Source organism: Zingiber officinale, chromosome 9B, assembly GCF_018446385.1.
Source record: "Zingiber officinale cultivar Zhangliang chromosome 9B, Zo_v1.1, whole genome shotgun sequence".
NCBI lineage: Eukaryota > Viridiplantae > Streptophyta > Magnoliopsida > Zingiberales > Zingiberaceae > Zingiber > Zingiber officinale.
This window is the reverse complement of record NC_056003.1, coordinates 22,575,100-22,647,188: the sequence shown is the minus strand read 5'-3', so window position 1 is coordinate 22,647,188 and position 72,089 is coordinate 22,575,100. Positions and strand designations below refer to the sequence as shown.

Below are 72,089 nucleotides of genomic sequence, written 5' to 3'. Positions count from 1 at the left end.
AGAAGAAGCAAACGTGCTAATGAGTTAAGGTAGAGAGATGACGGGAACTTACGAGGAGAAATGAAAGAAGAATTGGAAATCTTCGACGTTGAAGACACGAAAGAATCGAGAAATAGAATGAGAGGTGAAAGGGTTTTTCCAATATTCGAAACCTTAAAAACCTAGGAACCTCAAGCCCCAACCGTCTAATTTGAAGGAGAGAGAGGAATCAAATCGTCATCATTGAAGCCAAACAATTTTCTGTCATGTCAAATCACGATAGTGGTTTATCATTTCAAATATTTGCTTTTTGCAGACATGCATCACGTGGCAAAAAGTATGGGCAACATTATTAGGGATGTGATAGGATAATCATTGCCCCCAGGGCGTAGCGCAGACGGTGGGTGCATGGTATCTCTGGCGTAATGGCCAGGGGTCGATTCTCAGGAACTGACGACCTGGGGTTTACCCCGCCATGCGCCTATGGCCTGTGTACCTGCATGAACCTCCCTCCATATCCGTGGGGCCGACACTAGGGGGGCCGCTAAGGTAGCGGATCTACCTTTTGTGATAGGATAATCATCATCAAAGTTAAAAATTGTGCATACATCACCACCCATTTGTGCATAGTTACAGCATATGACATGCTTACTCCCGAGACACCAATGGACGATTAAGGGCCAAAATAATAAGAAGATGTTGGTCAGGCAGAACAGTCGATCGGAGTTAAAAGAAAGGCATTAATACATCACAGTTTATTCAGAAGGACTTGCGACCTCCTTCGACTAGACTTGAAGGTGAGACATGTGATACAACAGATAGGATGAGACTCTTAACATAGGTATCAAAGTCCCAAGGGATGTGGTGGTTAGACTCCAAGAGGCATAGCGGTCAAAGTCTAAAGGTGGTTAACTTGAACTACCGGGTGTGATTTTTAGGCACCTAGTTGAGCACTTGTAAGAAGTCACTCGGAGACCCCCAGGTTAGTTCTCCTAAGAGACTCCGAATGAACGTTTCCCATGCATGGTTCCGAGTGAACTAACTCCATTGGCTAGCTTAGAGGTTTGATATACTTGGTATCCCTCTACAGGGTCCAACCAAACTTTATAGCAAGAAAGATGGATTGAAGCAACAAAGGTTAACTCAACCGTTCAAATACTCAGCACCCTTTTGTATATTCGATCGGACCCGCTCGAGACCAATGACCGGTTGGATATCATTAAGATCGTCGTAGAGACATCATTAGGGCCCATCAAGGCATGTAAACCCCGAAAGGCCCATCATTATGGAATAATAATAATCAACAATTCATTGTTAATTATTTTAACGCTATCTATAACCGTTGTTAGAGAATCACTAGGAAAGACTGTGCAACCCGTATAGTGGAGGTTTCCATCCTTCGAGCACAGAATTGGTTGGCACAATTAGGGAAAGATGGCAGATTGTCAATATGGTCAACCTTATTTTAGTAATGTGTCTCATTATTCATGCTAAGGAAACACAATGTCATATCTATTTGGGGTCCCTTCTTCCCACGCAGGTAAGCTCTCCTATTGCTCCTCATTGTTTTCTATCATTGTTTTCATATCATTGTTGAGTCTCCCCATTTGACTTGAGCATTAGAGTGATTATATTGGGGACCCCTCCCCTGCCTATCTGCTGGTGTTTTCCTCCTCCCTTGTTCCTTCTTCCCACTCAAGCTTGCTTGCGTCTTCAAACTCTCTCCTGAGATCTCGTTGCAGTCAACAAACAAGCTACCTCTATTGGGATCTTATACATAAAATAATACATAAACGCGACAGAAAAATTGATCCCTCCAGATATCCATGCGAATATAGTATACATGTTTGAGCAAGTTGTTACCTTTGTTGCATAAACGGTACAATCTCAACTATAACTTGGATTCATCGGATCTAAGCGTAATCAGAGTGGTTAGCCTCTTTGGTATCCACATGAACATGTTCCACATTAGTCACATGAACTCAGATTCGGAGAAGAACGACCTTTGTTGTGATAGCAACAAAGAGGTGCTCGACCAAGAGAAGATGAAGAAGAAAATCAAGAGTCTGTTATGAAAATTTCACTCAAAACGCTTTTTATTTTCCTTCAAAGAATACCAAGGGTTTACCTTTTGGTCTTCTTTCATTAATGATGAATTAAGCTCCATTAATTTTCTTAATGGGTTAGATTTAATCTATTGGATTGACCATTAACCCAATAAGCCAATGAGTCTAACGCATTAATCCAATGAGGTTAATCTGAATTCATTTAAGTCTAACTCAATGAGTCAAATTTGGATTAGACTTAACACTATAATCTTAGGGTCCATCTTATTTTAGTCAAACTAAAATAAACTCATCTCTAAATCAACATGTCCTTTGTGTATGACATAATATGTTCTCATAACGTTGGCAATGTCTCTAAAATAACATTTTAGATACATGAGTAATAAGTGGCATTTAGCAATGTATCATTGATACTCAAGTGATGAGAATGTTGAGATCCGACCTAACCTTTTTATGTCTATTATCATTTATTCTCAATATCTAGATTGATCCATGAGACATATATCATGTCATCCTCTCATCAATTTTTGTGTTTCTTGATCTCCAAGCAGACTCACTTAACTAAATGAGCTCATTATCTCATATTAACTTATTTGAGCATGACCATGTATTTTAATAGACCTACTTAATCAAGGGGCCTACAGATATCACTTCTGTCATATATAAGGGATAATTTCCATCTGCATCACTCACAGCACTCTACGTAACTTATTGCATATCCAGTGATCGACCATATAGTCACATTATTATAGGTGATGTTTGTCGATATCAAAATACACAACTACTTATGTAGAGAACCGTAGTGACTTTAGGTCAAAGGACTATTCATACCAATAGTCACTATGAGAATATTTATGATATTCATATAACGATCTATGCAACATTCTCATAGTGGGTCAATTCAGTACATATTCTCTAATATATACTCATGTGTCAACTTGATATCTTATATCCATGATTTATGAGATTAAGTCTTCAATTGACTATATGATAGTCTCAACGTATTAATATTGCTCTTGTATATTAATGCTTGATTAGGAATAATTAAGACTAGTATTCTATATATATATATATATATATATATATATATATATATATATATATCTGCAGTCTCCCACTATTAACAACCAATTGATATGTTGTAGACTAGAATCTATTACCCTGAAATATTATTATACTTATTCATCTGACACGGATCTGAAGTAAATATAATAACCATAAACTTTACCTTTTATTAATGAAATATAATACAGAAGTTCTCTTATCAATCATCTGATAATTGACTCTAAGGGATAATACTAACAACCTCATCAACAGTCCATCTTCACTAACTACAGACACGAACATACACTAAAGAAAAAGATAGTGATATACTTTCTAAAATCAATTCATTGATCATAGAAAGGGAGTAGGAGGCCTCCACGAGAGTAGCGCAATTAGTACTCGAGTGATAGACTTTTTGAATTGGGCACAGATCCATTCTTGAGGACTTCATCTCCTAGGTTATGCCCTACCACCTAAGGGGTCATTGCATACTGTAATTTATCTGCTTGTATTTTACTATGGGATTGACGATACTGAATCACTTGAAATGAACAATTTTTTTATTTTTGCCAGATTGATAGGGAGTAGGAGTTTGGGGTATTTAACCATGTTAAATAAAATTATTCTATATCGTAAGTGTGATTTCTTATTTATGTTTTATTTCACCCGTTAATTATTTTTGTACCTTTGCTATTGAGAGTAAGAGTACACTTCAGCTACATGTATAGGTTGACTATCTAATTTGACTATCCAATTCTAACATCATATATATTCATTATTCGATCAGTTATAAACTGACTCCATGATCTATCTTCTTTCATATGACTTGGGATGAACTAAGAAAGATGTTTGAGATAAACATAATCACCTTTATTATAATATACCTTCATTATTCAGTATCTTGTTAGCTGTATAAAGGTGAATGGATAATCAACATAGAATTTATCATTGTTAGTAAAAAGAGTATACGTCATTGATTATTTTGATGGATGACCAACTTGAAAAATCTATACAAAGTAGTAAACAAAAAATCAATTGAATTTTTTTTCAAGTTGATGCGCCTTTAAATTAGTCAGTTATATCGAGTAATAGATATTTTTACGAAAAGATTTTCATGGAGCCATCAATTTTAAAATAATGGATAGATAGTGTTGATGAATTACTATAAGTCAATCAAAACTTGCGTAGCTAAAATAGATGAAAAAGGAGATTTCATGGAATCAAAGAATTTGATCAATTTCACATAGAGGGCATAAATAACTTTATCTTTTTCTCTTTTTTTTTTTAACAAATTTTCTTCAACTTCTCCTAATTTCCAAGTGTATATAAAAACATATGGCAAAGATTACATGTGTCCTCCTGATCACAAGGATTGCTTGGATTGCTCATCACAGACATATTTGCCCTTGTCAATTCTTTGGACACAAGTTTCTTGATTGGTCTCCAAATGATGAAAAGCAAGAGTGAAGCAGGGTACGGCTACAATGGCACATTTTCCATAGATTTAAAATTTTGGTTTATAGAGCTTTTGGAATCTGCTATAGATTATGTTCATTTTGCTGGAAAGATCTGATGCCAATATTTTTTTTTTTTTGACTGGGGTAATTGAGAATATTTAAACTCAGGATCCTTCACTTGGTTTGAATATAAATAATGACCAATCTTAGTTGTTATACTGCTTAATTTTGTGGCTATTCATAATTACCACTGGTAGGAGACAACTTCCTAACGATGGCTCCTCTCCTACCGAATAGTTTGTGATAAGATTACAAAACACTTATCAAGTATAGCAATCTAGTTATATGATAGAAGTAAAATAGATTGTTCTCTTCTTATATTAAGTAATGCAAATGGATGCTACCATGGCAATTGCTTTCTAATTGATTCTTGAAAGAGTTCATGGTGTCATTTTCTAATTTGAATGAGCTTCTAAATAAATTGCTACATATTTAGAAGCTCATTATATAAGAACTTACAAACCTGCATGCCCATTCTTTTGTTAAAATGTAGGAAGTTAGTTTTCTTGTTGAACGTTGCATTTTATCTCTTCTATTGATTGATGATCAAATGCAGAAATTTAAGCATATAATGAGGGATTGCAAGGGGCTATAGTCGTTGGTTAAATTTTTCAGGCTGATTTGGGTTATAGTGGCCTCGTGCCACTTCTTGTTAAGGTATTTTAATTTTTTTTTATTTCATGCATATTGATGCGATGATAAAGGGGGCCTAATAAATGCGGGTAAAATGACGGAAGTAGCAACCCACGTGGACGTCAAAGTCAAGGAGGTCAACGGTAAAGAGCCAACACTGAGGGGCCAAGCGGATCTCTCCAGCAGTGACCGATCATGCATGTATTTGCTCGATCGGCAAATGGTTGGTCCAAGTGAAACATCCGTTTAGCTGATATGATCAAACGATTGTCACAAAGCAGAGAAGAGTGAGTATGACCAGAGCGTTAGTCCAGTCGAGCGGAAACAAACTATCTAGACTAGTTGCCACACGGAGGAGCAGTCGAGTCCTACCGAGCGGAAGAGTACTCAGCCGAGCGGCTATCCTGCTCGGCCGAGCAGACGGATCACTGACATATTCTTCTGGGAGATAGCGCCGCTGACACAAGACATAGTCAACGGACAGATCGTACGACGGAAGCTTCGACTGTCTTGTATGCACGCCCTGTTAAGGTATGGTGTTAGAGACACTTTCCTGACATGTCCTTTCATAGGATAAATTAGAGAACGTGCCCACGATCAATTAGAGAATGTGCCCACATCACGAGAGAAGTATGCACGTCGCACACCAGGACACTATATAAAGGAGGTTCATACACCAAAGGAGGTATGCATTATTCAATATTTACGCCTGTGTCTACTATTACTTCATATTTTTCATCTTTCTAGTGACTGACTTGAGCGTCGGAGGGTCAACGTCGGGGACGCCTTCCCTGGTTCGGCATTGACGTTTCTTGCGTTGCAGAGTGAAGCGAAGTCTACATCCAGTCAATGTGACATCCACATCCCCAACTTGTCATCTCCATGATTTTCGGATAGGATTTATTAGTATTAGAGCTGGGGCAGAGTAAAGCGGAGTCTACATCCAGTCAATGTGATAATCACATCCTCAATTTACCATCTCCATGATTTTCGGATAGGATTTATTAGTATTAGAGCTGGGGCATTCATGACGGGGTTGACTTAAACCCAATGACATACAAAAAAGAGAGAATAATATAATGTTATGTTAAACTGTGAAATATTTTTGAAGGATGACATAATAAAATGCTTTTAAAAAACTACCGTAATGGTAGATGCTTTGGCTCTTTTATCACCAAATATAAATGACGAGTAACAAAAAGAACTATGACAATTGCATACTTCTTGACTTATCGGTCCTACTGTTTCAATAAAATTCTACAGGTTAATAAATCCAGTCGTAGTTGCTCCAATAGTGGCTGTGGTAGGATTGGCATATTTCAGTTTTGAATTTCCTCAAGATGGAAATTGTGTGGAGATCAACATTCCTTTGATTTTATTGATTCTTATTTTGATACTGGTAAGAACTATGAAGATTTCCTGGTAATGTTCCTTTGATTAGCAATTTACCCTCTGCAATGATTAAGCATCATTCTTCATTTATGTTTTTCCTCATCTTTTATTTTAGTTTGCTTAAGTAGGACCTTTATAGCATCTAATAGAAGTCTGGTTTCTTCCTTTATTATTAGGTTCCACTTAGTGTTGTCGTTATATGGACATATGCATCCTTTCTGACAGCAAGAGAAGCTTACAACTACAAGCGATGCAATTCAATACCATTAATTTTTTATTTTTTAGATTAACAATAATTTGAGGGGGTATTTCAAAAAAATCAGCTTTCAAATAATTGACGGGTATATATTGTAACTATGTATTTATGCATCAAGTGATAATTCTTATTATTTATATCGCGACTAATTGTACTATCTTTTCAATTTTATTAGGGTAATTTAAAATAAAATGATGGTGCAGAATATGGATATTATGTAATATGATATATAAAAGATATAGAAAATCTATAGTTGAGAAGAAGAGGAATTTCTTCTTTATAAAATATTAAATCATTTTATATTGAATCTTAAATTTTTATTAATGTTTCAGTTTACATCATCAATTGAGAAAATCAATCTTAGTATGATAAAGTATAAAGTGAATGGAGCGAATTAGTATCCTCCTATGTGGGTGTTTAAGGATTGTATACGTTGTGATATAAATTTTTATGTAGTATTCAGAGATTTGTAGATAAACTTTAGGATGAAATTAGTCAAATATATCTTTTTGTGAATATACTTTTGAATTGTATTTAATAAATATTTGTTGTTCAATTTTTGTAGAGGAAAAGTATTTTATTCAATTAAAATTATGTGGGCGAAAAATATGGTCAATTACTTCTCTACTATAAATAATGGTGATCCTGTCCGAAAGCTGAATCAACGGACGCTGGGCACGTGGCGCTCTCCGAGTAGCTGATGTAGATCGTCGACTGATCGTATGAACCTCCGACGAACCTACACAGAAGTCGGGCCGGGAAGGGGTTCCCGGCGGCGACCCTCCGACGCTCAAGTCAGGCAAAGCTCAACAAGGAAGTGGTTACAAGAATCGTAGGATGCGTACCTCCGGCGAAGGTTAAGAGCCTTTATATAGGGCTATGGAGAAGCGGGTGCACACATACCGAGGTGTACACGTGTCCTCAGCCCATACCCGAGTAAAGGTCTGTCAGTGAGCTTACATGACCCCATACTGCTACAGTCCGAGCAAGTTTTCGATGGGACAGCGGAACTCCTGGTCGTAAGATTTGGAGTATGGCCGAATTATAGAGCATGTCCGCTGTCAGAATATGTCCCTTGTCCTTTTCTCCTTACTCCCTGCTTGGCGTCCGATCGGCCCGCATTCGCCTTACGTCCGGCCGGTCATATATAATGGTCTACTTGGGGGGTTCTTGATAACGTGTTCTGTGGAGACTGTTAGCAGTATGCTACCTTATGTCTTTGGCCGAGCGTGACATCCGCTCGGCCTTTCGAACCTGTTCAATGAGCGTCGGAACCCCAACTCCTGCCGGGGCGCCTTTTGCCATCAGTTAGACACCGGCCGGCCGGCCGGGCGGTTAGTCCACCCTTCTCCGGTCGGACCACCCTTCTCTGGTTGGTCACTTGGCCCTTTGACTTCCACGTGACGTTGACTCCCCAGAATAGGGGTTTCCTGTTCTTACCGCTGGATCAAATGGTAAGTAATACAATATAAAAGACTTTTAATAAATTTAAATAGTGAAGCAATTAAAGATGATTACGCTCATCCCAAATGTCTTTCATAGTCCGTTTTCAGATTATGTGAAGGGAAATAAGTTACAGGGTTAATTTATAGTTGATCGTCAAGTAGTTAGAGGGTGGAAAGATTTTTTTTTTCTCCAGGAACATGAGTCAGTCAAAAATAAACCCTTGTCTTATTATAGAAAAGTTACCATATCTCTAACTAATTCGACATCCTGCGGAGACATGTGAAGTCATATAATCAACTATTTTGATATTTTTATAGAAGAGTTTGTTTTTTATTTTAAAATCGGTCTAATTTATCCGATTAGGTAATTGTTAGGTCGGTAAAAAATTTCGGTACTTTTGTATGAAGTAATAAATTAATTCCTTTATTTAACGTTTATCTATTTTGATAATTATCTATTTATTATTTCATTAAATATCAGAAGTTTATCAACCAAATTTTAGTAGTAATGTCACAGACGATTGAACTAATATAATGATGAATCTGGGTGCGTAAGGAGCTGCATTTCATGTTTGTTTTTTTTTTTTTAAAAAAACATAGAGATAATAAAGTTGATACTTTTAAAAAAAAAAATCCACCAGCACACAATTAAACAATATACTTAGCCTCTTTCTTTTCTTGACGTAAATGATTGCATTCCATGTGCTTCATTTTCATCACGTGTTTTTTTTTCTCTCTTGTTAAAACCCAAGACGGCTCTCAAAGACATCAGAGTTTGTACAAGAACCAAGAGATCGATCACTGTCACCGACCGAAATCTCAGAAAAAATCCAGAAACCAAATCCACCTTCTCCATGGAAAATCTCCTTCTCTTCACTTTTGTTCAGAATTAATGGACCTCCCTAGCTAGCTAGTCATGAACATCGATGGCACCGAAATGTTTGAAATCCCTGGCTAGCTCCATGAATCTTGAATTTTGGAACAAATTAATATAATTATTATAAGCCTGTCCACTTCCGCTCTTCATTGGATCACCTGCTAGCTAGAAAGATCCTTAATCTCTCAGGGTCCTTGAATTGCTCTACTTTTTCTTTTCAATCACTTTCATATATCTGACGATTTCTCAGCAACCTATCTAGTTCTTAAGTGGAAAAGGCAGACTCCCTGAAAGAAGCTCGATCTCAGCACATGCTCGAAAGAGAAGCTGCATGGCAAATGCTTGCTCGATCACTACTACGTCCAAATTATTGGATCAGCTGCTACTAACACGCCCCATCATTTACATCCCAATCATTGAACTCCCTCTTTCTGAAAAAGCTGATGCATGCCGACATCATTCACTGGTTCTCGCCATCAATCAGTGGACAATGCATCGATCCTAGATTTTTTTTTTAAGCAAAAAAAAAAAAAAGGCGACGCCCACTGATTTCTGAGCACATGGGATCAAAAGAGAGAGTTGGGAGCTGAGAGTACTTCCACATTATCCAGGTGAGGTGGGCTCGGTAAAAGAAGAAGCAGGTGGGTTGCATGATTGTGGGAGGGGAGAGCATGCATGAAGAGCACGTCACGCAGCAGCAGCAGCAGCAGCAGCAGCAGCATGGGAAGGTGAAGTGAATGCGTATGGATGAGGAGGTTCTGAGGAGAGACAGGCTTTGTACGCGCATATGTAATATGTTGTTGATGCTCATGGTTTTGGAATAGCTAGAAAATTAATCCTTATCCTCTTCTTCTCCACCTTGTTGGAAACACATACACAATGGGGATGCCATATATTCCACTACATATAATATTAATATATACTTGTATATTGGTCCCCGTCGAGCTGAACCAATAATGCATGCCTTAAACCCCATGCACATGAGGAATTAAATAGCTAAATCAACGAGCAAATAGTTCCTCTGCACCTTCATGCTTCAATCTGAACCATATGCTTGGAAAAAAAAAACTCATATATAAGAGACTAATTCATGGATATCGTTAGGACCACAGCTTCATTGCGCGTTTTCAGCAGTGCGAAGTAAATTCGAAGACTAATTCTGAAGCCTGCAACTTTAGGACGGCGTGTTTTAGGGCTCTCTGATGGGTGCTGGTGGGCTACAGCCAGCTGAGCTGGTCATAGATTCCGGCCGTGAGAGTTTTGATCAGGCGACGTTCAATTAAACAAGATCAAGCTTAGGAACTCTAAACTCTTGCCTCTTTCTTAAGTGTCCACTTAAGAAGTTTGATTTCGTTGATTTCGGTTTTTTTTTTAATAATTCAAGAGCTCTTCGAACTTATTAATTCTGGAGATGACCGCCGACCTTGAGGGTAAGAATTAGAGTTATAAATGAATTGAATTTTCATGAATAAATTTGATGTTTGACTTAAGAAAAATTTATTTATGTTCGTTCAATATCAATAAGATTTATTAAATAAACAAACTTAAATAACTCGTTAAACTAAATAAATAAATTTGAATATATATGTATTCAACTCGTTAGTATTTATAAATAATATTCATGAACTATGTTTATTTATAAAATTTTTATCAATATGACAAATAAATAAAGAAATTAAATAAATAAAGAAGTTTGAATTATCAAATTTAATAATCAATCCAACAAATATAAATTTTAAATAATCAAATAAGTTTAAATTGAGAACTCTATAACATCTAATCGAATAACTAATGTTAAGTTAAGCTTGAATTAAAATATCAAGTGAAGAATTAAGCTTAAAATCATAAAATAAATCAAGTGAAAATTGAACAATAATCATTTTAAAATTTTAATTTATTTGAAACTGAACTTAGTCTAACTCGATTACTTAATAAAATTAGTCTCGACATCCAAATTTCATTAGACTTGACTTATCGACGCCCGCCCTAGCAAGAATTAATCATCTTTTTAGCTAGCCAGTGTATGTCTTTTCGGCACTTTGGCATTTTGATCGATATCTACACACTTTCAGGTTCACAGGCTATAAAATAAATGCTTCGTCATAGTTTGAACAAACTTCTCGACTCTCCGGGCTGTTTGTTCTGTTCTTCTCTCCCTCAACGATGGCACAGCAGCACCTTCAGCCCTGGGACTGGGAGTCGCCTATGAATTTCCACTATCAGTATCAGCGTCTCTGCCGTGGTGAGGAGCTCAGGGAGTTCATGTTCGAAAAGCCTCTGACGCCGAGCGACGTTGGCAAACTCAACAGGCTGGTCATCCCGAAGCAGCACGCGGAGAAGTACTTCCCCCTGGACGAAGCCTCCGGCGAGAAAGGCCTTCTGCTTAGCTTCGAAGACGAGTTGGGGAAGGTGTGGCAGTTCCGGTACTCCTACTGGACCAGTAGCCAGAGCTACGTGCTCACCAAGGGATGGAGCCGCTTCGTTAAGGAAAAGAGGTTGGACGCCGGCGATGTCGTCCTCTTCGAGCGTCCACGGTTCGACGGCGAGCGTCTCTACATCGGATGCAGGCATCGGGGGGCGCCGCCGGCGGCGGCCGCGGCCGCGGTGCCGTGGAACACACCCTACTACGCGTCGAGTAGCTCGGTGCACCAAGACTCTTCCTTTCATGCAGGTAATTCCCACTCGATCGTAGCTTTGAATTCTTAATCGCTCGAGTTTAAGATTGCGTCCGTTTGCAGGAGAGCAAAGGGCTGAAATCGTAGCGGACAAGAGCACTGAGACGACAGCGGCACCGGCGAACTCAAAGAGGTTGAGGCTGTTCGGTGTAAATTTAGATTACACTTGTTAATTAGTTGTTCCTAATTAATTCCGGTGAGTTAAGTTGAAGGAAGTGGATCTAGCTAGGAGGAGAGGGAGGAAATCCACGCCCCTCTCAAAAATGACATTTTGATTGTCAAAAAGGAGAAGGAAGAAGAGATCCCTGGTTTACTTTTACGGGCAATCTCTGCTTTAATTTCATTTCTTTTTGTGTACATGAAGTTTCAAGATCCATCAGATTGGAAGGAAAAAAAAAACAGAGATGGGCGGCACTGACTCTCACGCTCTCGTTAATTTGTATCTTTTGTTTTCCCTTCTTGGATTCCAAGGAGAAAGATCTACAGAATCTGATGAGACTTTCTCCGATGCCCTTCGCTCGTATCTTCTCCTTCTTTATCATCTTCCATCCCTGCGTCCTTGATGGTCCCTATGAGATGTCGTGTCGAGAAGAGAATGAACTACAGTGACATTTCAACCAAACAAAAAAAGCAAAATATTTGTATGGAAATAAAGCTGCTTTCTTCCCCAGTCATTTGCAGCGTGTGCAAGGGCACGAGATAAGACAGCTCCAGATCTCCATGTGTATCGCAAGACTTTAATGGCTTATCTATAAGGATGAAAATTAGCCGAATCGAATCCAACAATATTAGGTTAAAATTCGACTAGTTTAAGTTATATTCGAGTTCAAATTCAACTCGAGTTCGAATCAAACTTTTATCACAAGGTTCGAGTTCGACTTATTTTGAAATTACCAAACTCAAGAATAGTTCAAGTTCGATTCGTTATTAGCTCGTTTATCATAATTAACGAACTTAACTCGTTAAGCGAGCTTGGGCTCATTTTAGAACTCGTTTTTTTGCTCATTTTAGAGCTTATTTTATAGGTTTGTTAAGCGAGTTTGAAAATTCATTTGAATAAATATTCAACAAACTTAGCAACTAAAATAATATAAATTCAACATATCATTGAACATCTCAAACTACTACATTAAACTTCCAAACTCAATACATCATTAAATATGTTTGCGTGCCCTTTAATCGAGCCGAGCTCGAGCTCTAATTCACCAGCTGCCTATAAACGAACATGTTCTCGAGCCCTTTAAAGGAGCCGAGCTCAAGCCCAAGCCCGTGAGCCTATAAACAAACATGTTCGCGAGCTCATGAGCTAAATGTCCTTAAGCTCGAGCTCAACTTGATAAGATAAACGAACGAATTCGAATGAGCATTTTACTGAATTGAGGTCCGAATAGCTCGTGAATCGTTTGATTGATTTACATCCCTACTTATCTATCTTAATGTTATTAAATTTAAATTTATATGTCTTTATTTTATTAAATCTAAAATCTTTGATTTCTGACTTTTTCTCGTCCGTATTCAAATTTAATTTACTCATTGATATATTTGGATCCCTTCTTAAGTCGGAAAAGAATGAGAAATTTTAAGTAGATGGTGCTAAGTGATCCTATGTATCAATAAAGAAAAATAAAGAGAAGAAAACGTTAGCAATCGGGTTAGGAAGGGGTCCCTGATACAGGCACTCCGACGCTCAAGTCAAATAGATGGTGGAGAGAAAAAGAATGCAATGAACATTAGAAAGGAACAGTGGACTCTGAGTATATAATGTTGTGTAACTACGTCTTTAAGAGAAAACCTCTTATATAGTGTCAATTTCCTCTGTGCATGAATATTAATGTATTTTCAAAAAATGACCGACCATTCTGACACTCTGACACCTTTTTAAAAATAGACCCACATCGTCTACGCTTTGTAGGGTAAAAGCTTCTATCATAAAACTGCTTATGGAATATTCTCCTGATTCCAAAAAAGAATATTAGATCATTGGGTTGATGAACCCTTAATATGCTTTGCTGGTAGGTCGATCGAATCCCCTCTGTCGTTCGATCAGACTTCATTTGTGGATGGGGTTGGGTCGGCTAAAGAATGATGACTCTCTTGAGGACTCAGCTTTTGCTTGGTCTTCTCCGCTCGACCAAAGAGTCTGGTCTGGTCAGGCCATATGCATATCATGTCCGATCGGACCGATGGTCTCATCGGCTAGACCACTTGGCCGAGACACATGACTCAGCTTTTGCTTTGAATGGCACTAATATAACTCGACGTTTCCTCAATCTTGAGGGACTCGGGATCCGATCAGACCAGTGGTCCGATCAGCTAGGTCACTCGACCGAGACATGTAATCGTGCTAACCCCAAGTATCGACTCCTCCTTAACTTTGAGCACCACGTCAGTCAACTTTCTTTAACTCCGCCTCCGATATTCGTCATATCACAAACCTCCCTTTCAAATCTAGTCGATGGAGGTTACAAGTCCGACTAACTAGACACTTGTATCTCCTGTTCACTGATCGGACGCCTGGTCCTTATTCCATTGCTCAGCTTGAGATGACATCACATTGATGCCTTGAAAACTGAGCGCGTCACTTACCATGAATATTTAGTATTATGAGCACGCTTTATATCTTAAACATGCTTACTGCCTCCCATCCCTAATAAATACGGCCCGTATCTTTCTACCACATGGTGCACGCCTGTGAGAAGAATATTTGAAATGACAGGTTACTATTGTGATTTGATGTACCCTTTGTTGGTTCAAATTCAATGATCCTGATTAATCTCCTCTCCTTTACTACCATAATCGGACGGCTGTAGGAGGCCTCCTAGGGTTTTTCAAGCTTATGACATTTGATACAACTCTTATCTTTTTGTACTCTCATCTTCTTCTTCTTCGCCTTCTTCCTAACCTTCCTTCACTGTCGCTGGCGACTGTTACCTTGCTGTAAACCTTAAAAACTCTAGGGGGGACTTCTATAGTCGTTCGATCATGGTAGTAAAGAAGAGAGGATTAATCAGGATCGTTGAATTTGAACCAGTAAAGGTCATATCAAATCTCAACAGTAGCCTGTCCTTTCAAGAATTCTTTTCGCATACGTACACTATGTGGTGGAAAAATACATACCGCATTTATTAAGGATGGGAGGCGGTAAACATGCTTATGATAAAATGCGTGTTCATCATATTAAGCATTAATAGTAAGTGACGTGCCGAATTTTCAAGGTGTCGGCGTGACGTTAGCTCAGGCCGAGCGATGGAATAAGGACCGAGCGCCCGATCAGAGAACGAGAGACACAAGAAACATAAGTGTCTAGTCAGTCAGGCTTGCACCCTCCTTTGACTAAACTTGAAGAGGAGACTTGTGATATAGCAAATATTGGGGCCCCCCGGAAGTAGGGTCAAAGTCAAGAAAGTTGACTGATGTGGCGCTCAAAGTCAAGGAGGGGTCGATACTCAAGGTTAACACTATTACATATCTTGACCTAGTGGTCTAGACGATCGGACCACTAGTTTGATCAGATCCCGAGTCCCTCAGGATCAACGAAATCTCAAGTAATATTAGCGACATTTAGAATTGAGCCATGTGTCTCGGCCAAGTGGTCTTATCGATCAGGCCGTCAGTCCGATCGGACATGATAGGCATATGGTCCGATTAGACTGGACTCTTTGGCCGAGTGGAGAAGGTTGAGCGAAAGTCAAGTCCTCGAGAGGTCATCATTCTTTAGTCGGCCCAACCCCATCTACAAGCTAAGTCCGATCGAATGACAAAAGGGACTCAGTCGATCTACCAGCAAAACATATTAAGGGTCCATCAACATAACGTTCTAATATTTTTTTTGACATTTTATGTAACGATTGTCAGAGAATCAGGGGAATATTCGCCGGACAGTTTTACGATGAAAGCTTTTATCCTGCAAAACATAGAAGAGGTGGGTCTATTTTTATAAAGGTGTTAGAGTGTCAGAATGATCGGTTCTTTTTTAGAAATATATTGATATTCGTACACAGAGGAAAATTGACACTATATAAGAGATCTCTTCCTAAAAGAACAGGTACACAATATTACACACTATCAAAACCTACTGTTCCTTTCTACTGTTCACTGTATTTTTTTCCTCTTGGCCACCTATTTAATTTGAGCGTCGGAATGCTTGTGTCAAGACTCCTCCCTGACTCAGTTGCTAATATTTTATTCTCTCTATTTTCCGTTGTTAACACATAAGATTGCTCAGCACCCTCTGCTTCTAGCTCAAAATCTTCTCACAATTAATAACAAAGTCACCTATTTAACACGCAATCTTCCTTGATTTTAGATAGGATCACGAAACTGTATCTTTCATCTGTTAAAATTTTCCTTCAACACTTTGTCCATAGGCTAGGAAGAAGAATATCGCTTGAGGAGAAAGAGAGGTAATTCTACTAGCTACCAATACATATAGTTAAATTTGAAATAATTTTATCCAATCTACTACCAACCCTTATATAAATTGGGTGTCCACGTTCCAAACATCTTGGAGTGCATTCAAAGCTTAACCTAAACCATTCGAAAACATGATTCTACCATGTGCAAAGTACACGATGCCTTCACTAGTTCATGTTACATTTCGGCCTCCCTTTCAATTGTAAAATAAAATTAACTCTACTTGAAAGAAGTTCCAACAAATGGTTGACCCAATCTCCAAGCGTGGCTAGCTATTACTTAACAACAAACATAGCACTTGGAAGGAAGGAAGGAAGAGATTCACAAGGTTAGACAGAAAGAAGCTAGGTTCCCACTAGCTTAACACTATTTGTCTCCCACTTTAATCCTTTAGTTAGATGCACTATGATCCAGGCCAGTCACTAGTGCACAGGAACGCTTTGTTCGATGTGACAATCTTGATGAGAATTGTACGAGCAGCAAGCTGTAAAGAGAAGAAAAAACAAGTAAAGAGTAAGATGAAAGCAGAGATGATAATCTAGATTAAGCCTTCAGGTCTCCATCAAGCTAATATATTAAGAACTCGAGCAATTACACTGGCACGCTTCTCTGCTTCTCCAAAGAAATCATTGAGTCTGTAATTTTTAAAGAGTAGGGATGTTGGAAGGAACCAAGAGACAGAATTGCATCACCAGAAAGTAGTCAAGATTCATCTGAATGAGGCTTTTCTAGTGTTATAGTTGATACAGTCATATCGGCCTAAAGATATCTCTGTCTGACTTAAATAAAGGAGCCATGGGAAGGGTAGATTCTTCTTCCAATAAAATTAATACGATGAATCTGTATATCCATCCACACAGGGCGTGAGTACTAACTACTACACTTGTAGATAAATATGACCATTAGAAAAAGTTACTTGACTATACAAGAATAAGGGTAATACAATACATAGAAATTTCTGATCAACCGTCAACGATCGTGTGAGCAAGCAGTACATAATGCACTCTTCATTCATTAATGATATAAACATACACAATTAGCAACAGGATATCACAAGAACTGGTTTCTGATCTTGACTGGCCGGTGGAAACGAAAGAATTTCCATCCCACATAGTGCATAGCAAAGTTTAGAAACCTTGACTGGCCGATATCAAGTTTTGCTTCAAACCAGAGAAGTTGCTGTGACAAAGACCTTGTTCATGCTGCTTCTCTAGTCGCTTGAATTTGCAATGCCTACCATTTTAAGCATGTTTCGATCTTCCTTGAATCTCTCAAGAACTGTACCTTTCAAGGCCTCAGGTTTTCCATTCTGTGGCACTTTTGCGATCACGCCCCAGCATTCAATAACTTCTGGATGTATCTTGCTCGTCTTTGATAGACAAGGACTGTTAAAAGTTGTGCAAGGAAAGGTGTGGCCCTGATCGAAATTTGCCGATAGAAAAAGGCCAAAGTGATTTGCCCGTCCTCCAAAGCCAATTCCATTAGGGATGCTGTCTGAGCTGAAATTGACAGCACACTGCCACATTAAGAAATCAAGTTTAGTGAATGGATACTTACAATCAAAAGCACCATCCATACAGCAGATAGATTTAGAAAAACGAGCATTAGATTTGAATTAGCTACATTATGATTCCAGGTAGTAGATTACATTATGCAATTCAAAGTACTTCCGAAGGTTGAAATTACATATATACATGCACTTTTATAAATGAATAGCTAATGAAATCCTGAAACAGCAGAACATAATTTAGTCAAAGATGAGAACATAAGATAATTTTTAACCAACTAAAAGTGAGTTTGATGAATCCTTGGGATGACTAACGATAGCCAAGAAGAAGAGTTACACCAATGTGAAATATTTATGAGAACTTTCATTCATAGAACCTTACCCATTGCAAATTGTTGTTTGCTCCGGTAGGACGAAAAATAGATGCTTTTGGATACAATTGGTAGAGAAAGCACTTCATATCACCATAAAAATCACTTTGCCGGTCCCATGGTTGAGAGGCATATCCCCCATACACAAAACCTTCATTATCCTTGATAATTAAAACAGTTGGCCCATCTCCATTTCTGCAGATTCACAAGACCATAAGCAATTAACTAACATAATCAGGTATTAACCATTTTTTAATGAGAAAAGAAAAACAAAGTGAAGAATGATACAAAGGTATGTTGAGAAAGTAAATAATATAATTAATAGAAATCAACCATCCATCAAAAATCATAGAACATATACATTAATATTGCACAATAATCTTGTAATACCAACCCATGGAATTATTGGTCCAACAGACACATTTAGGCATACTTGCAACGGAAGAGACACTCACGATAAATTGCCCAAAAAGGTTGAGAAACTAAGCCCATTAATTCCACTGTGATACAAAAGCTTCCAATCTTCTACCTCATCCTGTGAAAGAGCTCCTCCAATATGCCAAGCATATTCTTTCCTCAAAATTAGGATCTCAGCAGGTATATCTTCTGAATGGTGTAGAGTTGGAACTTGATAGCCTGGTCTTCCTGCAGAAAACAAAAAAATTTAGAATGTCAGTGGGAAAATGTAAGCTAGAAGAAACAGTTTAATAGTTTTCATAGAGTTTCAATATAGGAAACATATAAAATAACTCAGTATGATTAAGAATCCCTAGACAGAATGAGGGCTGCTTCAAATACATTGAAGTCACAAGTGTGAATATATATATAGGGATAAAAAGTAAACCTGAATCAGGTGGCATCAGCAAACTTCCAAGGAACTTCCTTGCTGATGGGACAAGGCTACACCAACTTCTAAAATCAGCTAACGACATACTTTCTACAGAGGATCCTTCAACTTTCTCAGAGAATTGTGCTGCATTAACAAACACTTTGAGAACATCCTGATGGGAGGTCAATCCAGTACCATCACTTTTGGGATAAAATAGGCACTCATTTACTGAGTTTATTACAGCTTCAATATCGGATCTGGAAAGTGAATTTAGTTCAAGGCATTCAATACATTCAGCTAAAACAAACTAGTCCCAAAATTGTGTCATGGACAAAAGAGTTCAACTATAGAAATTAATGAACTTAATAGACATCAGAATTTCATGGACATAAAAATCCACAAGAAGAAACCAATTGGCAAAGAGTAACACGCTTATCCTTTTCTTGACAATGAAATTAACCTCTTTTTCTTCACTATACATAAGTTGTTTAGCAATAAAAGAACACATACATACGATAACTAACAAGCAGTATATGACTATACCATCCTAACTTTGTCATTCCAGGATGCTTAAGTAAAAGCATAGGCAACTGTCTAACTTATTGCATATCATGGTGATGCTCTTTGGCAAATGGGCAAATGGCACTTGTTGGCAATTCCATGTTCATTGAAGAAAAATGTTATTTTTATCATAATCTTAGATATTGTATATAAGATGATTACAGATAGTTTGTTTCCCAACTAATACAAAGAAGGATACCTTTTATCTACATAGCCTGATTAATTCTCTAACAATTTCTCACTGAACACTAACATAACAGATACAAACAGAATATATGTTCACGGATTCTACAAAAGGATATATCTAATGTTCTTTTCTTACCTCATCACTTTTGTTTAAATGTAAATTAGACAATTATGTCCCTGATAGATGATAGTTCGAAGTTGCTGCTGAAGAATCTTTATTTCATGATACTTAAAGATCATCAAAATTTGTCAAACTTGAATCATTCTTTGGTTGACTTTATCAGCAGTACAAAAGATATATGAACATGGCAACATCCTACATTATAAGAGAACTATTTAGTATTTCCAGTCATCTTAACAGCTGAGCTAGATAGCAAATAGGAACAACCAGTTAGGTTGACATGATTAGACTACCCAAGTAATAACAGCTCTAGTGCCCAATAGGTAGCCAAGGAACTCATCTGCATATAGTGGTAGAAGTCTGTCCTATCACACAAGTTTAGTGAAATAGAAAATCTACTGCTACAACATGGCCGCAATCTGTTCAAACAATTACAGACCAAATGCAGTTATTTTCAGAGTTATGTTCCAGGGTTTTTTTTCCCTTCTCATGTAGTACCTAGATGAGAAAAGTACTGTTCATAGTCATTTTCAAACTCAATCACAGGAGTAAAAACTAGATTTTTGTACCTTCCCAAAATACCATCCCCTGTAACATCACATAGCTGGTAGATAAACTCCTCAATTTCATCTCGAGAACCTTTCTCATATATTGCCTGGTATAGGAATGGAAGGGAAACATTATAGATCATAAACTCGAACAACAAGCTGTAGAAAATACTAGGTTCAAACAAACTCATAGAAAGACACTGTTTTCAATCTTCATATCAACATGATGATCAAAAAGAAGTTCAAAAAGGCATGTCGAATGGAAAAAATGAGTGGTTTATATCTTGATAAATCATCAGAGCATGAAACATTAGTAAAGGAATTGGAGGCTACCAATGTAGAATAATGCCTTGCAATGCTGAAGTCAAATTATTACCCCATAGCTCTAGTTTATTATAATAGACAAAGACCCAACTTTTTAAATCAGCCGCATAAAGTTTATCCTACCATTAAACTTTCGTCCATAAATTCTATGTAAGATTATGCTGCTACTCAGTTCTATTCCATTGTTCTATAAGAAAAATACTTATTACACATATTTTAATGGAATCAAAACAGTAAAAATGCAACCACAAGTAGGAAAGGTAAACTATAGAACAACGCAAATTGGAACATAAACGAAGCATTGTGAAGGTAACTCAAAGACGGATAAGACTTTTGGATTTTGATTTCGGAAAAAAAAAACTTTAGGAAACAATATTGGTTAGTAGTAGTGCCATGCATAAAAAAAAGCTAACTTTCGTAACGACGAGATCCTCGAAAAGAAGCATGCCATCGTTCCGCTTCCGTGTCGCCAGCTGAAACAACTTGGTGCCTAGCAGGCCAGGAACTCGGAAATACGCCTATGAGTAAATCAAAATAATCCAAGTCAAAAAAAAAAAAAAAAAGAAAAAAAAAAGAGAAGGAAAGATCTAATTTTGGTTTTAGGGTTCGAAGGAAGAGAGAAGCGCGACCTGGAATACGGATTGAGAGACGAACTTGCCGTTGCTCCCGGATTGGGCGGCCAGAGACACGAAGATCGACTTCAGATCCTCTAGCTCCTGGGTGGTGAAAGCTCTGTGGGAATGCAACGAGAGAAAAGAATAAAGAAGACGGTGGGGAGAAGAGAAGGGAATAAAAGATAAGAGAAGAGGAGGCGGTAGCTGCTCACCGGATTGCCGTATCGAAGAGTGGATCGGCCGGCGGCGACTGCGCGTTGCCCATTTGATTCTTCTTCTTCTTCTTCTTCTTCCTTCAGGCGATTGGCTATTGTTCGACGCGTATCGAGCGGTTCGGTTGGGGAAATGGAACCCACAGCGGGTTTTTTTTTTAATTATCCTTGTGACACATCACTAAAATTGGATTATTAAATTATTTAAAAACAAATGAAAATAATAAATAATAATAATTACCACAAAATGTTTTCTTAAATTACTATTTTCACCCCTTAATTATTGTAATTAAGATTATTTCACTTAATAATTCTTTGTAATTATCAGTTAATTGTCACATCATTATTCTATTAGATAAATTACTAGTATTGAGGACTAAAATGCTAATAAATATAGAAAAACTCAATAAGAAAAGATTTTAAATTTTGAAAGAGATTTATTTTTAAAAGGCAAACTTTAAAAAGTAAAATATACCGTGCATTTTATTTGAAAGTACTCTTTCCTCACTTTTGTTTTGTTTTGTTTTTTGCTTTTTTTTACACTTCAAGATAATATAAAAAAACATACATCGCTTTAAAATGTAATCTTCCAAAATATAAATTTATTTAATTTTTATTATTTTACTATATAATATAAATATCAATCATCCTTTCTGAAAACTTAAGAGATAGTGTACTAATGATGATAGACGAATGGTTAACTGGAGCAAGATTTATTCTTTTTCGATGAAGCTTCCTTACGATCTTGCATGCACACCGATGATCCAACAGAAGATTAGTGACCAAACACCAAGGAAGGGATTAATATGATCATGGATGGAGGAAATCAAGAATAGTGCTCGTGCGAGAATAAATCTCAAATAATGTAGATTGTGTACCCTCCCCACGAAGAGGATTCCTTATTTTTTTATATCACCTTTCATAACCTCCTTGATTATGCGTGTGTAAGAGTTTGTTAGTTTGTTATGTAATGGTCATCTAAGGAATCTTTTATCTACCTACAAATATACCTTTTCTTTGTCGTTTATGACTTAGATGAAGCCATTATTAAAATATGTTGTCATAAATGATTGCCTAATAGGAAACAAGATAATCTCTTAATACGGTCCCAAAAGAATATTCCCCAACAATTATGACAGGTTCGTAAAATGTTATTTGTTGCTTATCTGCTGAATATGTCTCGACCGACTAATAAGGTTGGTTGTCCATATATCTATCCTTATATGAAGTTGCTTTGTTATGCATTAGATGTTATCATAAATCCGGTCAGAGAATCATATGATACGTTAAGCATGCTAGAACTCTGCTTAGGCAACCACCTGATAAACTATGTGTACTGAAAATTCATTCGGCAGTTAGTATGCAACTAAGTTTCTTAATTCCGAACGGCTTCATGGTCGATCATACATGAAGAGCTTTATGAAATTAACTACCTCGAACTCAGCCAACCTTTAATCTAGCCCGGTATGTATAGAAAAACTTATAAGACCACAAGTCTTAAGCCCAACCGACCTATCATTTGTCCAAACGTACCCAAAAATCCTTATGAGGACAAGTGTTTTAGGCCCGGCCGATATTTCATCTGGTCGGGTGCACATGGGGATTTATAATATCAAGTGCTTTAAGCCTGACCGGTATGTAAACCAGACAAGCGTACATGGAGAGTTATGGGGCTAAGTACTTTAGGTTCAGTCGGTATTGTTGGATTGTAAAGTTTTTGGGGGGGCGGTGAATAGCGATCGTCAAAAATTCGTTATCAACTAAGCAGCGGAAACAGAAAGTTAAACACAACGCTAACAAAACCAATTTTGCTTGGTTCGGAGCCTTCGTCGGCTCCTACTCCAAGGCCTGCACGTGAAACTGTTTTCGTTGGGTAATCACTAATAATTCACAAAAGTATTACACGATTTAGTACAAGAATTATGAAAAGAATACCGACAATAAGGAAGAAGAAATTAAGTCGCAGGTTGTCGGAGGAGCTTCGTAGCATCGCAGGAACAGTGTGCAACAGAACAATCGTAGAAGGAAGTTGTGTCTCTTTACTCTAGGTGGAGAGCTCCTTATATAGGTAGCTCCGGGCGCCCGGATCCCTTCCGAGCGCCTGGATCGTGACATCGACCCGACCAATCAGCACACTCCACGTTGCGACGAGATAAACTTTTACATTCCGGGCGCCCGAACCCCTTTTTCCAACAAAAGCTTTTTCTACAAGAAAAAGATTAGTCCGAGACAATAAACATTATACTATCCTACAAAACAAACGTTAGCACAAATATAATAGAAACAGAGTAGTAATTAAATTCTGTTTCCTTGAGACCAGAATCTAGTCAGGATCTCAACTTAAATTTTCGAAATAAATCTAAGTTGCATCGACGCCTATTGTTCCCTCAAACGGGGAACGCGTCTTCACCAAGTCACTCCCCTCTAGTGACTTACCTTAACTTACTGTTTTGCCAGACATTCGTTCAGCCCATCAACCTATCTAAGCTTCGTGCCAGCTTTCCGGTCGGCCCGTTGACCTAGCTGGACTTCCTGCCAGATATCTGGGTAGCCCGTCGACCTATCTGGACTTCGTATCATCTATCTGGTCAACCCGTTGACTTAGCTAGATTTCTTGTCAGATATTCGGTCGACCTATCTCGACTTCTCCTGCACACTCAGTTAGATCGTTAGATCACAACAAACCTAACTTAATTTACTTTGTCATTCATCAAAACCTGAATTAGACCATTAGTGCTAACTACACCAACAATCTCCCCCTTTTTGATGCAATGATAACCTGGGTTAAGTTAGGAAAAAATATGTAAAAATAATTAGACATATGATATGATTTTAGACTGTTTTTGGTGTTTTGTCTAGATTTTTTATTTTGATGTTTTTTCTAGATTTTTACTAACTTAATCCACCTAATCCTCCCTCTTTCATATTCATCAAAAAATAAGTATAGATAGGTTAGGGAAAATTGACTAAGTAAAGGAAAAAAAATTGACAAAAAAAAAATTCTAGGTTTACTTTGGGAAGTTTAACTTAGTAAAAACTAAAAAGTTAGGAAAAAAACTTTTCAAAAACGAATGTTGGAAAATATTAAGTCAAGATTTTCAAAAATAAAGTTGAAAATTTTTGTCAATTCTTTATAAATATACAGAATTTTAAAATGCTAGTGTTTTCATTAATAACGTTTAAAGTTAAAAAAAATAAGGAATATTTTGAAAAAATAATTTTTCAAACACATTTGAAAACTTTTTCGAAATAAGGAATTTTGAAAAAAAAAAATAACATGATAAAACTTAAGTAAGATTTTGAAACTTTATGAAAAACTGAGTTTTTAAGATACCTTTTCAAAAATATCTTGTCAAAAACTTAAACTTGTTAAATTACTATTTACAGCTATCTTTAAAACTAATAGAGGTTAAAAAAAACTTTAAAGTTTTGAAGATGCTAGTAATTTTAAAAATGGAAGCAGTTTTCAAACATAATATTGTAAAAATATTAATTAATTAATTAATTAATTTTATTAATACTCCCCCTGAATTTATACTAGGATTTGAGTATGTTAAAATGTGCAACATATTTTTAAGGCCCTTGCTCTCCCTTAACCTAGCACTTTCTAGTTATCTTTGTCAGCAACAAGGACTTTTACCTTAGTGCCTAGGAAATTTACTGTTCGTAATACTAATGTTCATCAAAATTATTTATACCGTATTATGATTGTTCACTTAAGTTTGATTAAATAATTAATTTTAGATTTAGGTGTATGAAGTTAACCTTTAGTTTAAGGTTGAATGAAATAATTTGGTACTAATTTAATAATAGTTAATCATTATCAATGATTTATTGATTAACTTCTACTTGACTCATTTCAATAATTTAATACTTATTTAAAATAAATTACATTTTATATTAATTGACTGATTTAATGAAAGTCTAAGTTATAATTTAATTTTTCATTTACATCATCCTTTTTTATTAGATTTAACTTAGATTAACTAAGTTAGTATTAATTGAGAGTTAAATTTGTTAAAATTATTAAAGAAAGTAAAGTTAAGGTTCAATTTAGGTCAATCTTTAATTGTGGTAAATTATGATTTAATTAAAATAAAGTTAAAATTTTGATTAACATTTTAATGTACAATCAGGTTTGTTTTACAATAACTTAGAGTAAAGTTAATATTTTAATTAGGTTAAATTAAGGTACTGATCAAATCAACCTAAGTTCTTGAATAAATTTAGACTAACCACTTATTAATTATTTAATTAAGTTTAAAGTTTAAGTTAATTAAATTTTGATTGATTTAATTGTTATCTAAATGAATAATTTTCCTTTTAAAAATTTTTTAAATGATTTTTTAAAAGAGTTTTTTTTTTAAATAAATAATTTTAGTTCTATGTTTAATTTAACTTTAATTTTAATTTTAATTTAAGTTTTAATTTAAAGTTTTAAATTTAAGTTTTAATTTAAGTTTTAAATTTAAGTTTTAATTTAAGTGTAAAATTTAAGTTTTAAATTTTAAGTTTTAATTTAAGTTTTAAATTTTAAGTTTTAATTTAAGTTTTAAATTTAACATTTTCATTTAAAGTTTTAAATTTAAGTTTTAAGTTTAAGTTTTAAATTTAAATTAATTTAATTAGTTTAATAAAATTAATTTAATTTATTTTATATTAATATTAATAATAATTTAATTTAATTTAATTAAGTTAATTTGATTTTAATTTAATTAGTTTAATTTTGATTTAATTTTAATATAATAATTTAATTTAGTTTAATTTGATTTTAATTTTATAATTTAATTTATTTTTAATAAATTAATTTTAATTTAATTTTAAATTTTGATTTAATTTTAATTTAATAATTTAATTTTTATTTATTTTTAATTTAATAAGTTAATTTTAATTTAATTTAAGTTCTTAGTCATCTCATCCAATCTATGTTTTCAATCAGGAAATTCTATCATTTTTGTGAGATGCAAAATTTACTATCATGCATAGACATAGTTTCTCTAATCTACTATCATCCAAAATTTCACCAGTACCGTAGGTCAAGTTAAACTTTTGTCCCTTTTTAATCTAATCATAATTACCTGTCGAGTAAGTTGTTATTTTGGAGATGCCAACTAATTTGGAGTCTCTCCTTAAATTATTGATTTTCCTTTTAAGATTTTTGTATAATTAAAATTAATTATATTTGAGATTCAATTCTTAATTTATAATTTAAATCTAAGTTTTTAATTTTGAATTAATTAAATTGATCAAATTGTCCTTCTTTAAAAGAGTGTATTTAATATTTAAATTTTCTTTCCATCTTAATTTTAAGTTAATATTATTTTTAGTGTTTAAGTTTTTATTAGTTTTTAAATTTGAATTATTTGAATTATATTTCTTTAAAGGTTTATCTTTTAACTTTGTATTAATTGTTGATTTAGAATTTTCTGGATTATCATGGTCTAAGATGTTATCTTTAATATTTAATTTTGAATTTGTTAACTTTGGTTTGATTTTATTAAAGTATTTGAATTTATCCTTATATTTTCTTTGTCTTTTAAGTTTATATTAATATTTTAATTTATTAGATAAGTCCTATTTTTAAAATTTAATTTTTTATTAATTAAATTATCTTAGTTTTGGATAGAATTTTCTAGATTGATATTGTCTAGATTATTAAATAGTTTATTAAAATATTTATTGATTTTATCTAAATCTATTTCATTATTTTTTAAATTTAAATTTATTTTAATGTTTGAATTAATTATTTCTAAATTTTTATTTAATTTTAAGTTTTCTGAATTAATTAATGTGTCTGAATTGATTTGGTCAATGTTATGTTTAACTAAGTCGCGGTTGATGCGAATTTGATCAAAGTCTTGATTGACTTAATCAAAATCTAGATTGTCATGCAGCATACTAGGGATAATTTCATAATTATCTAGATTATCATGTAGATAATTTAAACTACTATTGACAGAGGTATTTTGGTAAATTATATTGACCTTAAGCGCATCCCCTAATTCAGTAGGCTTCTTCATTGGATATGTGTAAAATACAGCACCCAGATAATAATGAAATAATAAGGTTTAATAGGTAAATAACCTTTACGGAATTTTTAAAAAAAAATTGGGATTTAATCGGAGCTCGTATGACGAGTTTAAGGGGATACATTTATAGGCATGGGAAAAGTTTGTTTGGAATACCCAAAAGTGGGAGTTGATTGAGGAGTGTACTTAGAGTTTGATTAAGCAAATCTAAGTTCATTTTTCTTTTTTCTATTCTTTTCTTTTTCTTTTCTTTCTTTCTCCCCATGCGCCGAACCCTAAGCTTCCCGATTCCCTCTCTTTCCTTTCCGATCTTTTCTCCTCGCAACCGAAACCTCTCCTCTCCTCATCTCCCTCACGCGACACTGCGCCGCCCCGACCTGTGAGATGCCGGCGTTGACGCTGCCAGCCCTCGACGCCGCTGGCCATGGGAGGTTCGGTGCCACCTTTCCTCTCCCGGTCTCCTCCTGAATCCAAAATCGCTGATTGTCCTCTTTCGCGTCGCCGCCGACCGCCATGGTCCGACGTCAACCATCGCGAGCCCAACAACCGATGTAACCCTTTGCCGACCCTCTTTCCCGATCTCACTGTCGTCGTTCCTCATCCTTCTCCCGATCAACACCGACACCCACTCCTTCAGCCGACTGCCATTTAGTTTTTTTCCCTCCGACCAACTGTCGATGATCCTTCTTCCATCTTCGAATCCAGTGTGTTACTCCTCTTATTTGCGGTCCCTAAGCAGCAACGACTACTGCCATAGCAAGGTCGTCACCCGATTTCTCCACTCTACTCATCTTCAGTTGCTGTCGTGAGTTGTGGTGAGCATTCTCGGCTGAATGGTAGCTAGTTCCTTAGCCTAAGTTTTGATTAACCTATCTTAGATCTGATTAGAAGTTGGAATTAGGCTGTGAACTAAGAATTGGGTCTACTGCTTGAATATGAATGTGTTGATTGTGATTTAGGTTTGTCGATTTGGGAGATCAACAGTTTAACCTAGCTTCGGCTATTGAGTTGTGGCAGCAAACGCCTCCGGTCATGGGTCAACAGCGGTGCAATCAGATTTGGATAAGTTGTGGAGGTAATTTTGTATATGAACTAGATTTGATTCTATTTGTGGAATGGATAGGGTGTCCTAATTCTATTTAGTGGTGATCTGATGCTTGAGTGGATTTGAGTTGTTGGGATTTATTCAAGTTAGCTTAACCTAATTTGATTATGGTATGCTTAATCCAATGTAATTGTGATTTGTTTATGTGGTAATTGATTTAGGATGGTTATCTTGTTGATTTGGTTGATGTAGAAGGTTATATGATCATTATTAGGATTATGAGATTAGTATTATAATTTATTATGATGGATTGTTGATTAAATTGATATTATGATTAATAGAATCATTAAATTGATGTTGTGATTTAATTGGGTGGATTTCCATGTATGGATTAGTTGCTGAAAGGGTGATTAATAGAAGAGTTCATGATCGATATGAAGGATTATTGGATTGATTATAAGATGTGGAGTGGTTTGGAAAGATTAAAGGATTCATGGATGATTTGATTAGGGTTTCCCCTAATTAGTTTGGCTTGAGATTTAGTTAGTTGTTGCATATGTTATTAGCTAAATTATAATCATGTGATTTGCAGGACGTTGTTTCGAGACGAGCATCACGACGTGGGATTTGTTCCAATACGAACTACTGATTAAGGCGGGTACCTTTGACTTATCTTTTGATATTGTCTTTCTGATATACTTAGTAGGTTATAACTAGTAGTAATAGTTATGTTTATATCTGTTTGGTATGTTACTACATGTTACCTGTAGCATGCCTTATTTGTTGCTTGTTATGCATTCATGTGTATATCCTCTTGATTGTTGTCATGTGTACTTTTGTTCATAGAAGTAGTGACATACATCGCCCTATTGTGTATCGAACTAGTTAATTGATTTACCTGATTTGTGTACCTAGATTTATGATACTTAGATTATTGCATGGATTTATTTCCTTTTTGGTATATATTATATGGAGGTGTATACTGTCAGGATTTACATGCTTAGTGTCATGCGTCATCTTGCATGATTGTATGCTGAGCGATTGTTGACTTCATTATTGTTGAGCACATCACCAGTTACATGATCTGCACATACAACCACTCATGGGTTAGTGGTACATTAGGCAGGGTGTATGCAGTTTGCTCTGTCAGGCTTCGCTGGTCCGCTCATGGGTAGTGTTAACTGTAGCGAGGAAACGGGCAGGGATCCTTCCTTTGGACTGACTCAGGGAGATGAGAGCATTGAGCTCCCCACTCAATTTGGGGTAGGAGGATAGGTGTACTCCGACACATCCTTGTTGGTGCGGGTAGCACTAACGGTCTAACCTAGGTTTTGATAAATGACAAATGGGTTAAGTTAGTTTTGTTGTTGTCTGACACTTTGATCGAGTGTGCAGGAGAAGTCCAGACAGGTCGACGGGCTGACCAGATGTCTGGCACGAAGCCCAGCTAGGTCGACGGGCTGACCGGATAGCTGGCGAGAAGTCCAAGTGGGTCGATGGGCTGACCGGACGCTTGGCGAGTGTTAGGATCCTACGTACTCGGCTAGAGAGGGGGGGTGTGAATAGCCGCCCCAAATCACTCGTTTCTTCCTACAATTCGTTAGCGCAGCGGAAAAATAAACTAGAAACGAAAGGAAGAATATCAAACCTTAACACAGCGATGTACGAGGTTCGGAGATGATGCTCCTACTCCTCGGCGTGTCCGTAAGGTGGACGAACCCAATCAATCCGTCGGTGGATGAGTCCCCGGAAAACCGGCTAATAAAAACTCCTTCTGGGTGGAGAAACCTCGCCACACTTGTTTGCAACAGCAAACAGGAGTACAAGTACAAAGAATAAGCAAGAAATACAATAAGAATACACAAGCACTCTACCAATCTTGCTTTCTCGTCGACTGGAGTCCGGATGAAGCAGCAGCTTCAAAAACCCTAACAGCAGCAGCTGTTCCAGTCGGGGAAGCTCACGCGAAGCTTTCGGGAGGAACTCAACAGAGCTCTTATCGCAGCCCACAAATCTTCAGCAGAAGAGAAGAAAGAAGGAAGAAGAAGAAGTTGCACCAAAGCCTTGATCTCCTTTTATAACCTGCGAACCTGCACAGCGAAGACAGAAGCCAGCGGAGAAGACGGAGCGACCCGTTGTGACTCAACGGTCGAATCGTGGACCGATCAGGCTCCACCCTGATCGGTCTGGGGACCGATCAGGCCCTGGGCTGATCGGTCCCTAGATCGGTCTGTGGACCGATCAGGCCACAGCTGGATCGGTCTGGGATCGGTCCACAGACCGATCCCACCTCTCTCGGCTGCGTCTCTGATCGGTCGTGGAGACCGATCAGGCTTCATGCTGATCGGTCCCCAGACCGATCAGTAAGCTCACAGAACTGCGCTTTGCCTTCTGTTTGTTATCTGATCGGTCACCAGATCGATCAGATACACAAACGTATCGCTGGATCGGTCTGCAGACCGATCCAGAGCTTGGTTTTTGCCCAAACCAAGTCCCAAACCTTTCAAACCAATATCCGGTCAACCTTGACCTATTGGTACATCATGCTTAGCATCCGGTCACTCCCTTGACCTGCTAAGACTCCCCACCAAGTGTCCGGTCAATCCCTTTGACCCACTTGGACTTTCCTCTTCGTGCCAAGTATCCGGTCACTCTTATGACCTACTTGGACTTCCCATCACCAGATGTCCGATCACCCTTGATCCATCTGGATTTTCCCTTGCCCGGCTTCACTCACCAGGACTTTCACCTAGCTTCACTCACTAGGGTTTTCACACTGCCTAACATCCCAGTTAGGACTTTCTCACTGCCTGGCTTCACTCACCAGGACTTTCCAACTGCCTAACATCCCAGTTAGGACTTTCCCACTGCCTGGCTTCACTCACCAGGACTTTCCACACTGCCTAACATCCCAGTTAGGACTTTTCCGTGCCAAGTCTCCATACTTGGACTTTTCCAGTGCCAAGTCTCCATACTTGAACTTTTCCCGTGCCAAGTCTCCATACTTGGACTTTTCGCGTGCCAAGCTCCCTGCTTGGACTTTTCCAGTGCCAAGTCTCCATACTTGAACTTTTCTAGTGCCAAGCTCCCTGCTTGGACTTTTCCGTTGTCAAGTCTCCATACTTGGACTTTTTCCCGAATCAGGTCAACCAGGTCAACCTTGACCTACGGTTGCCCCAATAATCTCCCAAACATCTATTCTTGTCCCATATCAAGAATACAACTCTTCCACGAGTGTCAAACATCAACATGCAACTCAACTAGGTCAACCTTGACCTAAGGTTGCACCGACAATCTTCCTAAGTCAAACATCAAAATACAACTCGAGTCAGGTCAACTCGAGTCAGGTCAACCAGGTCAACCTTGACCTAAGGTTGCACCAACAATCTCTCCCTTTTTGATGTTTGACAAAACCCATCATCAAGTTAGGTTAACCCGATAACCTAACTTAGGTTTTCCAATCATCTTCCAATGTCCAATGTTCTTTCCTTGAACATTCTCTGGACATTCTCCCCTTAGGTTAACCCGATAACCTAACTTGGGTTCTCCAATAATTCTCCCCCTTTTTGACACACATCAAAAAGAATTCCAATGTTCTTCCTCGAACATTCCTTGACATTCTTCCCCTAGCTTAGGTTAACCCGATAACCTAACTTGGGTTTCTCCAATAATTCTCCAATGAATACTCTCCCCTTTTTGACATACATCAAAAAGAAAAAGGAGGGTATCAAGGTCAAGAGTTTCTTCCTAATGAAAGTCCCATACCTTTCATTGAAACTCTTAATTTTCCCCTTGATACTAAACTCAACAATCAACTTAGTGATAATCCCATATCACTAATCCTCAAAAGTCTTAAGGAGTAAAAACTCCCCCTAAAAGTCAACTCCCCCTTGACAATTAGGTAAAACTCCCCCTAAAGGTCAACTCCCCCTTGACCATTGCACCAACAATGTCTTTGTGAGTTCCAAACCTTTAGAAATCCACAAAACCCAACTTCCAGCTGAAATTTCAGACCAACAGCTGAAAATCAGAAACTGGCACGCTCTGATCGGTCCCCAGACCGATCAGAAACCCCATGGATCGGTCCCCAGACCGATCAAGCCTTCACCAGATCGCACCAAGCTCTCTGATCGGTCTGCAGACCGATCCATGCTTCACTGGATCGGTCCACAGACCGATCAGGACTTACCTGGATCGGTCCCCAGACCGATCCAGACTCTGATAGGCAGATTTCTGAAATTTCCTTCCCGAAATTCAGAAACTCCTAGAAAATTCCAGAAAATTCGAAAAATTGTGAAATTTTGAGGATACATTCCTCATGACATATACTATCATGGAAAAATAGTTTTCTATGAAAATAACTTTCAATTTTCAATCTTGATACAATGTTCAAAAACTTTGAAATAGTTCAAGTTTAACTCAACTTTGTATCACAATGTTCAATGATGAATACTATCACTAGGAAAGCTTCATCAAGGTTTTTCAAATCAATTTTAAAATACTTTTAAAGTCATTTGAATTTAGGACCATAATCTTAGGGCTAGATGTACATGACTTGTACACAAGCTTTCCCTATGATCCTTAATTTCTTTAATTAGGGTCATCTAGGCACAAGGACAATGCACCTTGATCCTGACTCATGATCCTAATATCTCACACACATCTAAGGTGTATCAAACCACATTCAAGTCAATTTGATGTGAGATATGGGTTAAGGTCAACTTAGGTTAAGTTCTCATGCATTTTCTAGACACCAATTTGATCTCAATATCAAATTATATGTTTGTCCTTAAATCAATTTCATTGATTATAATGCAAGAGATGATGACATGACATATAATGATATCATAAGTAAAAACATGTGCCAATGTCATGATGTCATGGCATAAAGTTTGAAAACTTAAATAAAACATGACATATAAACTAGCCTAAGCATTATCATGACATTTCAAATGATAATAAACTAAATATGATGTCATGGCATGGCATATGGCAACCAATCATGGCAAGTTAGCACAAATAAAATACCTAAATTCCCTATCTAAGTATCCTTAGCCTTAGCTAACTTAAAATCTAACCCTAGATTGCCCATATATCCCTAAGAGAAAACCAAAATCCCAATTATGGTATTTCTCTAGGTTTTCTTAAATTGTGCCAAATAAGATTAAAATCGATATTTTTCAAATATGGCACAATTTACTCTTCAAGGAGTAAACGATAATTCCTTTTCATTTTCAAAGGTTCACAAAACCTTGAAAATGCTCCTTGAGTGTCAATTTCCTCAAAGTTGGGTTAACTACCCTTCTAATTGGAGTTGACACTCTCTAACCCATCTATGGGATAGAGAAGATGCTCCTAGGAACCCAATATCTATGTGAGCTCATTGGGTTCACTAAATATTCACTAGGGATGACTTCCCTAGCAACCCTCCTAATGACCCTCTTAGGCTTTGAAGCCTTGGTCATTTGGGACTCATCAAGATCAACTCTAGGGGTGACTCCCCTTGTGACCTTGGTGGTGGTCTTCCTAGCCCTAGGTTTTGTTCCATAATCGAATGGAACACTATGATAAGTGGGCTTGACCACTTGGGACTTAGGTTTGTGACCCAAACCTTTCTTGTCCTTGGACTTGGGTTTTTGACTCTTAAACCCTAGAGATGACTTCTCCATGTTTTTAAGGGCATTTTCTAAATTATCAAGTCTTGACCTCAAGACTTGATTTTCCCTCTCTAATACCTCAAGTGTTAATTTGTCATTTTCTCTTGAGATATTCCTAGGCATGTGTCTAGTCTTCTTGGGATTTCTACCTAGGTTTTCCTTAACTTTAGAAGCGTTAATCCTATGGTTGGTATTTCTAGTGTTATCCTTACCTAGGCTAACATGTTTAGCTCCTAAGCACATGTATTGGTTCCTAAAGTTAACATGCTTATCATTATTAACAATTGCAACAAAACTACTAGCATGAGTTTTATTAGAATTGCAATAATGAACCTTAGAGATTACCTTAGGGTTTGCCTTAGCCCCCTATTGATGTGCTTGGTTTCTTGTCCTTGTGAGGTTGCCTCCCCCTCGGACATTGGCTCCTATAGTGTCCCCTTCGCTTGCATTGGAAGCACACCACGTGCTCCTTGCCTTTGCGTATCGGGCCTCCGGCTTCCTTGACCTTAGGCACCGGTGGAGTCTTCCTAACTCTCTTTGGACATTTGCTCTTGTAATGTCCATACTCCCTACACTCAAAGCATAATATATGTAATTTGCTCGAAATTAAAGTGTTTGAGTTACCTAGGTTTGTGGATGGAGATGAGCTTTCTTCTTCATCCCTTCCGGAGGTAGATGCCTCTTCTTGCTCCGATCTTGAACAAGAGCTCTCCTCCTCTTCTTCCTTGGATGTTGAGTAGCCCTCAACTTCCAATTCGCTTCCTCCATGATGTGAGCTACTTGGCTCACTAGGCTCCTTTTCATGGAATTTTGCCAAATTGTTCCACAATTCCTTGGCGTTGTTGTACCTATCTATCTTGCACAAAACATTATTAGGCAAAGCAAATTCAATAATTTTTGTTACCTCGTCATTGATTTCGGATTGTCGGATTTGCTCTTTCGTCCACTCCTGCTTCTTGATAGGTTTTCCTTCCTCATCCTTCGGAGGGGAAAACCCTTCTTGTACACAAAACCAATGTAACATATTAGTTCTAAGAAAATACATCATCCTTACCTTCCAATATGTGAAGTTGTCGTGAGACTCGTAGAAGGCTTGAATCGTGACATCTTCTCCATAGAGATCCATCTCTAGCCCGTGCTCCCCCGGGTGTTGATCCGTCGAAGAGCGGCCTCGCTCTGATACCACTTGTTAGGATCCTACGTACTCGGCTAGAGAGGGGGGTGTGAATAGCCGCCCCAAATCACTCGTTTCTTCCTACAATTCGTTAGCGCAGCGGAAAAATAAACTAGAAACGAAAGGAAGAATATCAAACCTTAACACAGCGATGTACGAGGTTCGGAGATGATGCTCCTACTCCTCGGCGTGTCCGTAAGGTGGACGAACCCAATCAATCCGTCGGTGGATGAGTCCCCGGAAAACCGGCTAATAAAAACTCCTTCTGGGTGGAGAAACCTCGTCACACTTGTTTGCAACAGCAAACAGGAGTACAAGTACAAAGAATAAGCAAGAAATACAATAAGAATACACAAGCACTCTACCAATCTTGCTTTCTCGTCGACTGGAGTCCGGATGAAGCAGCCTACAGCAGCAGGTGATCCAGCCGGAAGCTCACGCGAAGCTTCGGAGGAACTCAACAGAGCTCAACAGCAATCTTCACCAAGAAGAGAAGAAAGAAGGAAGAAGAAGAAGTTGCACCAAAGCCTTGATCTCCTTTTATAACCTGCGAACCTGCACAGCGAAGACAGAAGCTAGCGGAGAAGACGGAGCGACCCGTTGTGACTCAACGGTCGAATCGTGGACCGATCAGGCTCCACCCTAATCGGTCCAGAACCCTTCTGATCGGTCTGGGGACCGATCAGGCCCTGGGCTGATCGGTCCCTAGACCGATCAGATTGCTCCACAGAAAGTGCCCACCTTTCTGTTCGTTTCCTGATCGGTCTGTGGACCGATCGGGCCACAGCTGGATCCCACCTCTCTCGGCTGCGTCTCTGATCGGTCGTGGAGACCGATCAGTAAGCTCACAGAACTGCGCTTTGCCTTCTGTTTGTTATCTGATCGGTCACCAGATCGATCAGATACACAAACGTATCGCTGGATCGGTCTGCAGACCGATCCAGAGCTTGGTTTTTGCCCAAACCAAGTCTCAAACCTTTCAAACCAATATCCGGTCAACCTTGACCTATTGGTACATCATGCTTAGCATCCGGTCACTCCCTTGACCTGCTAAGACTCCCCACCAAGTGTCCGGTCAATCCCTTTGACCCACTTGGACTTTCCTCTTCGTGCCAAGTATCCGGTCACTCCTATGACCTACTTGGACTTCCCATCACCAGATGTCCGATCACCCTTGATCCATCTGGATTTTCCCTTGCCCGGCTTCACTCACCAGGACTTTCACCTAGCTTCACTCACTAGGGTTTTCACACTGCCTAACATCCCAGTTAGGACTTTCTCACTGCCTGGCTTCACTCACCAGGACTTTCCAACTGCCTAACATCCCAGTTAGGACTTTCCCACTGCCTGGCTTCACTCACCAGGACTTTCCAACTGCCTAACATCCCAGTTATGACTTTCCCACTGCCTGGCTTCACTCACCAGAACTTTCCACACTGCCTAACATCCCAGTTAGGACTTTTCCGTGCCAAGTCTCCATACTTGGACTTTTCCCGTGCCAAGTCTCCATACTTGGACTTTTCGCGTGCCAAGCTCCCTGCTTAGACTTTTCCAGTGCCAAGTCTCCATACTTGAACTTTTCTAGTGCCAAGCTCCCTGCTTGGACTTTTCCGTTGTCAAGTCTCCATACTTGGACTTTTTCCCGAATCAGGTCAACCTTGACCTACGGTTGCCCCAATAATCTCCCAAACATCTATTCTTGTCCCATATCAAGAATACAACTCTTCCACGAGTGTCAAACATCAACATGCAACTCAACTAGGTCAACCTTGACCTAAGGTTGCACCGACAATCTTCCTAAGTCAAACATCAAAATACAACTCGAGTCAGGTCAACTCGAGTCAGGTCAACCAGGTCAACCTTTACCTAAGGTTGCACCAACAGCGAGAAGTCCAGCTAGGTCGATGGGCTGACCGGATAGCTAGTGAGAAGTCCAGACGGGTCGAAGGACTGACCGGACGTCTGGCAGGTGAGTAAAGGTTAGTCACTGGAAGGGAGTGACTGCGAGGACGCGTTCCCGGGAAGGGAACATTAGGCGTCGATCCGGCTTAGATCCATTTCGGATATCTAAGTCGAGATCGTGACTAAATTCCGGTCTCGGAAAGACGGAATCTAAGTCATACTTTTTCTGTTAATTCATACTTTATAAATTGTGCTAACAATTTGTGTTGCAGGGTATATTTTGCCTCGGACTAACCTTGTTTTGCAGGAGAAGGAATCTCTGGAAAAAGGTGGTCCAGGCGCCCGGAGGTTCGGGCGCCCGGAGGCAACTTTTATCCTCTGCGTCGCCTCACCACGTGGAGCATCCTAACTGGACTTGCCACGTCGCACCAGGGCGCTCGGAAGGGATCCAGGCGCCCGGATCAGCATATAAAAGAAGCCCCAGGGGTGGAGCTTAACACACAACTGAGAACTCTTCGACTATTTGCCCTGCTGCTCTACGCTCCTACGACACTAACAAAGCTCCGACAAAGTGCTCCTTCTTCTTTGGTTAATTTCCTTGTCGGTATCACTTTGTTTCATTAGCATTTCTTGTACTCTTTTTGTAATCATATTCGAATTGCTAGTGATTGCCCAACGAAAGTGGTCAAGGACCACGGGCCTTCGAGTAGGAGTCGTCACAGGCTCCCAACGAAGTAAAATCAGCGGTGTTCATTTACTTTTCCGCTGCGTACTTTTACACTCGAGTTTTCGAATCGATATTCACCCCCCCTCTATCGAACGATCACGGTTACGAGCTACCAGGGAGACCCGACACACTGAGCTGATGGCGCTTCTCCGATCCTTGGGATCTGGACCACCCCTTCATCATCTCAGTAGCTCTAGTTATGACTCACTTCTGTAGCTACACTACCTGTAAAAGATTTTAGATCTATCTAGTGATATTTCAGACCTGCATTGATTATGTTCTATCTTGGTAGCCTAGGAGTTTCAAATTTCAAAAACAGTTTCAAAAATGGCTTTCTCAAATTATAGGTTGAAACATATTGTGTTTTTTAAAACCTTCCTTTTTTTAGATTTTCAAATAAAGTTTTAGCCTTAGACTAGTTCAAAATCCTTAGAAAACATGTACCCATAGGACTAGTCTTTGAGCATCTCACCAACACCTTAGGTTTACCGTGCTTGTGTTTGACAAACATAGAAAGGGGTGAGATGCATAGGCCAACTGTCTGGACTTAAGATGCTTATTTCAGTGCATCAGCATAAGTTTGGACGTTAAATACAAATCAGACATTAATCAGATTAAGTTTATCAATCAAGTCAAACACTGGCTGCTTATAATCAACTTAATCTGACTAACCAAGTGAAAGCTACTATCTTCTGATAGTTAGTTAGTACCTAATTGGTTAGACAGCTGGTTAATTTTAAGTGTCAAATTCAGGGGGAGAAATTAATTAAAATTTTGTATATTTGAAAAATGCTTTTGTACATCTATTTTAAATCTAACTTATCTTTGAACACTAGTTTTCAAGAAGTTAAATTTAACTGAGTGTTTGAAAATTGGAAGTTTAAAAATCCCACCTAATTTTTAAAACTTGATTTTAAAGTTGAAATTTGTTACAAATTTAAACTTATTCAGTTTTATAACATATGCTTGAAAATTAAACTTTCCAAACTTAGTTTTTATCAAATTAGCTTTAACAAATTTATTTTGGCTAAAATTTTACTTACTTAAAACTAGATTCAACTTAGTGTTTGAAAATTGGAATTTGAAAATTAGATTTTACCTTTTGAAAAGTATATGTTACTTAAATTCTAAATTTGAAAAACCTGATTTGAAAAATTTTAAATGTTTGAAAAGATTATCAACTTTAAACTTATAACTTTTAAAATTCATTATTGCAAATATTATCTTTTGAAAATTACTCTGCAATCTAAGTTTTTCATAACTTAAAGCAATTTTTTTTCTTTCTTTCTCTAGACTCCCCCAAGTCAACTTAACTATTTTTAACTTGGTTTTAAAAAATTGTACTTTTATCAGTATCTTTTTTAGCTGTCTCTTAAATTTACAAATTTTTACAGTAACTCTACACTATGCTTATTTACCATTGCCTATTTTTGATGAATGCCAAAGGGGGAGGGTTAGGTGGTTAAGTTAGCTAAACCAAATTAAAAACACCAAAACTAACTTTAAAAAATCATGTACCTGTTTTATTTATTTTTTGCGTCTTTTCACTAACTTAACCGGGTTGTCATTCCATCAAAAAGGGGGAGATTGTTGGTGCGGGTAGCACTAACGGTCTAACCTAGGTTTTGATGAATGACAAATGGGTTAAGTTAGTTTTGTTGTTGTCTGACACTTTGATCGAGTGTGCAGGAGAAGTCCAGACAGGTCGACGGGCTGACCAGATGTCTGGCACGAAGCCCAGCTAGGTCGATGGGCTGACCGGATAGCTGGCGAGAAGTCCAAGCAGGTCGACGGGCTGACCGGACGCTTGGCGAGAAGTCCAGCTAGGTCGATGGGCTGACCGGATAGCTGGCGAGAAGTCCAGACGGGTCGAAGGGCTGACCGGACGTCTGACAGGTGAGTAAAGGTAAGTCACTGGAAGGGAGTGACTGTGAGGACGCGTTCCCGGGAAGGGAACATTAGGCGTCGATCCGGCTTAGATCCATTTCGGATATCTAAGTCGAGATCGTGACTAGATTCCGGTCTCGGAAAGACGGAATCTAAGTCATACTTTTTCTGTTAATTCATACTTTATAAATTGTGCTAACAATCTGTGTTGCAGGGTATATTTTGCCTCGGACTAACCTTGTTTTGCAGGAGAAGGAATCTCTGGAAAAAGGTGGTCCGGGCGCCCGGAGGCAACTTTTATCCTCTGCGTCGCCTCACCACGTGGAGCATCCTGACTGGACTTGCCACGTCGCACCAGGGCGCCCAGAAGGGATCCAGGCGCCCGGAGCAGCATATAAAAGAAGCCCCAGGGGTGGAGCTTAACACACAACTGAGAACTCTTCGACTGCTTGCCCTGCTGCTCTACGCTCCTACGATGCTAACAAAGCTCTGACAAAGTGCTCCTTCTTCTTTGGTTAATTTCCTTGTTGGTATCACTTTGTTTCATTAGCATTTCTTGTACTCTTTTTGTAATCATATTCGAATTGCTAGTGATTGCCCAACGAAAGTGGTCAAGGAACACGGGCCTTCGAGTAGGAGTCATCACAGGCTCCGAACGAAGTAAAATCAGCTGTGTTCATTTACTTTTCCGCTGCGTACTTTTACACTCAAGTTTTCGAATCAATATTCACCCCCCCCTCTATCGAACGATCACGGTCCTACAATCCTGTCCACTTGATCACTTAGGAGTAGTGATGGCAGAGTGCACAGTTGTCATAGCCCTACCCACTCAGTCTCACTATTGTGCGTGAGATGGCTGACTGGCGTCAGGGATGACCATGTCATTTTTACATCATATGCATGGATTGTATTTATTGTTTGTGATTACTGCACTTTGGATGTTGCATTTTTGTGGATGCATATGTTTGACATGCATACAGGATACCTTATGTATTTGGTCTGATGACCCTGCATCTGTTGGTGAGGTTCACACCTTTATGTTCGGATAGGAGGTCCTGATGAGTACAGTTTATTCAGCATTTTCAGTTTGCATTTCCTATTATGGTTTAGGGAAATGTATCGCATGATTATTACTGGTAGTTATCTTTTACTATGTATGTCAGCTTGATACCCGCTGAGTTGTTGAACTCACTCCGTTGCATTATTCCTATTACAAGTAGATGTTTAAGCAGTTGCTTAGAGGTATCATGTCTGTCAGTCACTCGTCACATCAGAAGACAGTTTTACCTCTCACTTGCTTTCTTTTTATACGTTCTTTATTGATTTTAGCATTGTATTGGTGTTTAGCCATGTGGCTATTTTATTTGATTTTGGTGTTGTATTTGTGTTTAAGTTGTGCCGGCATGCATTGTGTTGTTTTGGTTGTATGAGATTCCCGTTTATTTTTCTGCTGTGTTTTTAGCGCAGCCTTGTGGCTGTTTAATATATATAACCGCGTGGTTGTATTTTTAGTACAGTAGTGTGTGCTGTTTTATATATATAACTGTGTGGTTGTGTGTATATTCCAGTCGTGTGGGCTGATGTATTTTGTTTGTTGATGTATATATGATTCAGATCAGGGGCGGATCTAAGATTTTACATTTGAGGGGGCCATATAATAAAAATTATCTACTCTTTCGAACTCAGAAACTCTCCGAAGGCACTTATCAAGGATCTAAGCACAATCTTAAACACTTGAATGATTAAAAAAGAAAAAAAATGACTAAATTAGTATTTATAGTCCTTAGTTAAGAAATCTAACATAGCATAATATAATCACTGTGTCTATATGAAACTCCATACCATTAGATTACTAATTTGTACTATGCATCCCATAAAGTGCCCATCACTTTCATATTTTTTTAAAATGAATGATGCCACAACATCTACATATTCTATTAACATTATCTAAAATAAACAAAAAGAATAGAAAAACATGTTTACCTTCCCATCCATGCCACATATAGCAACTGAAGCTTCTTCACTGCATGTAAAAGTCATAAAACCAAACCCTCTAGAGTCTGGACCTTCCACTTTCCATATCAATAATGACTCTAGTTGCATAAATACCAGTGAGTATAATGTACTGCAAATATTAAAAAGAAATCAGAAAAACAATCACGGCTTACCATCAACAACTTCATAATTTGTAAATGTTTCTTTTAAACTCAATCCTCAGTGCCAAATGAAAAACCTATAAAGTAACAAGACCATCATAAGTTGTGTAACAGAAAATCAATAGCAAGGCAATAAGATATTCTAAAATGTATTTTATCAAACCTCCAATAAGAACTTTTGAAGCAGATTTTTTTTAGAACTTGCTAAATTTAATTTACAAAGCAGCAGCAAATAGGAGCGGCAGATTTCCCAAAGCAGCAGATTTTATAGACGGATAGGGAGCAAATAGGAATCCAAGATTTTACACCACAGCCAAACTCTCCACCAGATTGTACAGAGCAGTAACGAATAGGAATTAACTACCTCCAACATACCTACAAACTTGCTGAATTTACAGAGCAGTAGATTTTTTTTCAAATAGATGAAATGACATAAAACTAATTGTAAATTAGTCTCATAGTCAAAGATCAAACCATAGACTTAATGTACATTCAATTAAGTATCAAATACAATCCTCTAACTAAAAGGAATTCGACGTTCTTTTAAATTTTCGAAGTCTTCAATGATATCTTCTATGCTTATATCTCTAGCAATTTCTCTCTCAATATATACCATTAATGCATCCGAGAGAAAAGTATCCTCCATTTTGCTCCGAAGTCTTGTTTTCACAATATTCATTGCAGAAAATGATCGTTCTGTAGTAGCAGTGGAAACCGGAAGAGTAAGCACAAGTATAATCACTCTAAAAATGAGGTTGTATGTAACAGATTTGTTAGTCTTCACCAACCATTGACATAATTCTGAAATGGTTGAAAGATTTTTATAGTCGGGTCCTTTGACTACATTATGCTCATAATGCTTTAATTGCATCTCCAATTGCTCTTTTTCATCTCTTGTAAAATCTTGGGCATAAAACTTTTCTACTAATTTACAAATATCCTCAATTTTGAAAGACTCCATCGCATTTTGAGGATTTAAGGCATTACTAAGAATGAGCAATTCCATAGCATCATCACTAAAGCGCCCATTAATTTCTTGCAACTATGAATCTATAGAAGCATAAAAGAGGTCTACCTGATAATGATGCTCAATGGTGAAATTGTCTTGACGAACGCGGGCTCGTCCTCGTCTATCAATATATGAAGCATTGAAATCAGGAATATCAATATTTCGAAGTTCACAAAAAGATTTCACTTTTGCAAGCAAATCATTCCATTTGTTATCTCGCATATGTTGAAGTAAATTCTTAGTAGATAATACCAGCTCCATTGCATTTATAATATCCTGAGACTTACTTTGTAAAGCCTGACAAAGAATATCTGTGATCCCCATAATCTCATTCATAAGATGCAAGATGAATACAAAATCAAAAGAAGTCATTTCATCATAAACAGATGTTGCATCTGCTCGTTGAGAAGGAAGCCCATCATCCATAACCTTGAGCAATACCGTACACGATGCACTAAACATCTTAATTAGGCCTTTCAATGATCTCAAATGAGAACTCCAGCGTGTATCAACAGCTCGTTGTAAAGTACCTATTTGATTAAGTCCACGCCCTGTCTCGAGTTCATTTATTGCAATCAAATGTGCAATGTCATCCGCATGAGCATTCTTCAATTCATCATTACGCTTACATGAAGAACCAACAATATTAACTATAAAAGTTAATCTATCAAAAAATTGATGAATAGGTGTCACATTTTTTGATGCTGCAACTAAAGCCAATTGTAACCGATGAGCAAAGCAATGAACATAATAAGCACCTCTACAATCTTTTATAATCAAAGCTTGCAATCCATTAAACTCACCCCTCATATTACTAGCACCATCATAACCTTGACCTCTAATATTTTGAACATCCAAATTATAGTGAGCCAAAGTAGAATATATGACATTCTTTAAAGTTAAAGCCGTAGTATCAGATACATGAACAAGCCCAAAAAAACGTTCTTGAATGAATCCATTAGTATCAACAAATCTCAATACTATAGACATTTGCTCTCTTTTTGATTCATCTCGAGATTCATCGACAATTATGCAATACTTGGCAACTCCAATTTCTTCACGAATTACATTTTTCACTCTCATGGAAATCACATGAAGTATTTGTTTCTGAATATCATGACTTGTATACTTGGCATTTTTTGGAGCTTTCGCAATTGCTTTTGAAAGTTCGTCATTATACATAGTTAGCACATCCAAAAATTCAAGAAAATTGCCACGATTAGATGAACTAGATTTCTCATCATGGCCCCTAAACGGAATTCCTTGAAGTGCAAGCAACAATACCACATGTATATGAGCTTTTAACCGAAGACGATTAGCTGCGACTTGTTCATCATTAAAATTGTCGAATCTCCTTGATATATGTTGTGGTTGGTTCATCAAATCCTCACATGCCTTTTCAGCATTACGATGGGGTGAAGATACATTATCTTTCCCTATATGGCCTAGGAAAGCACAAGCTTTTCCATTTCGAACTTTCTTCCAATTATCAAATCCATCAACAGTAAATGCAGTTTGATTTAAGCATCCTGATGGCTTGTTGAAGATAAAACATGAAAAACAATATGCCTTATCTTTAGCTGGTGAATACTCCAACCAAGGAAATTGTTCATACCAAGCAGACTGAAATCTTCGAGGGTGCTTAATATTTTTATTTAATGGATATTCTCGAAGAATAGGTTGATATGCCTTCAGATTCAAATAAGCTCGACGAATCTCCTCTCGTTGGTTAGGATGATATTCCCAAATTTGTCGACGCAATCCTGGATCACGCTCTAAAGAATGGAGATCAACCTCTTCTATTTCTGCATGTTTGAATCTTTTAGGGGGGATTTCAGATGGAAGATCATTGTTATTTGATCTTGTTGATGGAGTTATAGGAGTAGCTGGATCATGTTCATTTGCTCTCTTTCTTTGAAAAAACTTATCAATTGTAACAGATTTTCCCATTTGAAGTATATGAAGCCTTTGACAATGAAAACTCATGTTATTTCAAATAAGTGAATAATAATTAATAACAACACTATTAAATAAAACATTAAGTTAGTGAATAATAACAAATCATCAAAAAAAAACATCATGCTTTTTATTATTTCATCAAATATTAAATCAACCATTCTAATTTCAACTATTTAGCCATTTAGGTAGTTTAATTTCTAAAATCACAAGATTTGATTAAAATATCTAAAATTAATCATTTTAATGGGAGAAAGCCAAACAAAATCAAAGAATGCAGTACAAAAGAGAAAAGCAAATAAAATAAGGAATCTAATAAAATTGTGAAGTTTAGATAATTTTGTTTTTGAGAAAGAACTGCAAGGATGAATCTATAGGTTGCTTCAGGGCCCACGGCAGTTAAATAGTAGGACAAGGGGACCATGTGATAGTAATATTATTATATTAAGATTTTTTTCTCACAAAATTTATGGAATCTTGGTCTTTGAACTTTGGGTATTTATCTCCCCTGTCCCTTGTATGTATGTTCTTCTTGCCTTGCAGGTTTGCCTCATTCATAAATAAAGGTATGGATTTGTGCTAACAGCTAACATTCATAGTGTGGTAGGAAACTAGAAATGAACATCAGAACATGGAAACATCAAAAAAATAGTTTTTTTTTTCTTTCTCCCTTCTCAGATTTAAGAATTTCAAAACCCTAAGAACTATATAGCAAGGAGTAGAAGAAAATTGTACCTTTCTCTCAAATAGGGCTTGAGAATGTTCTCGTCGCACTAGACCTCCACCGCTCGACGTCTAACATCCGACGATCATTGGTTCAACAACACCGGAGAGAGGTCAGAGGAGCCGCTGCAACGACGCTGCCGCCTCTTGCAAAGTTAGGAACTCGTACATGTTTTTCCACCAAAATATTTAATTAATATTTACTAATAATATTATTACTCATAATTAATATTATAAGTTTATAACTAATATTAGTAAACTTTACACATGGACTGGGGGGGTCATGGCCCCCCCGGGTCCAAGTGTAAATCCGCCACTGATTCAGATTGTCACCAGTACAAGAGAGATACTGTCGGATTTTCCTCTGGTAGGGACTCCTCTGGGACATGACAATATGACTTGAGTCTGAATTCGATTTTGACTTGATTCTCTAACTCCAACGGTTCCTCGTGAAGTTTAGTCATGCAAGTCCAAAACTCGTGGGCATCCTTGACTTTTCCTATCCTGCATGTAACTTTGTTAGGTAATAGATCTGAAATTAACTTTATTATCTTTTGATTTGCTTCCGAGTTCTGGGTTGATCATCTCAGTGTCATGCCGTCATCAAAGTCGTTCATAAAGATGAAGCTTTCCATCTACATCCTCCACAAATTGAATTTGTGCCTCTCGTATATCTCATATGGTGGCAGTTCGTGGATGCTCCGTCCTTCTTGATGAGACATTGATACACTTGCAAAAATTATAGACACGAAGCGATTTCCAAAACTTTGTCTTGGGGTAAGTAGTGTGGGAGATAAAAAAATTAAAGGTATTTCACCAATTTTTTTAAAAAAATAATAAAACAATAAAATAATAATAATAAGTATTATGACAAAATTTACGAGAATGGTTATTTTGTCAATTTAATTTATAGTGAAAAAATTGAAGTGAATTTTTCAAAAAAAAAATTGGAGGGAAAAAATGAAAGACATAAGAATAATTTTTAAACGAAAATGATATATAATTTTACTTTTGAAAAGGACCCCCTTTACTTGATTGGTGGTTGCACCAATTCAGAGCGATACCTGCTCTGATACCACTTGTTGAATCGTAGAGTTCGCTGGACGGCGCGGGGGGGGGGGGGGGGGGGGAAAAAGCGATTGTCGAAAATTCGTTATCGAGTAAGCAGCGGAAACAGAAAGTTAAACACAACGTTAACAAAAATCAATTTTACTTGGTTCGAAGCCTTCGTCGACTCCTACTCCAATGCTCGCACGTGAGAGTGCTTTCGTTAGGTAATCACTAATAATTCACAAAAGTATTATATGATTTAGTACAAGAATTATGAAAAGAATACCGACAACAAGGAAGAAAAAATTAAGTCACAGGTTGTCGGAGGAGCTTCGCAGTGTCGCAGGAACAATGCGCAACAGAGCAATCATAGAAGGAAGTTGTGTCTCTTTGCTCAAGGTGGGGAGCTCCTTATATAGGTAGCTCCGGGTGCCCAGATACCTTCCGGGCGCCTGGACCATGATGTCAGCCCAGCCATTCAGCGCGTTCTGCATTGCGACGAGATAAACTTTTGCATTCCGGACACCCGGATCCCTTCCGGGTGTCCGGACCCCTTTTTCCAGCAAAAGCTTTTTCCTGCAAGAAAAAGATTAGTCCGAGACAATAAACATTATACTATCCTTCAAAACAAAAGTTAGCATAAATATAATAGAAACAAAGTAGTAATTAGATTATGTCTCCTCGAGACCCGAATTTAGTCAAGATCTCAACTTAGATTTTCGAAATGGATCTAAGTTGGATCGACGCATACTATTTCCTCAAACGGGGAACGCGTCGTCCTCACCAAGTCACTTCCCTCCAGTGACTTACCTTAACTTACGATTTTGGCAGACATTCCGTTAGCCCCGTTGACCTGTCTGGCTTCGTGCCAGCTATCTGGTCGGTCCGTTGACCTAACTGGACTTCGTGCCAGAAATCTGGTCAGCCCATCGATCTATCTAGACTTCGTACCAGCTATCCGGTCAGTCCGTCAACCTAGCTAAATTTCTTGTCAGATATTCGATCGGTTCGTCGATCTATCTGGACTTCTCCTGCACACTCAGTTATATAGTTAGATCACAACAAACCTAATTTAACTTACTTTGTCATTCATCAAAACCTGAGTTAAACCGTTAGTGCTAACCGCACCAACAGGTATTTCATCTAGCTAGGCGTACATATAGATTTATGATGTTAAGTGCTTTAAGCCCGACTAGTATGTAAACCGGACAGGTGTACATGGAGAGTTATGGGGCTAAGTGCTTTTAGGCCTGACCAACCTTTATTCTAACTGATCGGTCCTTTCCCGCACGACTTGTTATTCGATTGAGCTAGACCCGAGAGCCCTGATGTTGGGCAAACCACGAAGCTAACTAGGAAATATTCTCCTATCTTAACTTTAACTGATACGTTCTCTTGACTTTGAGTTCCATATCACTTTAACTTTGACCATAATGTCATTTCCTTTGTTCACTTATTACACATGGTATCAATCAATTTTATCAAAATAAGTTAATCTCTATGAAACCATCCAAATATCAAATCGGTATTTTATGTTTGAAGACAACTTTATAGTCTTAATTTACCCATCCAACTCAAGTTTTTTCACTAAATTCAACATTAAACATGACCCAACATGGGGATCAAACCATGACACTCCGTTAAAGCATTCACATCAGTTTCCTTATTACTATATCTAAAATTTAGGATAAATGATCTACTTTATTAAATTTAGATAATCACTGTTCACTACACATTACATCAAATACCCTAAAATTTTCATCATCCTTAATTTTTTTATTATTTTTTATCTTTCTTCTATTTTTTATTATTATATTTATGAAATGAGTGGAAGGAGAGAGATTGAAAAGATTGAGTGGAAGAAGATAAATTAAAAAGAAATATTATTTTATTTTTATGATAGAGGTTTCATTCCCTAAATTTAGAGAATTACTATTAATCAAATCTAAATTTAGGGAATGGATAGGGTAGTTGATGCAGACGATTTTTAATTACTCTATCCAAAATTTAAAGTAAAATTTTTAGATAGAATAATGATTAATCGGCTCACCGTCATGTTATTTTCAAATCTCATTTCATAATTAAATTTTAAATTGAATGGAAAGAAATAGGGAAGGAACAGCAAATAAAAAAATAGTTGTCTCTCTAATTAAGGAGCTAATTCTATATATGTTATCCTAGACGCTAATATCAAGTGCTTAACTAATTGTCTCCCCTCTGATTTCATGGCCTACTTCAACCTAACAAATTATTTAAAGAACTATCATTTTCTCCAAAGATTGAAGTCTCACTCCAATTTTTTAAATTTATTTTACCTCCACTAATCATTAATAAACATAATAAATAGGCATATTACTATGTATCACGCCATTAAAACATTGAATTCCCACAAATAAGAGAAATTATGGAAAACATGCATTAATCTGTCTAACTAATGGCCATTGATTAGCCAACATATGACATGTCCTTGCAAACTAATCATTAATTAGAATCTAATAATTTCTGTCTGCTAAACCCCTTTAATTAATTGTCATGCATTCAGTAAAACGTATGTACTGTCTATTTAATGCCCACATGACCGGGCCTGCGATCAACGCTAAGCCGGACCGGCCGGCCGGTTCATTTCTTGGTCCGGTTTTGCAGACAATTATTATAATTATTATTAAAGCGCCACAAGCTGCCCTGCCCTCTCACGCACTCTGATCACCCGCCATTAATGCGTGCTTGGAGCTCGCTCCAAGTCCAAGGAGAGTCTTCTAGTTGGTCGTTACGCACATTTCCTCTTCTTCTAATCGTTTGATCAGCGTTCATGGGCAAGAAGCTCGGCTTTGGCTCCTTCTTACTCAAGCTCCGGCACGCGCCGCCGCCGTGGCCCTCCTGCAGGGAGCCGAAGACGGAGTCCTTCCGGGACGCCTCCGTCTGCAAGACCGTCAATTCGGTCCACTTCGAATCCGCCGAGTCCTGCTTCACCCACTCGTCGACCTCGGAGGCGCGGAAGAGCTTCTCCGCGGCGTCGGAGGAGGCGGTGGTGCCGCTGCGGCCGGCCGACCGGATCTTCTTCCGGCGGTCCGGGGAGACCAGTTCGATTCTAGAGGAGGCGAAGCCGGTCTGCACCGGCGACGACTACAGCGACGCGCCGCCGCCGTTTGAAGGCGGCGTCGCGCTGGCCGTGAACTCCGAGGACCCCTACCGCGACTTCCGGCGGTCGATGGAGGAGATGGTGGCGGCGCACGGTCTCAGCGATTGGCGCCGCCTCGAGGCCCTGCTGGTCTGGTACTTGAGTGTCAACCGGAAGAAGACGCATGGGTTCATCTTTGGGGCCTTCGCCGACTTGATTGTGGCCCTCGCCTCTTCCCCTGCTTCCTCCTCCTCCAATTCATTTCAAGTTGCAGAAATCAAGGAGCATGAATCAACCGATTCCAATCAAATGCTTGTTTAATCTGAATATCCAAGAGATTGCGAAATCTCCCTCCTCTCTTTCATTCTCCCCTGCCTGTTCTATTTCTGAGTTCGTTCATTTTGAAGCATTTCCAATGTACATTCTTGGGATTCAAAGAAACTTCATTTCCTGTATGTATGGATAATGGAGCTGACTAAACTCCATGTTCCATGCTTATTAAGTGCATCGCATGATCATTAGTTAAGACAAATGAGTAATCCCAACAGATGTGAGAAATGATAGACGTTAGGCATGTCTCTTAATAATTCTAATATAGAAATGCAAGTGGTTCGTAGATAGTTTTGGAAACAACAGCTATAGCTTCAACAGCAGGTCATGACAGCAACTCACACTGTTCATGGGGCTGAGGTTTCGCTGTGAGCCATGCACAACAAGGCTGATGCATCAACATCAGATCCATGGCAGATCCCTCTACTGTGTGAGGCCGGAATGAACTGTTGATGTTGTTGGATGGGTACAAAGCATGATCAGTTGGAAAAGGAAACAAATCCCATTAATGAGTGGTTGAGTCGAACTGTTGCTTGTGATCATAGTTACTGATCTCAGACCACTTTTCCATACAACTCGATGATGGCCTTCTTCTGCAGGACTGAATAATATGGTTCTTTGAGATCTCTGGAGAAGCTACCTGACAACTCAGGGGTTGAGTGCATCTAATAAAGTAGAGTTGAAGAATTTTTATAAGTATATTGTTCGTATGCTTTCGTTTCTCTACCATCATTCATCAGCCCTCTTTGCTCTCTACTATCAACCCAACATATAAATATAATAATTGCTATCGAATCCTCTCAAGGATGATTCAAGCTTCCAGTCTGTATCAAGAAGAGGGAAACTTGTAAAAGCATCATTCGATAAATTCGTTTACAATTAATACTTGTTGGGGCTAGGACACTTTTCAATATTCCGCCCTTCAAGAAGGCCTAGCCATGGTAGAGTAAGGTTCACCCCATGCTATGAATATCTCATGCAATCCTCCTCCTCCTCCTCTCACCTAACGCATAGTAGTACTAAATGCTCACTCACAGCTTATTTGTTGTTAGATGTAGCTAGTGATCAACTTGTTTCTTCTTAAAGATGTTCGTATGGCTAAAGAAAACTCAAGAAGATTTTCTTGTGATCTACTCTTGAAATTGCTAATTATAAAAGCCAAATATGTCAGTGAGAGCCATGCATGTTGGTGACACATTACGGCCACCTTATAGTTTTAGCTTCATCTTCACGAATATCTAATAGATTTATTGCTTGACCATGTGAATTTATGGGAGAGGCCTCAGGCATGCAACTCTGTCGTTGAGGATCTATCTAATCATCTCAATGGTATCTCTAAGTTATGGTATTGGGGACTAACGTTCCGATACGATATTGTATGGAATGAATGATAAACGCTGCAAGATCATTAACTAGGAGTTAGTAGCCATGACTCACAAGGTTCTTGTTGAGACTAAAGGACAATGGTTTTCATGTAACCACCACCAATTCAGTGGGTCTCTCGTGATCTCTTCAAGTTAAGCCAGTGCCCCAACGCTAGGTCACTTTGGAATTCAATTCCAGAGGTACGTAGCTGTGTGTTAATTGTGAGATGGGGACGTCACAAAGTTAATGCCTTTGCAAAGGTGATTTTTTTTTTTCACTTTGCAGGACATGATCTTCAGGATACTGCTCATGGATCCACATATGCATTCTTCACAAATCGATGAAGGTTTAAATGTTGTCTTTTCCTTGGGAAAAAGTGGCATTCATCAAAGTGATTTTTTTTTTTTAATAAAAAAGGCTAAAACTGAGTATGTTAGTTTGTTGTTTTTCCTCTTACAAATCAGTGTTGAATGATTAGTTTACACTTTAATAATCAACCAACATAAGGAGAACAATTCAATCAATCACTGTACTTATGATTGTAGCAGAATGATATGTGCATTTTGCTAGTAAAGCGGTGGGGTATTCTCTTTTTTTTTTTTTTTTAAGTATAGAAATATCGGTATTGATAAATTAATAAATAAATTTTTTTAATAGACGATTAATTTAAGAATATTGAATTAATAAATCATCTATTGTGAATATTTTTCAATTTATTTTGATCATCAATGAAATTTTTTTGTAAAATTGAACTTGTCACATTCTAAATTGATCAACAAAATATTTATTTTATTTTTAGATATTCATGCATATAAATTTTTTATAAAATGTCATATACTAATCCGAAAGCCCTACACGGTCAGTCGACAGTTATACGTAGAAAAAGGTATTTCTGTATAATTTAACGGGAAATAATCCTTATTTATTTTTATAAATTTATGATTCGACTTTTTAAGTTATATAAAAAAAATAAATTATGAATCAGTTAATTTTAGTTGGCCAGGACTTGGAAGTTATTTCTCATATCTATTTTTTTTCTTAAAAGAGAAAAAAAAAAACTAACTGGATTGTTGAATTAGTGCAGCCATTGATTGTGAAGAAAGAGCAAGCTAGCAATCTCAAAATCTAAAGCAGACAGTCAAACAGATCACAAATCCTAAAATCTGGAGAACAAAGTCAACGATTAGGCACTCCTCTTGTTCCTACGAGGTTCACGTCTTTGATTTTGCGGGGATTTGAGATCCTATCACCACCCAGGCGGAGTTAGTGCGCCAGGTGGTAGCAGGATCTCAACTCGGCTTCTTTGGCCATCAGGCTCACCGCCGGCGACGGTGGAACGCGGAGGAGGACGGCGTCGAGGGGGAGGTCGTAGAAGAGAAGAGGCCACCCCAAATCTCGGCGAAGGCGCGGAGGATCAGGTGGTGGTGCCGAGGCGCGTTGAGGGCGAGGAAGCGGTGGAGCAGGTCGCGCAGGTCCTCCCAGGCATAGATCTCCATCTCCACGATCATCTGCAGCATCGAGTCGCGGAAGTCCAGGAACGGGTCCGACGAGTCCTTCACCACCGCCACGCTCCCGTCCACCACGCCCTTCCTCGGCGCCGCCGCCCGCTTGCTCTTCTTCCTTCTCGGCTTTCGCCGGCCGCCCTCGGCGGCGGCAGTCTCCTTCGGCCTCTCCGGCGATAAGTTGCAGCGGGAGGTGGAAGAGGAGTCGCCGGCGGTTGTCGCGGTGAAGCTGCTGGTTCCCCAGTGGGAAGTGGTGGTCGAAGGAGAGAGAAAACCGCCGTCGCTTTGAGGCTTGGATTTCGTCGAGCAGGAGAAGAAAGATGGGAGCTTTGGCCGGCGGCAGCCGCATCCCGCCTCAACCACCACCGGATGCCGCAACAGGAACTTTCTCATGCCCGAAGCCATCGTAAACACGAAAAAGATGCGATCTTTACCGGTCGCCGGAGGAGAGGCAAGCGAGAAACCACAAAAAGCTTGGATTTTGTGGTGCATCCATCAGAGTGGAAACAGAAACAGAGACTGGAAGGTGGAATTGGCAAGAGGAGGAAGAAAAGGAGGGAAAAGGAAGGGTCGGGTTGTTTGCTTTCAGGTTCAAGGAGGTGAAGCTTTTAGCATTTTAAGGAGAAGATTGGCGTTCAGGTTAAACAACGAGAGGGAGGTAGAGTTAATTGCCCATGTGAAGTCAATAAAGAGGAAGAACCTCTTCCTGTTGCAAAAGGCATTTTAATGAGATAGAGTCTTTGGGAATACCAGACTGCTGCAAAGAATTGAAAGCCAGATTTAAGCGTAAGCAGTAAACTTTCTCAGCTCATTATTCTTTTTCTTCATTTTTTTTTTTCTTCTGTTCTTTTCTGCTCGGTAAATAGAGTCTGCGATCTCGGAATTCTGTTTGTGTTAAATGGCACTAATGCATGATAGTGATGACAGACATAGAGTATGCTTCCTTCTCAACTTCTTTTGCTTCCGCTAATTGCTTCGCTACTGGGGGTTCCATCGTCGATGCAGAAAGTGTGAAATAAAAAAAGGAAAAATAAAAGAAAGCACTTGCTTTACAAATTAGCCAGGGAAGAATCGGTTTTGGAGACCAAAACTTGGCAGTTGGCACAGCTGAATTGGCCGTATGTGATTACGAACTGTGTGTAAGTAAGAAGAGCAGTGACCATGACATTGACCAGTCAAAAGCAGACCACGAGTTCTACATAAATGTTTGAGAACTTCAACTCATTCGATCTGGGGAAGCTCAATCTTCCTTCAGTTTAACTGCATGGACTCGAGGTCAGTCATCAAGCTGCATTTTTCTGCAGAATGAATGGTGTTCATGTACAAAGCTGTGCGTTCATGAAGCCACCTGGTGAATCCGTATAGAGCTGTTTTTTTTTTAAATTGGGAATTTCACACTTTTAGGATATAGTTGAGTTAGTTATTGTTGGTATATAGAGCATTAGGTAATTGAATTTACATTTTAATTATGATAAAAGAGTTTAAAATTAAGTTATTTTAATCTAATAAGTATGATTGAGTTGATAGAAAAATCTTAACTGATCTTAGACAAAGAAAAATTTCTAATTGAGGCTAGTCAGGTAGAAATTCTTAGCTGCGATTAGACAACGAAGTCTTTATTCGGAGAACTGGGTAAAGTTTTGGTGGATCGAGGACTTTGAGCGAAATTCTAAAGTCGAAGACACTAGGTGAAAATTATGAGGGTAACGAACACTAGGTGAAAGATTGGATGGGTCAAGGATCGAACATCCAATATGAAATCATAGAGTCTCAGGCGCTGAGCAAAAGTTCAAATGGTCTGGAGGACCAATCTGACAAAAAGTAATTTCTTCTGAGAGAAGTAGGTGAGGACGCGTTTCCTATTGAGGGAACAGTAGACGTCGATTCGACCTAGGGTTTCTGAGAAAATTGAAAGTCATAACCGGACAGTTCGGAGACTATCAAGAAGTTCTATTATTCATATTTTATTATGCTAACCTTATTTTGCAGGGTATATTTGGTATTTTGGATTAACGTATCTTGTAGGGAGTGAAAAACATATTTCAATCTCGGATGAACAGTGTTCAAGACGCCTCGAGTGTCTTGCCGAAGGTTCGCACATAGAGGTGCGGAGACGCCTTCCATGCTCTTGAAGACACCTTGGAGACTGGATGGAAGGCGTATTCCATGAGCTTGAAGGCGTCTTCGAAGGGTAAACTTCACAGATTATGGAAGTTGTTGTCTCCAACGCTGCGGGGATAAGCTGCACCGCTAGAGGCGCCTTCAATGGGGTTGAAGGTGCCTTCAGCAGTTTATAAAGGTCTTGTTCGAGTAGTGGCTAGATAGAACTTGATTTCATGATTACTCTCTTGTGCGCTGCTCCAAAGACAATATGATGAAGCCATAACGCTGCTCCGACAACCAGAAGCTCGTAATTTCAACATCGTTGTTATTGGTATATTGTAATTAAATTACTGCACTTATAATTCTGCTATTTGTAAAGATTTTTCGAAATTATAGTGATTGTCCAATGAAAGTGATCAACAATCGCGGGCCTTGAAATAGGAGTCGTTACAGGCTCCGAACCAAGTAAAAACCAAATATGTCAGCTTAACTTTCTATTTTCCTTTCTTTATTTCTTTTCTGCCGCACTTACTCTATACACGATTGTTTTAAACGAACGTGAAAGCCACAAGTGTTTTCATACCTCCCCTCTAGCGCGTTTCGATTCTACAGTTACCACATAGTAGATTTATAGAATTAAATAAGGATGGAATCTCGATAAAGTTTGAGAAATTATCCTTTTATTTGATGGTTAATTTTGATTTCTTGATTTACTAACTCCTAATAGTGTGGGATAATCTTTAAAGGGCTGTCATGGTGACTGATCCTATTCGAAATTCAAAGAGACGGAAAGCTGGAGATGTGACGCTTACGTTAACCTCCTGTGAACTCCGTGCGGATCTGCAACACAGACTATGTCAGTGCTAAGCCAGGAAAGGAGTCCCCGGCATTGGCCCTCCGACGCTCAAGTCAGTCACCGGCGATGAGAAATGAAGTAGAGCAACAAGAACTGCAGCACAAACAGTGAATATCGCGTGTATTGCGTACCTCCGTCGATGCTTGGACCCCCCTTTATATAGAGCTCTGGTAGCGTGTGTGCACGCTTCCCAAGATGAGCATGCATCCCAAAGCTTCCCCTGAAAAGATTTGTCAATAAAGTGTCCTTGACACAGTACCTTAATGGGCCGAGTATATCTCTGAAGTGACAGTGAAACCTTCCGCCATACGATTTTCTGGCAGCCCATGCCCAGTGTCGGTGGTACCAACTCCCAAAAGGTTATCACTGGATATTATCAGAAGTGTACTGCTAAGCCGAGCGGATTAGCCGCTCGGCCGAAATTCTGCCGCCTTGGTGCTCCGTCTGGCCGGCCAACACCTCGTTGTTCCTTCGTGTGTGTCTGCTCGACCGAAGGTCTACTGTGTTATTGCCAAAACCCGTAGTCAGGCCTAGCGGGGTAGCCGCTTGACCAAAGTCTGTTGCCAGGCCGAGTGAAACAACCGCTCGGCCAAGGTTGAACTTTGCATATCTCTGTTGTTTGGTCGAGCGGGGTAGCCGCTCGTCTTGGTTTCTGCATATTATCTTCCTTGAGCGTCGGTTGTTTGATTGTTCCCCAAGTTGGGGGCGATGGCGGGTCGGAGCCCTTTCCCTAGTCGGGACATGAGTCGCTCGACTGACCGATACCGTCTATGCATTGATCGTCTTGACTTTGACCTCCACAGTGGCAGCGGGGTGGGGCCCCTCATCATCACCGCATCACAAGCGCCCCCCTCAAGTCTAGTTGAACGAAGTTGTAAGTCCGACTGACTGGATAATTGTCTGAGCAGACTTCTTCCCGATCGGCCTTCGGTATCTTGGCTAAGACAACTCTCCGTCGGTTGATCTGTTGAAGCTTGTCGTTCGACCGTAGGTATACTCCTCAATCCGATCGACGCGTCAAAGGTTTGTACTTGTAAATTCTCTACTTAGGTTGTCTTAGGCGAGCGCGAGCAAGGCTTACATCACCTAAATTTCTGGGAAATTGTGCAAATCCCTGCTCATTAAGGCTGAGCACGTTCTCATGCCTTCATTAAATGTCGACCAGTGGCGATGCACCACATGTCACTCTCACTGTCGCCGCACGCTTGACGTGACTGGGTATTGATGTGACGTTCGGAGGTTTGAATTCAATGGTCCGATCTTTACCTGGGTTTCTGCGACTTAGATCGGACGGCTCCGGTCGACCGACCCCCAGGCTTATAAGCCCGCGCATGTCATCGCCTTTGCGTATTTCGCCTTTATGCTCTTTGGTGCTGCCTACTTCGTGCTCCGGCGACGTTCTCCTACTGCTCCTCCAGCGACCTCCTCTCCGCAGCCCTTCTCCATCAACCTTTTGCTCGTAAGCTTCCTCCCTATCGTACTGACCTCCGAGTTTTTTCGGCTTCCAGGGTCTGTTCTTCCCCGTTCTCAAGTTTTTCGTCATCTCAGTGTTCCGACAACCATTCCGCCACTCCATTCCTCCTTTTTTCTTGTGTTGCAATGACAAGTTCATCGCAGCCTCTCGCCGGCATCCCAGGGCCCTGGTACACTTCTACCGAGTCTCGGTTCGACGTCGATGACACTGAAAGTTTGATGGATGCTTTTGAGCTTCCTCCCAAGTATGAACTCATCATTCCCTCTCCTTCCGATCGGCCGAATTCTCCGCCGCCCAACTGTATCACCTTCTTTCGGGACCATTTTACCACCAATATGTGGTTTCTCATCCATCCTTTCTTTTCTTCCGTGTGTAAATATTTCCGAGTCTCCCTCCACCAGCTAATGTCGAACTCTTTTTGGCTGTTGTTCAGGGTGGTTGTCCTTTTTCACCTACACGACATTCCACTCACCCCGGCTCTTTCATTACTTTTATTATCCCAAGTCGTCCCAACCAGGGACCTTTCTTTTTCAAGCCCGAGTGAGTTTGATTTTCTTTGATAAAATGCCTACTTCCAACAAACACTGAAAGGAGTACTTCTTTTTCGTGCACTTTCCCGAGCGGCCGGACTTTCCCACCTCCTGACAGTTCGACGTGGCACCTCAACCTCCATTGAAGAAGTACAAAAGTCGATCAGACTACCTCAACGCAGCTTCGATGTTGGCTTGTCAGAAATACGATATCCACAAGCTGCTGCTGGAGGGTGTCCTGTATATCTTAAGCTTGAGTATGATCCGCATCCGACTGCCGACCAGCCTAGGTATGTGATCACTTTACTCCTTTTGTTGATTCTAACTGATTTTTCTTCTTTTCGTGCAGTCGAAGTCATGCTGCGCGCACGTCTGGCATGCAAGGTGAAGCTTAAGGATGTCGCGATCAACGCAGTCGCTGTTGAAGAACTAGGGAGCCGAGGCCTCCAGCCGGTCGGCTCGCAAGAGGAGTCGTAGGACGAGAGTGAGGCGGCTCCCGCTCGAGCAAGTGTCGGAGCCCAGGTGGCTCCCATCATTCTGAGCGGCAGCCGATTGTCGAAGTTGAGGGGGCTTCGGGCTTAGCCTCATCAGCTGAGCCACTGATCAGGCGTAAGAGGCGTCTAGTGGAGCCTTCATCGCGCTCCGTCACTTCCGGGGTATGCTCCGCCGAATGGGTGGAGACATCGACCCCCGCTTCTGTCCAAGAGCTCAATGCCCCTGAGTTGTCGAATCGGACAACTTCCCTGTCCGATTTGTCTCATGGGACAATTTGCGCATTGCCGATGACCTTCCTGCCACCAAAGTCGAAGATTAAGAAGTCAGGCATCCGACCGGTTTCTTCATCATAGCCGTTCGAGAGGGCCACTTCTACACAGTCATCCCCGAGCGGCTAACGCCATATTACGGTGATTTTGCACCACCCGACTGAGGAGTGGTGTGAATCCAGCACCGAGTCCTGAGCTCCAGAGCACCAGATCATCATCCAGGGGGCGCTCGCTAAGATATGGGAGGACACTCGGGCCCGTGCGGCGATGATGCCTCCGAGGGTACTCGCAGATAGTCACACTCAAATGTCCACTGGGGTAAGTTTTACCTATACATTTGCATAATTCACTTCCGATCGATGCTTATATTTGCTTTGTTTGTAGTACTGGGTGGAGAGTCTGGCAATGTGCCAAAGGCTCGCTGTTTTGGAGGAGGAAGTGAAACATTTGAAGGCGTCGAGTGGTCAATCCTCCGTCACTCAGGAACAAACAAACACCAAGGTGGCCAAATTTCGAGCCACTCTGGAGAAGAGCAACAAACTGCTCGAGGCCGAACGGGCCAAGAGCGTGGGGCAGGTCACGATGCTAGAGCGGCTCAATAAACAGGTCACCACTTTTGATAATAAATCCGAGTCGGCCAATCCGTGGAAGAACCAGATCATCACCGATCTCGACGAGAAGAATAAGGAAGCCCGGGCCCTCGCCCAAAAGCTCAACGAAGCTAAGGACTTCCTGGTCGCTGAACGACACAGTCAGTCGACCGAAGAAATGACCCTTCACGGCTAACTCGTCTCTAAGGACACTACGTTGGCCACCGCCAAGGATGAGCTGGAGGGCTCCCGAGCGGCCCTGAAGACCTACCAAGACGCCGAGCAGAGCCGTTTTGAGGTCATGAAGAAGAATTACCTCTGCTCGGATGATTTCAACGAGTAGGTCACCGATCGGGCTCTGCACCTTTTCGATCTGGCCATTGATGGGACGATCGACCAACTCAGGGAGGGTGGTCATCTACCGGCAGCTCTGACCAACAGCGTCATCAGCCGGGATAAGCTCACTGCCGCGCTGCTTGACGATGTCCTGGACTATCTTGAGTGAGGTCGAGAGTTCTATAAAATGTCAAATTTTGAAGTTTTAATGCATGCTCGTCCGAACAGACGAGTTTTATCTCTTTGCATGTCTTTTTGGCTCCTTTTCTTTGAGTATTGTACAAACTCGTGGCCTTGTGATTCCAATCGTCCGCAGTTAGTCTATCCAGCCGACCGATCCCTTTTGAACTCAGTGACGTCCTGATTCTTTGAACTGCCGATCGATCCCAAGGACGTCTTAAAGAATAGTGTCGAACGATCACTATATTTTGAGGACTTAGGCTTTTGAGTAACCTACGCTTGCCCTCTCAGTGAGCCAAGGGTTTAAGATCGTCGCTCGACCGTTGAGGAAAAATATACAAACATTGGGGTTTAAGGTCGTCGCTCGACCGTTGATGTGATCTTGGGTTTAAGGTTGTCGCTCGACCGTTGATGTGATGTCGGGTTTAAGGTCGTCGCTCGACTATTGATGGAGACATACACTTAAGGTCACCGCTTGATCGTTGATGTAGACACGCGTTTTAAGATCGTTGCTCTATCGTCGATGGAGACAAGCGTTTAAGGTCGCCACTCGACTGTTGATGGAGACAGGCGTTTAAGGTCGCCGCTCGATCGTTGATGGAGACAAGCGTTTAAGGTCGTCGCTCGACCATTGATGTAAATTCGATGCCGACCCGGGTTAAAGGTTGCTGCTCGACTGTTGACATAGTCTCGGGTTTAAGGTCGTCGCTCGACCATTGTATAAACTCGGGTTTAAAGTTGTCGCTCGACCATTAATGGAGATGCACTTCAAGAGGCCTTTGTCGTTTATTCAAATTCTGCCCTGTGTTTGGGAGATATACAAAAAATACGGAAGAGTACATAGTATTCACTCACACACCTCTCATCTAACCCTATAGGGTTGAAGATGATTTGCGCTCCATGACCTCTCGAGCTGTCTTCCCTCTTCATACTCCAGATAGTAAGTACTCGAACGGAGCTTCTGCATGACCTTGAAAGGCTCTGCCCATGGGACCTCGAGCTTGGTGACGTTGCCGACCGGTTTCACTTTCTTCCAGACGAGATCGTCGACCTGGAAGGATCTCGGGATCACTCTCCGATTGTAGTTCTGTTTCATCCGTTGTCGGTACGCCGTTAGCTGAGCCGCTGCTTTTGCTTGCATTTCGTCCACCAAGTCGAGCTCCATAAGCCTCCGTTCGGCATTTCCTTCATCGTAGTGCTGCACCCGATCAGATTCTACTCCGACCTCCATGGGGACAACTGCCTCGCCGCCATATACCAGATGGAAGGGTGTTTGTCGATCGCCTCCTTCGGGGTCGTGCGGAGGACCCATAACATGTTGGGGAGTTCATCCACCCAGCTGCCTCTAATGTGGTCGAGCCGAGCACGTAAGACTCTGAGGATCTCCTAATTGGCGACTTCGGCCTACCCGTTGCCATGGGGATAGGCCACAGAGGTGAAGGTTTGTTGGATGCCATAGCCCTCACACCATTCTCTGAGCTTCTGGTCGGCGAACTGCCTTTCATTGTAGAATACGAGTCGATGCAGGATGCCGAACCGGCAAATGATGTTCTGCCAAACGAATTTAATGACCATTTACTCGGTGATTCTTGCTAGTGGCTCGGCTTCCACCCACTTAGAGAAGTAGTCGACCGCGACGAGTAGAAATTTCCGCTGACCGATCGCCATGGGGAAAGGTCCAACGATATCCATGCCACATTGGTCGAACGGATATGATACCGTGGGCACTTTCATTTCCTCGGTAGGTCAGCACAGCATGTTGTGATACTTCTGGCAGGACAAGCAGGTGACCACTGTCCGAGCGGCATTCTCTTGGAGGGTCGGCCAAAAATATCCGGCTAGGAGTATCTTTCAGGCTAATGCACGGCTGCCCAGATGACCTCCGCAAGAACTTTGGTGCACCTCTCGCAGAATATACTCGACGTCCTCCGATCCGACACACTTGAGAAGGGGCTTGGAGAAGGCTCTCTTGTAGAGGTGGTCGTCGATCAAGGTGAACCGCTCGACCCTCTTTTTCAATAAGTGGGCTTCTTCCGGATCGGTAGGTGTAGCTCCCGAACGTAGAAACTCAGTCATAGTTGTCCTCCAATCGTTCGGGAAGGTTATTCCTTCCATTTGGTCAATATGCGCCACAAGCGAGACTTGTTCGATCGGCTAACCTATGACGATCAACATCAACGAACTGACTAGTTTTGCTAACTCATCCGCCGCCTGGTTCTCCGATTGGGGGATCTTTTGTATAATGATCTCCTGGAAGTTGACCTTCAGCTTCTCGAAAGCCTCTGCATAGAGCCTTAGCCGAGCGTTACTTATCTCAAATGTCCCAGATAACTATTGGACGGTAAACTGGGAGTTAGAGTGGATGAGGACTTTGACTGTTATAACATGCCAAGCTATCTGCAGGCCGGCAATCAGTGCCTCATACTCTGCTTCATTATTAGTGGCTCTGTAGTCTAGTCAGACGGAGAGCTGCATCTGGTCTTCCCGTGGCGAGATAAGCAGTATGCCGATTATGCTGCCTTGCTGAGTGGACGAGTCATCCACATATATCTTCCATGTTGCTGCCGACTCCTCACTCTCGACTTCTATGATGAAATTCACTAAGGCTTGAGCCTTGATTGTCGCTCGGGGTTGATATTGAATGTTGAACTCTCTCAGCTCAGTGTCCAGTTGATTAGCCTTCCTGATGCTTCTGGGTTGAGAATGTTGGTTAGTCCTAGGAAAATCGTATCGGTTCCATTGTACAAAATTTTTGTACAAATATCGAACCTTTCCTTAAATAACCTATTGTATTCTTTAGAAGTTAAATTAGGAATCACAGACGGAACTTAACATTATTGATTCCAAATTTAACTTATCTGTTCTTAATGGTTTAGATTTGGATCGCAAGCGGAACTTAACACTATTGATCCAAATTCACATATGTTATTAATTCCATTAAATATTAATTTCCAAAATTGACTTCCAGGACTGTATGGCGAGGCACATGACTTTCTTGGATATGGGAGCAACCACCACCGCCTAGACAAAGCCTTTTAAGGAAAGCTAATATTTAATTTCCTTAAATAACTCTAGGTTAACCAAAAAGAACAATCGAATCACAAATTCGAAAACAAAGAAAACACAAACTCGAAAAAATAAATTCGAAAAACTAGATCTAATGCCTCTTGTGTTTGGAATTCTTACAAAGAGAAATAACTAGCATGGTGCGGAAAATAATTGCTAATTGTACCTTCCCTTTGTATGCTAATGACCTCGAGATCTTCTGTCGTATTCCTCGCCTCGCCCTTGAACGTCGTGTGGGCGACGATCCTCCAAGATGAACACCACCCAAAAGCTTTCTTCCTCTTCCTCTAAAATTCGGCCACCACCACCACCAAAAAGAAGAGAGCAAAGGGAAAAGAAGAGGGGAGAGGGAGGGCCGACCACCTAGAGAGACTCCACCAAGAGAATAAGAATTGATCTCACGAGGCCTCCTCACCCCTTCTTTTATATTACTTGCCCAAGGCAAATAAGGAAAGACTTTTTATAAAAGTTAAAATCTTCCTCTTGTTTTTCCTTTTCCCTTTTATTTTCCTTTTATTTCCTCTTGATTGAATCAATCACCAAACATTAATTGGATGATGATTTCTTTTTATTTTCTTTTGGCCGGCCCCTTGCTTGGGCACCAAGCAAGGTGGCCGACCACCTCATCATGGAAAGAAAGAAATTTTTTTTTATAAAATTTTATAAATCCTTATAAAATTTTACAAGCTCTCTTTTAATTTCCTAAAGTAAGAGTTAAAAAAGGAAAGTTCTAAAAATTTAAACCATGTTTTAAAACTTAAAACTTCTCTTATAAAATTTCCTTTTTTAACATGGTGATAGAAAATTTAAATTTTAAAACTTCTCTTCCTTTTTTTTTTTAAATCATGAAGATGGTTAAAAAGGGAAAGTTTTAAAATCTTTTAAACTTTCTTTTAAAACATGTGACCTAATTCAAATAAGGAAAGTTTTTAAATTTAAAAATTCTCTTTTAAAACTTGTAGTTTTCTACAAAGAGAAGATTTTAAAAATTCAAAACACCCCTCCTTGTTTGAATTATTATAGCCAGCCCCTACATGCTTGGGCACCAAGCAAAGGGATGACCCTTTAAGAGGAGATGTGGCCGACCATTGCTTGGTCACCAAGCAACGGACCGGCCCCCTTCTTGGACACCAAGATGAGCCTTTCTTTGAATGAACTTGAGGCGTTAATGAGGCTATGATAGGGACCTAGAGGAGAAATTGGTTTTGGCCTTCCGATGAGCTTGAGTATCCCGTGTTCACACTGAACACACAACTCAAGTTTCTCGATAATAACTCATTCCACTAGAGAGTTATTATCGCACTACCGCACCAATCCCAAATTACATTATGGGCTCCTTCTTATTATGAGTGTGTTAGTCTCCCTGTGTTTAAGATAACGAATGCCCACTAATTAAGTAAGTTACTGACAACTCACTTAATTAATATCTAACTCCAAGAGTAGTATCACTCAACTTCATTGTCATGTCGGACTAAGTCCACCTGCAGGGTTTAACATAACAATCCTTATGAGCTCCTCTTGGGGACATTCTCAACCTAGATTACTAGGACACAGTTTCCTTCTATAATCAACAGCATACACTATAAGTAATATCATTTCCCAACTTATCGGGCCTATTGATTTATCAAGCTAAATCTCACCCTTTGATAAATTAAAGAAATAAATACTAAATATATGTTCTTGTTATTATATTAGGATTCAGAGTATACACTTCCATAATAACTAAGGTCTAGTTCTTTTTATTAAGTCAGTACAAAAAGAATTTACCTAAAATGGTCCTACTCAATACACTTAGAGTATACCAGTGTAATTTATTAGTCAAAATAAACTAATACTTAATTACACTACACCTATTCTAATGGTTTGTTCCTTTCCATCTTAGTCGCGAGCAACTGTTTATAATTTATAAAGAATCGACAACATGATCTTCTGAGTGTGACACCACACATCATGTTATCTACTATATAAATTAAATGAACAATTATATTTAACAAATAAATATAGATATTGACCAATGTGATTCTTTTATTTCAAAAATAAATGTTTACAAAAGCTAGACTTTTAGTATACATTCCAACAATCTCCCACTTATACTAAAAGACTAAGCTGTCATATCTGTTGTCATACATATGATTCTTATCCCTCCCACATGTCGATCAAAAGCTTTCGTCTGAAGGGCCTTAGTGAAAGGATCTTCCAGATTATCTGCTGATGCAATCTTGGCAACGACAACTTCTCCTCGCTTGACGATGTCTCGTATCAGGTGCTACTTACGCTCTATATGTTTACTTGCCTTATAGGCTCGTGGTTCTTTCGAGTTTGCAACTGCACCGCTATTATCACAATAAATTGTGATGATTTGGGCAAACCAGGAATCACATCTAAGTCCATTAGGAAGTTCCTGAGCCATACAGCTTCTTTGGCTGCCTCAGAGGCTGTCACATACTCAGCTTCTATGGTTGAGTCCGAAACGTATTTCTGTTTAACACTCTTCCATGCAATGGCTCCACCTCCCAGAGTAAACACATAGCCTGACGTAGACTTTCTATTGTCCCTATCTGATTGGAAGTCCGAATCCGTGTAACCCACAGAGACCAAATCGTCTGCTTGGTAAACTAGCATATAATCTCTAGTCCTTCTCAGGTACTTTAATATATGCTTTACAGCAGTCCAATGTCCTTGTCCAGGATTACTCTGATATCTGCTAATCATGCCCACGGCAAAATAAATATCAAATCTCGTACACAACATTGCATGCATTAAGCTTCCCACAGCCGAAGCATAAGGAACTGCCTTCATGTCCTCTATCTCCTTTGATGTCTTCAGAGACATCTCTTTAGATAAGGCTACTCCAAGCCTAAAAGGTAAGAAACATTTTTTGGAGTTCTGCATGCTAAAACGAGCAAGGATTGTATCTATATATGAGGCTTGAGATAGGCACAACATTCTTTTCTTGCGATTCCTTGTAGGAGTGGTTGAAAGCCACTCTTAAAAGTAAAAAAAACCGCCCCTATACGGGTGTTTTTTTTGTAGCAGTCGATCGATCTGTTATATGTCTCGATCGCTAGCGGGGTGTAGTGTCTGAGCAGAGGGTCTTGTAAGATCTCCTCTGAGCTACCGATTGATTCGTTCGGGAGACGCATTGCTTCGGGGTGCCTTACCTTTACGTGCATCCCGAACGGGAGCATCATCCGAAGATGATCCCCGCTCCTGATGCGCTTGGGCTATCTCCGAGGGGGGTTGGAACAAAGGGCGATGGAAGGGGATTGGCGCAGGCGATGCTTCACCCTATATGACAGTCAACCTTCGATTCTGCCCCTAGATGGAGAGTTTCTCCACTCGGTCTTCTTGTCCCACTCGTTTGCCAGCTGTCGATGTTGTAGGCTACGACACTTGCCGATTGGCTAGAGCCTGTTGTTGTTGTTTCTCGATCATTTTTGATGCTCGGGCTTGAATGAGCATCTCAAGCTCCTCCTGAGTGAGCGTCACGGTAGTGAGTCGTCCAGCGCCCTCCATCTTCTCGGCTCGGATGTAGGTGAAACTAGCTCCCACAGATGACGCCAAATATGATCCTGTCAGAAAGTCGAAGAGACGGAAAGTTGTGGATGTGGCGCTCACGCTAACCTTCTGTGGACTTCGCGCGGACCTGCAACACAGAGTACGTCAGTGTCGAGCTAGGGAAGGGGTCCCCGGTGTTGGCTTTCTGACGCTCAAGTCAGTCACCGACGATGAGGAATGAAGACGAGCAACAAGAACCGTAGCACAAACAATGAATATTGCGTGTATTGTGTACCTCCACCGAAGCTTGGACCCCCTTTATATAGAGCTCCGGTAGTACGCATGCATGCTTCCCAAGATGAGCACGCATCTCAAACCTTTCCCTGAAAAGACTTGTCGGTAAAGTGTCCCTGACACAGTACCTTAACGGGCCAAGCATATATCTGAAGTGATAGTGGAACCATTCGCCGTACGATTTTCTGGCAACTCATGCTCTGTGTTGGCGACATCAACTCCTAAAAGGATATCACTAGATATTATCAGAAGTGTATTGTTAGGCCGAGTGGATTGGCCGCTCAGTCGAAATTCTGCTACCCTGGTGCTCCGTCTGGCCGGCCAGCACCTCGCTATTCCTCTGTGTGTGTATGCTCGACCGAAGGTCCACTGTGTTATTGCTGAAGCCCGTAGTTGGGCCGACCGGGTAGCCGCTCGACCGAAGTCTGTTGCCAGGCCGAGCGGAACAACCCCTCGGCCAAAGTTGAACTTTGCATATCTCTGTTGTCTGGTCGAGCAGGGTAGCCGCTCGACTTGGTTTCTGCACATTGTCTCCCCTGAGCGTCAGTTGTTTGATTGTTTCCCGTGTCGGGGGGGGGGGCGATGGCGGGTCGGAGCCCTTTACCCGGTCGGGGCATGAGTTGCCCGACCGACCGATACCGTCTAGCATTGACCGCCTTGACTTTAACCTTCACCGTGGTAGCGGGGTGGGGCCCCTCATCATCACCGCATCAGTGACGAATGTATCTTTTACATAATTGCAAAATGGATTGAGAACTTCAATAGCCTCCGGAGTTATGGTACAATAGAATGGTGTCAAATTATCACTCATATATTTACAATTTGATCCCTAATTATAGTGCATTTATAAAAAAACCCTAAATAGTTTTGTAACTATGGGACACTGAACTTCTACACCCCCATCTATTATGAATATTTTCCGATGTATCTCGGAATAGGAACTTCAGCGACACAACGATGCTCCTCATTGTCAAATGAACTTGAGTCGTGAGATAATGTAGGCCTCATTTAAGACAGGTCTCCTGTAAGCCTTTATTTTATTTTTTAATAAATAGAGTAAATTAAAACGTTCACACTTATGTAATTTAATTAGATAAATAAAGGCCAGTTGATGGGGTGGAATCCTGTCATTTCCACATGTTCCGTATGGTTAAAAGTTATGTTGATCAATAAGTCAAAGTCAAGATACGTCAAACATGATCCAAAGGGAATCAGACTTAGCCCAGATGATATTCGTCTCTCTCCATGTCGCAATCTAACTATCTAAGTCATCAATCATTGCAGTTTGTCTCGGCCTCGGATCTCGACATCTTATCTCTATTGGTGCGGTTAGCATTGACGGTCTAACTCAGGTTTTGATGAATAATAAAGTAAGTTAAGTTAGTTTCATAGTGATCTAACACTTTGACGAAGTGTGCAGGAGAAGCCCAGCTAGGTCGATAGGCCGACCTGATAGCTGACACAAAGTCCAGACTGGTCGACGGGCTGACCGGATGTCTGACATGAAGTCCAGCTAGGTCGACGAGCTGACCTGATAGCTGGCACGAAGTCCAGATGGGTCGATGGGCTGACCGGACGTTTGGCAAATAAGTTAAGGTAAGTCAATGGAGGGGAGTGACTTGGTGAGGACACGTTCCCCATTCGAGGGAACAGTAGGCGTCGATCCAACTTAGAACCATTTTGGGAATCTAAGTTGAGATTGTGACTAGATTCTGATCTCAGTGAGACGGAATCTAATTACTACTCTTTTACTATAATTGTGCTAACTTCTATTTTGCAAGGTAGTTTAGTTTTTATTTTGCCTCGGACTAACACTTTCTTACAGGAGAAGGACATTCTGGGGGAAAGGTGGTCCGGGCACCCGAAAGATAAAAATTATCTTGATAGCTAGGCGAGCACTGATTGGACGGCTGACGTCATGGTCCAAGCGCCCGGAAGGGATCAGGGTGTCCGGAGGATCCTATATAAGAAGGTCTCACCCTGGAGCAAAAAATAACAACGTCTTCCAACGACTGCTCTACTACGCTGTGCTTCTGCGACGCTGCAAAGCCTCTCCGACAACCTGCGGCTCAAGCTTTGTTTTCTTATTGTTATCGGTATTTTCCTTATAATAGTTCTTGTACTTACTATTGTAATCAATTTTCGAACTATTAGTGATTGCCCAATGAAAGCACTCGACGAGTGCGAGCCTTGGAGTAGGAATCAACCAAGGCTCCGAACCAAGTAAAACTGGTTCGTGTTAGCATTGTTTTGTGTTTTTTCCGCTGCGTATTCTAACTTGGAAACGAATTTTAAATCACTATTCACCCCCCCCTCTAGTGAGCTCTACGATCTAACAGTCTCGGCCACAGATCCCAGTATCTTGTCTCGATCTTAGATCCAGACATCCTGTCTTGGCCTCAGATCCTGACATCCTTTTTCAACCTTAGTGGCCACACCCTCCACGTCTTGGCCTCACATCCTGTCATCCTCCATGTCTCGATCTCAGTTGTTGACTTCATCTATTCTCAAGGCTACTCAACATCGATGTTATTTTCTTATCTCTCCTGGTGACAACAACTTCTCCTCGCTTTACAATGTCTCGTATCAGGTGGTACTTGCGCTCAATGTGTTTACTCGCCTTATGGGCTCGTGGTTCCTTCGAGTTTGCTACTGCACCACTATTATCACAATAAATTGTGATGATTTTGGGTAAACTAGGAATCACATCTAAGTCCATCAAGAAGTGTTGGTGCAACCTTAGGTCAAGGTTGACCTGGTTGACCCGACTCGAGTTGACGTGACTCGAGTTGTATTTTGATGTTTGACCTGGGAAGATTGTCGGTGCAACCTTAGGTCAAGGTTGACCTAGTTGTGTTGCATGTTGATGTTTGACACTCGTGAGAGAGTTCTATTCTTGATGTGGGACAAGAATAGATGTTTGGGAGATTATTGGTGCAACCGTAGGTCAAGGTTGGCCTGGTTGACCTGATTCGGGAAAAGTCCAAGTATGGAGACTTGGCACGGAAAAGTCCAAGCAGGGAGCTTGGCACTGGAAAAGTCCAAGTATAGAGACTTGGCACGGAAAAGTCCAAGCAGGGAGCTTGGCACTGGAAAAGTCCAAGTATGGAGACTTGGCACGGAAAAGTCCAAGCATGGCACGCTAAAAGTCCAAGTATGAAGACTTGGCACTCGAAAAGTCCAAGTATGGAGACTTGGCACTGGAAAGTCCTAACGGGATGTTAGGCGGTTGGAAAGTCCTAAGTGAATGACTAGGAAAGTCCTAACGGGATGTTAGGCAAGGTGGAAAGTCCCGTGAGTGAAGCCAGGCTGGGAAAGTCCCGTGAGTGAAGCCAGTAGGAGAAAGTCCTAACGGGATGTTAGGCGGTGGAAAATCTGGTGAGTGAAGCGGTGAAAGTCCCGTGAGTGAAGCCGGGCAAGGAAAATCCAGATGGATCGGGTGATGACTACTGGTGTTGGAAAGTCCAAGTAGGTCAAAGGGATTGACCGGACACTGGGTGGAGTTCTAGCAGTCAAGGGAGTGACCGGATGCTAGGAATGAAGTACCAACATGTCGAGGTTGACCGAATGTTGGTTTGGAAGGCTTGGGACTTGGTTTGGGCAAAACCAAGTCACTAGTTATCCGATCGGTCCGGTGATCGACAAGAATCATCGATGTGCTATCGACGGTATCCGATCGGCGTGGACCGATCAGAGCTTCGACGGTCGTGGCGACCCATCGGGAGACGATGTCGCGGAAGGAAGCGAGTTGGGATCGGTCGTGGACCGATCCAACAGGGCCTGATCGGTCCACGCATCGATCAAAGCACGCATGAATCGTCTTCGCAGATCGATCGACGGTCTCGGGACCGATCAGGCTCGACCGGTCCGGGACCGATCAGGGCTTCGATCGCGACACCTGATCGGTCCGGGGACCGATCGGTGACAAATGAAGCTTCACGCTTAGGCCGATCGGCCCGCAGATCGATTGTTCTAGCTGCGACGCAACGCTAGTTTCTTCACCGCCTTCTTCGCGGTATAAAGGGGTCGAGGGCTGCACTTCTTCTTCTTCCTCTTCTCGCTTCTTGCAGTTCTGGTGCTTGAGCTTTGTTGAGCTCTTCTTCGCAAGCTTCGCGTGAGCTTCTCGATTGGATATCTTGTCAGGTGTTGAGGCTGCTGCTTCAACGAATCCAATCGGCAAGGAGGCAAGAAAACCTGTGTTTTTACATTCATTGTTCTTGTCTTCTTGTATCTCTTGTTGTATTCCTTTCTTGCTGTTGCAAGAATATTGTGCGAGGTTTCTCCACCCACAAGGAGTATATTGTATTAGCCGGTTCTCCGGGGACTCATCCACCGACGGATTGAGAGGACTCGTCCACCTTACGGACACGCCGAGGAGTAGGAGTATCATCTCCGAACCTCGTTACATCGACGCGTTGAGGTTTGATCTTCTTGTTTTCGTTTCCTTGTTTGTTTTTCCGCTGCGCTGACAAATTGTAGGAAGAAACGCGAGAATTTGGGGTCGGCTATTCACACCCCCCCTCTCTAGCCGTACGAAGGATCCTAACAAATGGTATCAGAGCGAGGCCGCTCTTCGACGGATCAACACCCGGGAGCACGGGCTAGAGATGGATCTCTATGGAGAAGACATCACCATTCCACCCTTCTACGAATGCGGCGACTTCGCGTATTGGAAGGTAAGGATGAAGTACTTTCTTATGACTAACATAATGAATTGGTTTTGTGTACAAGAAGGTTTTACTCCTCCGGTGGATAAGGAAGGAAAACCACTTGAGAAGGAGGAGTGGACAAGAGAACAAATTCACAAATCCGAAATCAACGAAGAGGTAACGAGAATAATTGAATTTTCATTGCCTACTAACATCTTGTGTAAGATAGGTTACAACAATGCCAAGGAATTATGGGATAACTTGGCCAAGTACTATGAGGAGAGCTCCACTTCAAGCCATGAAGAGGAGCCTAGTGAGCCAAGTAGCTCACATCATGGAGGGAGCGAATTGGGAGTTGAGGGCTACTCAACATCCAAGGAAGAAGAGGAGGAGAGTTCCTCTTGTTCAAGATCTGAGCAAGAAGAAGATTCTACCTCCGGAAGGGATGAAGGAGAGAGTCATCCATCCCAAACCCTAGGTAACTCAAGCATTTTAGTTTCAAATAAATTACATATATTATGCTTTGAGTGTAGGGAGTATGGACATTAC

The 72,089-nt window shown here is 40.1% G+C and overlaps 6 protein-coding genes across 6 annotated transcripts; 2 read left to right on the top strand and 4 right to left on the bottom strand.

The window, feature by feature from the left end:
* The first annotated feature begins 11,259 nt into the window (after positions 1-11,259).
* LOC122024546 (B3 domain-containing protein Os11g0156000-like) lies at positions 11,260-12,328 on the top strand. The gene is made up of 2 exons (XM_042583201.1): positions 11,260-11,880; positions 11,948-12,328. Exons 1-2 carry the CDS (start codon positions 11,373-11,375, stop codon positions 12,055-12,057), a joined length of 618 nt encoding a protein of 205 aa, XP_042439135.1. The 5' UTR covers positions 11,260-11,372; the 3' UTR covers positions 12,058-12,328.
* Positions 12,329-17,180: 4,852 nt separating this feature from the next.
* On the bottom strand, positions 17,181-21,708 carry LOC122024264 (MTOR-associated protein MEAK7-like). The gene is made up of 8 exons (XM_042582841.1): positions 21,571-21,708; positions 21,374-21,476; positions 21,158-21,262; positions 20,442-20,527; positions 19,020-19,261; positions 18,631-18,820; positions 18,187-18,370; positions 17,181-17,813 (listed from the first exon to the last, which is right to left on the bottom strand). The coding sequence occupies exons 1-8, from the start codon at positions 21,621-21,623 to the stop codon at positions 17,508-17,510; spliced, it is 1,269 nt and encodes a 422-aa protein (XP_042438775.1). The 5' UTR covers positions 21,624-21,708; the 3' UTR covers positions 17,181-17,507.
* A 21,481-nt stretch (positions 21,709-43,189) lies between these two features.
* On the bottom strand, positions 43,190-45,106 carry LOC122022880 (zinc finger MYM-type protein 1-like). The gene has a single exon (XM_042580991.1). It carries the CDS (start codon positions 45,104-45,106, stop codon positions 43,190-43,192), a length of 1,917 nt encoding a protein of 638 aa, XP_042436925.1.
* Positions 45,107-49,560: 4,454 nt separating this feature from the next.
* On the top strand, positions 49,561-50,737 carry LOC122022495 (transcription repressor OFP13-like). The gene has a single exon (XM_042580516.1). The coding sequence runs from the start codon at positions 49,695-49,697 to the stop codon at positions 50,322-50,324; it is 630 nt and encodes a 209-aa protein (XP_042436450.1). The 5' UTR covers positions 49,561-49,694; the 3' UTR covers positions 50,325-50,737.
* Positions 50,738-52,783: 2,046 nt separating this feature from the next.
* On the bottom strand, positions 52,784-53,933 carry LOC122022494 (transcription repressor OFP8-like). Its single transcript, XM_042580514.1, has one exon. The coding sequence runs from the start codon at positions 53,690-53,692 to the stop codon at positions 53,015-53,017; it is 678 nt and encodes a 225-aa protein (XP_042436448.1). The 5' UTR covers positions 53,693-53,933; the 3' UTR covers positions 52,784-53,014.
* Positions 53,934-60,895: 6,962 nt separating this feature from the next.
* LOC122022878 lies at positions 60,896-61,345 on the bottom strand. Its single transcript, XM_042580990.1, has one exon. It carries the CDS (start codon positions 61,343-61,345, stop codon positions 60,896-60,898), a length of 450 nt encoding a protein of 149 aa, XP_042436924.1.
* Between the last annotated feature and the right edge of the window lie 10,744 nt (positions 61,346-72,089).

Bases quoted from the DNA above. Each gene is read 5' to 3' on its own strand.
- LOC122022880 (XM_042580991.1), bottom strand. From the start codon at position 45,106: ATGGGAAAATCTGTTACAATTGATAAGTTTTTTCAAAGAAAGAGAGCA.
- LOC122024264 (XM_042582841.1), bottom strand. From the start codon at position 21,623: ATGGGCAACGCGCAGTCGCCGCCGGCCGATCCACTCTTCGATACGGCA. The intron at 21,477-21,570 runs GTGAGCAGCTAC...GCATTCCCACAG, and splicing joins CTCTTCGATACGGCAATCCG to AGCTTTCACCACCCAGGAGC. The intron at 17,814-18,186 runs GTAAGGTTCTAT...TTAATGTGGCAG, and splicing joins CAAACAACAATTTGCAATGG to TGTGCTGTCAATTTCAGCTC.
- LOC122022878 (XM_042580990.1), bottom strand. From the start codon at position 61,345: ATGGGTCCTCCGCACGACCCCGAAGGAGGCGATCGACAAACACCCTTC.
- LOC122022494 (XM_042580514.1), bottom strand. From the start codon at position 53,692: ATGCACCACAAAATCCAAGCTTTTTGTGGTTTCTCGCTTGCCTCTCCT.
- LOC122022495 (XM_042580516.1), top strand. From the start codon at position 49,695: ATGGGCAAGAAGCTCGGCTTTGGCTCCTTCTTACTCAAGCTCCGGCAC.
- LOC122024546 (XM_042583201.1), top strand. From the start codon at position 11,373: ATGGCACAGCAGCACCTTCAGCCCTGGGACTGGGAGTCGCCTATGAAT. The intron at 11,881-11,947 runs GTAATTCCCACT...GTCCGTTTGCAG, and splicing joins AGACTCTTCCTTTCATGCAG to GAGAGCAAAGGGCTGAAATC.